This window comes from Heteronotia binoei, unplaced genomic scaffold (assembly GCF_032191835.1).
Source record: "Heteronotia binoei isolate CCM8104 ecotype False Entrance Well unplaced genomic scaffold, APGP_CSIRO_Hbin_v1 ptg000825l, whole genome shotgun sequence".
NCBI classification, from domain to species: Eukaryota; Metazoa; Chordata; class Lepidosauria; order Squamata; family Gekkonidae; genus Heteronotia; species Heteronotia binoei.
This window is the reverse complement of record NW_026800106.1, coordinates 1-72,089: the sequence shown is the minus strand read 5'-3', so window position 1 is coordinate 72,089 and position 72,089 is coordinate 1. Positions and strand designations below refer to the sequence as shown.

General features: G+C 41.9%; 1 protein-coding gene across 1 annotated transcript; it reads right to left on the bottom strand.

The window, feature by feature from the left end:
• Window positions 1-49,434: 49,434 nt before the first annotated feature.
• LOC132590828 (probable G-protein coupled receptor 63) lies at window positions 49,435-51,202 on the bottom strand. The gene has a single exon (XM_060263758.1). The coding sequence runs from the start codon at window positions 51,049-51,051 to the stop codon at window positions 49,789-49,791; it is 1,263 nt and encodes a 420-aa protein (XP_060119741.1). The 5' UTR covers window positions 51,052-51,202; the 3' UTR covers window positions 49,435-49,788.
• Window positions 51,203-72,089: the final 20,887 nt, after the last annotated feature.

Here is a 72,089-nt window from a genome sequence, read left to right as displayed (position 1 = left end):
CCTCTCCTCCTCCTCCACTTCTTTCCCAGCCCAGGCGGCGTGCAGCAAAGTGGCTCGGAGAGGGAAGTGACCTTCAAGCCGGGGTGGGGGGGTGGGGCAGGGGATGGGGGGAGAAAGACGAGCCAGTCAGAGAGAGGCGGGGGGAGCGCCGGCCAGCACAGCCACTTATTGGAGCCGTGGGCACGCTGCTGCTGCTGCCGCCCCAGGGGAAGGCAGGAAGTGCTGCCCCTTCCCTCCCCCATGTGTAGATAGCCAAAATGCGGCATTAGAGCCGGTTCCGGCATTGAAATTGACACTTGGGGAAGGGAGGGAGGAGAAGGAGGCATGGGGGTGTGTGAGTGTGGAGCCATTGGGAGGAAGGGAGGGGCAGGCGAGGGGCAGGCAAACTAGGTGCTTGCCTGGGGCACCAGGAGGGGGTGGAGAGTCAAATTTTCTGCCCTCACCCTCCCGGCACCCTAGGCAACCACCTAGTTTGCCTAGTGGGAGAGCCGGCCCTGAAGATGAGGGCCACAATGGGGAACACATGTGTATGGAAAGCTGTTGATTTTGCCAATTTGCAGGATGGTATCTGCAAATAAGATAAGCAGTGCTGTTGTAATGGACATTCCTGCAGATATGAGGGACCAAGACCATTAATTCAATATTTGATAGCCAATACCTTGAATTGAGCCCAGTAACTGATGGCCAGCCTATGGAATGACTCCAGAATTGGTATAATATGTGTGCTCTACCTAGCTCCTGGTAATAACCAAGCTGCAGTTCTCTCAGAGTGCTTTCAGAACCACATACCTCACAGGGTGTTTGTTGTGGGGAGAGGAAGGAAAGGTGATTGTAAACTGCTCTGAGACTCCTTTGGGTAGTGAAGGGCCAGGCTTTTTTTTTTTCTTCCCCCCCATTTCCCACTATGGCTTTCTCTAAGCAGGAATGCGGATGGGCAGTGCCCAAAGCAGGAAGGGAAAGGGGGAATTGGAATGGTTTTGTTTCAAATTAGGCCTGAATCCAGTGAACCTGTAGTTCATTTACCTTCTTAAGTATAAAGATGCTGTGCAAATTAGTTAACAGATCAGAGATAGGTAGTCGTATTTTGAAATCAACCAAAAATAGTTACTATAAATGAAGTCAGAAGCATTATTTATTTGTTTAAAATATCTTTATGTCTGCTTTTCTCCTGAGCATTTCAATAATTACCAAATGAGCAAATATGCTTTCAAAATAGTTTTCAGACATTGTTGTTGCTCTTTGTTGAAGAAACTGATCATACACCTAAAGAAAATGTGCTGATAATCATAAGTGACTGGAATACAAAAGTAGGAAACAAAGCAAATAATGGACCAGCATTATAAAATGAAGCAGGGCAGAGACTCAGAGGATTTTGTGAGGCCAGTATTTTGTTCACTGAAATACATGCTTCAGGAAACTGAACAGAAGATTGTATATGGATGTCATCAGTTGGCTATTACAGAAATCAAAGAATTAGAAGAAGAAGATGGAGAAGCTCTGTTCTCACTGCTAAAACAAGGAGTTTGGGGAGGGGAGGAGATTCACCACCACGACCCTGTGCCCACCAAGGAGCTGATTGTGATACAGACCACAAAAAGTCAATATCAAGAATAAAGTTGAAGAAAAACACTGAAACAACCATAGTGTCAAAATATAATTTAAGTTAGATCCTTGAAGATTTTAAAGACCACATAAAGAACAGATTTGCATTTAATAAATTGAACTGAATATGAACCAGAAGAACCATGAGTTGAAACCAGGGATATTATCAAGGAAGAATGTGCAAAGACCATTCGTGTAGCCAAAAGAAATAAAAAGCCTAATAGATAAGTGATGAAACTCTTAAAATTGCGAAAGACAGACAAGAAGCAAAAGTAAAAGGTGACAAAAATAGAATCAGAAATCTAAATGCAGCATTTCAGTGACTTATGGGCAGAGACAAAGAGAATTATTATAACAGGGGTCCCCAACACATAAACTGCGGGCACTAAGGCACCTGTGGACACTTTTTCTTGTGCCCACCAAGCATTTTTAGAAAGTGAGTGGGTCTGAATGGGGCTTGTTCTGATTTTTAAAAGCTTCAGTGGCAGCTGCAGCAGCCACACCACAAGGATATTCAGTGGAATACAGGGCCATAGCCAGGATTACATATTTGGTGGGGCCACAGGCAGGATTTTTATTTAGGGGGGCCAGGGGAACGGGCTGTCAATGCTGGAAGGCTTAATTTAATTAGTGGCCTGGAGTGCAGATTTAATGGTTTTGCGTCCCTAGTGAATCTCCTCCTGCCCCCAAACCCTGCCCTCTCCAGGTTCCATGCCCCAAATCCCCAGGAATTTTCAACCCAGGAGTTGGCAACCCTCAGCCACAGCTGCAGATCCAAGGAGACATTGCCCTCTAACTCAGCTATGTGTGCATCGCCCCCAATCAATCAAAAAGAGAAAATATGAGGATTGAGGTAAAGGGAGGAAGAGAGAATCCCAGGCAGCAGCAGCAAAACTTTGGTGTCTTGCATTGCACCTTGGGAGTTGTAGTTCTCAGCTGGCCTTACTGCAACCATAACTGTTGTGTCTTGCAATTTAGTCCCTGAATTTACAACACAGCATGGCTACGAGCACTGAAGTGAGCAGTGGGAAACTGCAGGTCACCTGACCGTAAGGGACAGACACTAACTGCCTAAGAAGATCTGTGGAGGAAAGTTTAAGTGGTCAGGATTGGATATGACTGGGAAGTGGGTTGTTCTGGGTAATGTATATAATCGGGGACCCGGCCTTGCCATGTTGTCTTTGTGATGTACTAGCTAATAAAGTATGTTGACTGTTACTCATGTCCGAACCCGAACCCAATGGCAAAGGGAATTAGAATTACAACTCCCAATTTGGTAGTCCCAAGTGTCTGTTAGCTGCTTTCTCTGGGCTGTTTCTCCTTTCTCTCCATGGGCAACCTGGGTCCCCATTCCCCAATCACAGGAGCAGTCTGGCATCCTCTGGGAAGATCCCCCCCCCATACAAACATTGATTGGAAGCCCCAATTTGGGAGTATTTAAAAAACTTTTAAAGACTTTTTAAAAGGCTGCTTTGTTTTATCCTCTGTCTGGAGGACACCAGTTCTTGCCAGTGTCAAAAGCTAGAGATGATTTTAAAAGTAATGGGTGTGCCACTGAATTTTTAAAATGTGCAACCTGAACTCTGAACAAGAGGCTACTCTTAGGACAAAATATGGGCAAACAGAACAGTTTCCAATTGCCAAATTGTCAGAGGGTCTATTTTATCTACATATCTATTCAGTCGATATACAGAACATATCATACAGAAAGCTATATTAGATTTAGACAATGGTGGAGTAAAAATGGAACAACTGAAATTACTACCAATGAAGGTTAAAGTGCCAAAGAAGATTATGCTGAACATCAGGAAGACAGAAGTAATGACCACTGAAAAACTATACAACTTTAAGGTTGACAATAAAGAAACAGAAATGGTTAAACAGTTTATATTCCTTGGGTCAATCACCAAACAAAAGGAAGACTGCAACCAAGGAATCAGAGAAGACTGAGACTAGGAAGCGAAGTCATGAAGGAACTAGAAAAGCTCCTTAAGTGTAAGGTAGTGTTTCTGGATACCAAGATCAAGTTAATTCATTCAACATATTCCCCATTACTATGTATGGGTGTGAAAGCTGGTTAGTAAAGAAAATTACCAGGAAGAAAATTGATTAATTTAAATGTGGTATTGGAGGAAAGTTTTACAGATACCATGGACCAACAACAACAACAAAAAACAAGTACCTGGGTTCTGGATCAAATTAAGCCTGAATTCTCCCTAGAAGCTAAAATGAGTCAACTGAGGTTACCATATATTGCCACCCCAGTCGGAATAATGAGACAGACAACAAAATATGGATTAAAGGGCAACTTTATTACCTTAAAATGGCAAGGGAAAACAGTGGGAACAGGTTAAGCCAGGGGTCAAAAAGACCACCTCCTTAACCTGGAACCGGGCGAGCCCCAGGCCCCGGGTGGGAGCCAACCCAACGGCTCAAACCCGGCTGGCCACACGGAAGATCCATTCACCTGTGCTCCACCATCCCCCAAGCTGTGCAGCCATGGATGTGGACAATTCCAAGTGACGGGATCCCAAGGCTTCCTGGAGCCAACCTTGGGCCGTACAGCTTAACGGTCACCCCAGGGACGCCATTCACCCAAATGGTGCAATGCCGCAGGAGCTCACCAATACCCCACACAACACGTTCCCAAAAATAAACAGCCAGCGACCAACCAATTTAACAGCACCACCCAAACCAATTGCCAACAGTACAAGGTAGGCAAAAATACGCCCCAAACTAGCCAATATGTTTGAAGGTGAAAAATTCCTACCTGGCCCCTAATAAGGTGACCTTAAAAGGCCGGCCCCGCCTCCAAGGAATGTCCTCCTCCTTCCGGGAAGGCAATGGGCGGCCCCCAGCCTAAGGCAGCCAGTCGGCTGCTCAGCTGGGTAGGGCCGAATTGGTCACATTCTGAAAAGACAATCCTCACCAGAAAATACAATAATGCTAGGAAAAGTTGAAGACTGCAGGAAAAGAGAAAGACCCAAAACTAAATAGATTAACTCAATAAAGAAAAAACACAGCCTTCAGTTGCCAAACTTGTGCAAGTCTATTAATGATTTGACATTTCGGAGGTCTTTAATTCAGAGATCTTTAATTTATAGAGTCACCATAAATCAGCCCTGACCTGGATAGCCCAGGCAAGCCTGATCTTGTCAGATCTCGTAAGCTAAGCAGAGTCTACTCTAGCAAGTGCTTGGATGGAAGACCCTCTTGGAATACCAGAGCCAGAGGCTGGGGCAGGCTTCATTCAGCCACCTCCCTGAATATCCTCCAGGCCCCCTAATGTCACAAGAGGTCACCATGACTTCCAGGTGCACGCACACACACACACCCACATGCAGATGAAAGAAAGAAAAAAAGAAAGAAAGAAAGAAAGAAAGAAAGAAAGAAAGAAAGAAAGAAAGAAAGAAAGAAAGAAAGAAAGAAATAAGGAAGGAAGGAAGGAAGGAAGGAAGGAAGGAAGGAAGAAAGAAAGAAAGAAAGAAAGAAAGAAAGAAAGAAAGAAAGAAAGAAAGAAAGAAAGAAAGAAAGAAAGAAAGAAAGAAAGAAAGAAAGAGAGTTGCCATAAACCAGAAGCAACTTGATGGTACATATAACACATATTTATTGCTATAGTGCCAATTTCACCGACTTCAATGCCAGAGTAGGTAAAGACTCGGAAGCCTGGAAAGGAGTACTTGGCAAACACGGCATTGGCAACTGCAATGACAATGGGCGCCTCCTGCTAGAATTCTGCATGGAGCACCAGCTCACCATCACCAACACTATCTTCCAGCAGAAGAACAGTCTGAAGACAACCTGGATGCACCCACGGTCCAAGCATTGGCACCTTATCGACTACATTCTGGTGCGCCAGAGAGACCTTCGAGATGTCTTACACACTTGAGTAATGCCCAGCGCAGAATGTCATACGGATCATCGTCTTGTACGCTGCAATCTCCGTCTTCACTTTAAACCCACACCCAGGAGAGGAGGTATCCCTCGGAGGAAGTTTCAGGTTGGCAGCCTCCAGTCAGCCGAAGTTAAAGCTGCCTTCCAGGCAAAACTCCAGTCAAGAATTGAGGACCCCAGTTGCCCCACAGACCCTTCTCCAGAAGCACTCTGGGAACACCTAAAAACTACCGTCCTGCAGATCTCTGAAGAAGTCCTCAGGTTCTCCACAAGGAAGAACAAGGACTGGTTTGATGAGAACAATCAAGAGATCCAAGAATTACTGGCAAAAAAGAGATCTGCCTGCTAAGCACATCTTGCTCAGCCCTCCTGTCCTGGGAAAAAAGCAACCTTTCGCGCTGCATGTAGCAACCTCCAGCGCAAGCTTCGAGACATTCAGAACGAGTGGTGGACCAAGCTTGCAGAGAGAACCCAGCTGTGTGCAGACACTGGTGATTTAAGAGGGTTCTACGAAGCCCTGAAGGCAGTATACGGTCCATCATATCAGGCTCAGAGTCCCTTGCATAGTGCAGACGGCCAAGTGCTCCTCACAGACAAGGCATCCATACTGAACTGGTGGTCAGAATATTTTCAGGTTCTCTTCAGTGCCAACCACGTAGTTCAAGATTCAGCAATCCACCTCACCCCACTTCAACCGGTGAAAACAGAGTTGGATGAGATCCCCACCCTAGAAGAGACTGTTAAAGCCATCAAGCAACTGAAAAGTGGCAAGGCAGCAGGAGTTGATGGAATTCCACCAGAGATCTGGAAGCATGGGGGCACAGTACTACATAGCTCACTTCACAAAGTACTTGTCACCTGCTGGGAACAAGGCAAATTACCACAGGACTTTCGCGATGCAATCATCATCACCCTATACAAGAACAAAGGGGGAAAGTCAGACTGCTCCAACTACCGGGGGATAACCCTGCTCTCCATCGCAGGCAAAATCCTTGCCAGAATACTCCTGAACAGACTGGTGCCCACCATTGCAGAAGAACTCCTCCCAGAGAGCCAGTGCGGCTTCAGAGCTAACAGGAGCACCACCGACATGGTATTTGTTCTCAGGCAGCTCCAAGAGAAATGCAGGGAACAGAACAAGGCTCTGTATGTGACTTTTGTCGACCTTACCAAAGCTTTCGATACCGTTAGCAGGAAAGGCCTGTGGCAAATCTTGGAACATTTAGGATGTCCCCCAAGGTTCCTCAGCATGATCATCCAGCTACACGAAGACCAGCGAGGCCAAGTCAGACACTGCAACGACCTCTCGGAGCCCTTCCCAATAGGCACAGGTGTAAAGCAAGGCTGCGTTCTCGCGCCAACTCTCTTTACGATCTTCTTTAGCATGATGCTTCAAAGAGCCGCAGTAGATCTTGATGATGACGATGGTGTCTACATCCGCTATCGCACCGATGGCAGCCTGTTCAACCTGAGGCGACTAAAGGCCCACTCCAAAACAATGGAAAAACTCATCCGAGAGCTACTGTTTGCTGATGATGCTGCACTCGTCTCCCACTCGGTATCAGCTCTGCAGCATATGACGTCCTGCTTTGCAGAGGCTGCCAAGGTATTTGGCCTAGAAGTTAGTCTGAAGAAGACAGAAGTTCTCCATCAGCCTGCACCCCAGGAAGATTATCACCCTCCCTGCATCACTGTGGGTGAATCAGTTCTGAAGACAGTCCAGCAGTTCAGCTACCTGGGGTGCATCATCTCCTCAGATGCCAAGATCGACAAGGAGATTGACAACAGGCTGGCAAAGGCAAACCGTGCATTTGGCCGACTGCACAAAAGAGTGTGGAGCAACAAGCATCTGAAAAAAGGCACAAAGATCAATGTTTACAAAGCGGTTGTGATGACAGCCCTCATCTACGGCTCCGAATCGTGGGTTTTATACCGTCATCACCTGCGACTCCTTGAGCGCTTTCATCAGCGCTGCCTTCGCACCATCCTCAACATCCACTGGAGTGACTTTGTGACCAACACCGAAGTCCTCAAGCGGGCGGAGGTTACCAGCATCGAGGCACTGCTGTTGAAGACGCAGCTGCGCTGGGCAGGGCATATTTCTAGGATGGAAAACCACCGCCTTCCCAAGATTGCCCTGTATGGCGAACTCTCCACCGGCCATCGAAATAGAGGGGCACCAAAGAAGAGGTACAAGGACTCCTTGAAGAAATCCCTTAGCACCTGTCACATCAACCACCACCAGTGGTCTGACCTAGCCTTAGATCGCAAAGCATGGAGGCACACCATCCACCAGGCTGTCTCTTCCTTTGAGAACGCACGCATAGCTGGTCTTGAGGACAAAAGGAGATTGAGGAAGAATCGCACTGCTACAGCACCAACCCTAAATCAGACTTTTCCCTGCAGCCGCTGTGGCCGGACCTGCCTGTCCCACATTGGTCTTATCAGCCACCAGCGAGCCTGCAGCAGACGTGGACTATTGCACCCTTCTTAAATCTTCGTTCGCGAAGCCAAGCCGAGAGAGAGAGCCAATTTCACCAAATCCAACAGAGGATATTTGGCCCAAATAGAATTGTTTGTGAAGCTGGGAGGATTAAAGCAGGCATTGAAGAGGCACAACCATCAACAGCTGTGGATTTGAGAATTTGGCAAACCTAGATAAAGGACCCTGGTTGTTGTCATCTAGTCTTGCCCCAAGACAGACATCTTCATCCAACAACTAAGCAACACGCTCAGAAGAGCAATTTCCAGCTAGCATTTTCCAGCGATGAATGAATATAAAACATTTTCGTAGTAACTTTGTAATGGCAGTGTGAACTTGTTCCATTCCATTATTATTTTCCTTCACTGAAAAATAAATAACTATCTTTGGTCCGCTTAAAAAACCCCCAGTAACTCACCCTACACATGAAGGGGGGGGGGGACACCTTTTGTTGTAATTGACTTACTTTGTCGACATTTTCTAGAGTATAGTAAAATCTGATTCCAATTATAGACAACAAAAGTGCAATTGATTTTAGTTACTGATATCAAAGATACACCATTATGCCTGTGATCAATAGCACTTAGGAACAAAAGCTGTTAAGAGTGCATTTTCATTGCTACAATTATCTAGTGTGATGAGTTGTCATAAAGACTTCATTTGCTGGCTATTCACTATCTTTCTCTGGCTCAGCAACCAAGGCTAGTTCCTCTCTGCCAAGCACACAAGGCTTAGAAAATGAATTTTGGTCCATCTCCAAGATAAAACCTGAGAGCCAGCAAAAAGAGCAGAATCTTGTGTAATCCTGTACATTTTCATCATGCTAACAGAGAACAATAGAAGCTTTAGATTAGAGAGAAACAGGATTTTACCCTTACTTAATCTTCAGACTTTTGCACTTTTATACAAAGTATCAGAGCATTCAGAAGAATATTAACATTTCCCCTAAAATAATCTAACTGGAATTGGTTAGGATATCCTACCATAATGAAGTAACCAAAACTACCTACAAACACACTCTTCTAGGCCAGTAGGAGACCTATCTTTCCTTATTTTGAAGTGTTTCCAGGACCCTGGATCTCCTTGTTTCTTGCCTTTGATCAGTCAGGGCCATTCCTGTTTGTTCACCTTACCCACTTGCAACATTCCAAATTGGGAGAGTAAAGAATCTCCCCCACCCCTCCAGAACTCAAGTCCCAGTTCAATAACTGAAGCCAAAATCTGCACCCAAAGTGCATTTTGACCCACAAATACTACCACTTTCTTACAAGCAACAAAGACCTCAGCTCTGGATATTCCAGATAAACATCCCTGTTGCTTTTTCTGGATTACCGATGGATTACCATTTAGGATTACTGACTGCCAAAATATTTTGGATTCTTCAGGAGTCAGATCTGTGTATGAAACCCGCATGGATAGTGTATAAGCTTACCATTCTCTTTCGCCTGTAGATGTGCAGGGGTATATGGAATAGTTACATGATAAACAAGCTAGTTTTAAGTATTTTTATTCTGTTCATGAGATTGTCATGACTGCTCCAGTGGGCTTATTATTTCCTGCATTAAAATATCTGATTTTACCATATTCAAAGGGACTTATTCTTCCAAACTTGCCTTTGGAGCTTTATCACTGTCAGCAGGGCTTTTTTTGAGCAGGAACGCACAGGAACACAGCTCCTGCTGGCTTGGTGTCAAGGGGTGTAGCCTAGTTATGTAAATGAGTTCCTGATGGGCTTTTTCTACAGAAAAACCCTGTGTGAAACAATGGTGATGTCACAGGGTGTGGCCTTATATGCAAATGAGTTCCTGCTGGGATTTTTCTTCCAAAAAAGCCCTGACTGTCAGCAATCTATTTTGCCAGTTGTCATTGCCCAGATTGGCACATTTCCTTAAACTTGGTGTAAAATCTAAGTTACTATGCTGGAGGTGAGAGGCCATGGAAGAAAGGAAAGTTATATTCATATAGTATGGATTTGGGCCAGATTGAAAAGTAGGCCATATACACATGGTTAGAGTAAGAGTATCTCCTTGTCCATACATGCCAACAGATAATGCATTTGTCTTTGACTTGATAAGTATAATAGTAGCACATAAACTCAAATTACATCTTGCATTCAGTTGGAAATGTACTGGCAATTTTAATGTATGGGTGATAAACTGAAAAAATGGACATTGTTAGCATGAAGTTCAGTCTTCAAGTGCATTACATATAAAGATCACTGCACCATTGATTTCTATGTGTGAAGCAGGCTATCATTTCTATATCTGAATGATCCATAGGAAGGCATTAATAATGGCTGTAGAATTTTAAAGGTAATATTGCTGACATTCTAAGTCCTCACTGCTCCTGTTAAAGCTGCTTGATGAATCCCCACCCCCACCCCACAAAAGACTGTTTGCTGCTGTCTGAAATCGTGTCGATTCTGTCTCCCACCAGCAGTATTTGACCTTGTGAAGAAATGCATTTTTTAACTCTGGAAGTTTGAACTGAACAAAACCTTCACTGTAAGTTTTAAAAGTTTTTCTCCCTAAGCAGAGAACAGGCAGGAGAGGGAAAGCTGTTTCAATTGCTTTCCAGCTTCACTTCAGTCACCTTTTTAGAAATACTAATAGGTCTAGCTACAGATAATGGGATGGTCAAGCTCTTCCAGCTCAAGCAGGGAACAGAGATTTGGAGTAATTAAGACTAGAAGGACTTCAGGAAGAAACTCCTGGAGACTTCAGGAAAAGCTTCTTTGACCCAGCCTGACCTGGTCAATGGGTGTAGAAAGAGAAATAATAAAATTTCTGAGAACGAGGAAGGGTCTCTTGGGTGCTGATTGCATCGAAGCAGGCAGAACTCCTGTAAAGATCTGTACCAATGTGCAAAAACACTGACTAGGCTGGGGCAGAATCTGTAAAACATGGCAGCAGAAAAATACCTTGAATGTGGTTTTTCAGCACTTGGTACAACTGTCAAGCTAGTTATTGAACAGGCTGACCCTGATCACAAGGCGTACAGAAGAAGCAGTTGAGAGGCTGCACAACAAAGGAAGTGATTTATCAGCAAAGTGTATGGAGCCCATTATCATTAAATTGTATCATTAAATTGCACAAGGCAGAACAAAAGATTGCAGGGGTGGAAGGAGGAGAGACACTCAAGTGATTCCATATGCAACTCAAGTGGTCATTCTAGGCCAGTGTGCTGCAACAGTGCTAGATATCTGATTGCGTCTTCAACATCAATTTTGCAAAGAAAATATCCTCATAATTTTGCAAACAATTTCATTACTTTAAAAGAAAGCATAGTCAGCAGAGGACACCCTTTTAAGATGGCACGTGATGCTTTTGTTTAATGGGTCTTCATATGTAGCATACATTCTTAACATCACACTGTATTTTAACTAGATAACATCAAGGTTGTAAAAGTTTGATATTTATATTTTTGCTAAACATATGTTAAAATGTGAAAAATGTTATGGGAAAATTATATTTATGTGCATGAAAATTAAATGAAAGAACTGTACAAATAAAAGCTAAAGCCGTAATTAATGTCTTAGCAACAATTTTCTCCTCAGCAGGTGGAAACTGTTGTTCACACTGCACTAACAATTCTATAATATTATCGCCTACGAACTTGGCTGGTGAAACAGTTTGCTATTTTGCAGCTGTGATCCAATGACCATTTTAAAAATCCATGAATTTATAGTAAACATCTTCGGGAGGGTGGTGTTAGGAAGAGTTGCTCCAGCTTTGCTTCTTAATCTGAGATGCTGGATTTTATTACTGCATGCCATAACCAGGTTGGCAGAATTAAGTACAATGCAAAAAATCTTGTCTAATTAGCACAGTCCTAAATAGATGTATACCATACTGCTGTACACGGCAGAGTCCCCTTTTTCCTCCAATCAACCCACTGAATACAGTGGGCTTAGAAGGATGTAACTCTGCTTCAGACGGCACTGTAAAAGGCCTGTATACAAAGCTTCTGTTCTCTACTAGTAATAGCAGCAAACTATTTGAACAATATCTGTATCTTTCTTTGATTTATTTTTCTTCAGGATCATGTGGTTTGACTCAATGACCCGAATCAGAAGGATCTATCACTAATTAATTATCATACAGCATTGTGTGTAGAATAGCCAGATGATTGAATATTGTCTGACAGTCAGAATACTTATGTTTTCCATGTATCCCAAATGGTGAAAAGGTGCAGAAGTAACACTATAGGATTAGTTTTCTTTGAATGAGAGAGCATTTGAGATGTATGCTGTCTTTATGAGTAGCTTACCATATATATAACTTTATGTATAGCTTACCAAGCACTCCTACAGGAGATAGCATAACTGCACTCAGCTAAATTTCAGGCTCAAACTGTGTGTGAAGACAAGGAATGTTTTGTCTGAAAAAAAAACACAGAGGGAAGAGTTAAACTCCTACTCTCTTCCTTCTCATGGCCTCAATCTGAACCTGGGCCTCATGTGGCTATTTCTTTTTCTTGTTTCTTGTTTAAATGCTGGGGATGTCAGTTGGCATATGTACTGAGTTCACCTCCAGCTTGACTTCTCTCCCTGTCAAACTATCCATTGTCTTCATTTATCATTGTCAACATTTATGTGCATGAAAATTAAATGGAAGAACTGTACAACTGGAAGAACTGTTTATCAAAACACTAAAACTATCCACAGCCATTAAAGGAACATTAAATTAATTATGTAAAAACCTTAATTCTTGTCAGACAACACTCAAGACAAAATCATTGTGATAAATCAGGATAGGCATGAACCAGAAAAATGCAGTTTGGATTGAGGTGTGCCTGGTTTGCGAACCACAAACTGTCATGAACTTTTAAGCTCCAAATGAACTGATTCAGTTTCTGAGGTCCATGCATTAGTAGAATGGCCACTCAGCATGCTGGAGACACCAAACTTGCAGGGGATCTCCAGCTGATTCTCCTTTACTTGCCCTCCAAGTTTGGTGAGGGTTGGATTTATGGAGTCTGAGTTACAGCTACCAAAAAAGGTGCCCACAGAAAAGTGCTTTCTGGGGAAATTACAGGCACAGGTTCAGGAGTGTATAAAATTGATTCCATGGTAGCTACAGACATCAAAGTCACAGGGGATCTCCCCCAATGCTCCTCTACATGGTCTTTTCTGTCCCTCCATTGCTTTGGAGTTTGGTAAATATTTAGATTGAGCTGAGACAGTCTGTCTGAAAATGTATTGGTTCACAAACTGCCACAAACTGCTTGAAAGTTGGTGAAAAGTTCATGACAGTTGTCCTGAGGCAAACTTGAGTTCACAAATTGGCCAAAATTTGTCACAAACTTTACTTCATAAACCAGTTTGTGCCCATCCCTAGTGATAAACCCATTCAATGTAATTCAAAAATCTAAACTAATAACAATATTTCACCCTGAACTTCTGGTCAACACACTGTTAGATTTGCTAAGCAAATTGTCCTTTCAAAAACTGGTTTCTGAAAACTACACACCAATTTGACTTTAATCTGATTTACTGTTTGATCCTAAGAACTACTAACAAGCAAACAAATTATTCAACTGAGGTAGTTCATGGGTCATCTGGGGGTATTAAGGAATATTTTTACATAGACCACAGCAAATGTTTATAGTCGGTGAGTATAGATGAAAACTGGTGTATTTATTTGGAAGAAATCACACTGAGTTCAATGGTATTTACTCTGTGATAATTGCACTTACAGTTATAATCCTATGTCCAAGAGTGTCCACAGGGGGCAAGGGAAGGCACTTGCCCCTGAAATCATAATTTTGGTACTTCTTTAATTTACATTTAAACACACACACACACTCCAATTACAAAGATAGAACAACTGATAGGGTGATCTTTGAGATCACTGTTGTTGAGAGAATAGTAGGCTCAACTTTTGAGACCAGGATTCACTGCACTTTTCTTGATAGCTGAGATGACCAGCAGGCAGCTTACTCCTGATCAAATGCTGCCGCTGTTCTGCAAGTTTCACAAGACATAAACACCCCACACATACAATGATAATATAAACTGGGTGGAATCAATGCTCCCTCTAAGCCATGGAGTCTTGTGGGCAAAAATTCTACTTTGTGAGCTACTGGCATTAAAGTTATGAGCGAGCAATTTGGCTACTGCATAAATTAGTTTGCTCTGGGGCCATCCTTCCTGAGCTAAGACAAAAATGTGTGAGCTGGAGGCTGAAAACTGTGAGCTAGCTCACACTAACTCAGCTTAGAGGGAACATTGTTTATGGTTTGCCTTGTGATCATAAGCAAATATTCTTCAGTGCAAGAACTGGTTACCCAAGCTCTATAATATGTGAAGACAGAAAATTTGCAGATGAATCTGTCATTTGGCATGCCTTGTGATCAAGAAGGACACATGCTCATTATTGTGTGACGTATGCAATATGAGACTTGATACTGGACCATGCCCAATTGCTCTGCTTTAAAAATAACCATTCTTACCATACTTTTCTTCCCAGTTACAACATGCACAACTGAGTTATCATTTAGCAATCTACACCAAGGGAAAACATGGTTACGATCAGGGCAGACCCTGCCACTAGGCAAACTGGGCAATTGCCTAGGGTGGCAGCCTTCTTGGGGGTGCCAAAATGGGTGCCTCCCACATGACTCGGTGATGTCATGTTGCCACCCAGACTGGCCACCTCTCCAAGTTCCCCCCACAAGGCTCTCTCACAGTTTCTGAGAGGTGCAGGCGTCAGGGTTTTCTCCATGCTTTTGCATCCCTGGGATGCAAAAGCAGAAAAGGATCTCCCCCTCGTCCCTCTCTGAGACCCTGAGAGCCATGTGCGGCAGGGCTTTCTCCTGGTTTTTGCACCCCTGGGCTGCAAAAGCAGGGGAAGGATCTCCCCCGCACCTCCTGGAGACCCTGAGAGGTGTGTGTGGCAGGGTAGCCCCTTCTCTGGGGTTGCTGCAGCTCGATTCCTCCATTCTATCATGGGCCCATAGGATAGATTAGACTGCATTCTATCCTATGGGCCCATAGGGTAGAATGAAGGGATTGGGCTGCTGCTATGGAGGGGGAGAGAAGTTAGCCTTGCTTAAGGTGCCAGATAGTCTAGGGTTATGATCAACAGTTAGTGGAAATCAGTTGTTTGCATTGTGTTTGTCAAGTAGTCATAGAGAAAAATTAGACTTATACCTAATAAAAATTTATAAGAGAAGTTATCAGCCATTTTGTTGGAACTCAGTCCTAAAATGGCTGACTGACTCCATCTTAGTAATAGTAATGTTGTTTCTGCAATGTCATGCTGAGTCATGCTGCATCATGGTCCAGCTGTTACCTGTTACTGAGGTAAGGTGGGATGACTTCACCTGTAATTAGGCTTTGTGCTGACTCACAAAGCTGATGCAACCTTCTGGTAAGATTGCATGATTGGTACGTGTACTTAGGGAAGCTCAGTGAGCCTGCTCAGTCTGCCTGTAAGGATTGTGGGTACTGTGAGGCCCACTGTCTGGGTGGCAGCGAACACTGCTGGTGTTGGATCCTAGGCTACTGTGCTTGGATCGTGCTGTGTATACTTACTGCTGTATACGGTTATCTACTGAAGTGTCTACTGTTTACTGTGTATGACCTTGGCCTGGCAACGACTCTGAATATTGGATACTATCCTGGTAAATATATCTACCATTGAATACAGCTGTTTCTCTTGTCTATTAATTCCTGTGTTTTGCCTGTCCCTCTCCTTCAGCTCTTCTGCTGCGTGCAAAATACTCTAACATTGGTTATGGGCCCAGAGCTCCCAGTGCTCCCAGTGTTTCCAGAGGTGCTGCTGTTCTGAAGACAGAGGAGGCAGCACAGTGTTTTTGGAAGAGACGGAGGCAGACTGCCAAGTTGCCCAGGTGTCCAGTGATAAGTAGCAGAGATGAAAGCTGCAAATGTTGTTTCCTTCTCTGGGCTCAGCGTTACTAAGCTGAACGGGACTAACTATGCTACGTGGTCCCAGAAGGTCAGTCTGTTATTAAAGCACCAAGAGCTGTGGGAGGTGGTGGCTGCTCCTTTACGGGGGTTGTTGGCAGCTGCTGAAGACAGAAAAGCTGCAGACCTTTTGCTTAAAAAGGATGTTAAGGCTTTGTCTTTAATAGGTCTTTCTCTAGACGACTCCCAGCTGGTGCATATAGCAGGACTGGAGAAGGCTCATGACTGTTGGAATGCTTTGAAGGAAATTTACGTCCGAGGAACTGTCGGCTCTCAGATACGTTTGGTGAGAAAGCTTCTGCATACCAGGTTGGCAGCTGGTGCAGATATGTTATCTCATATAGAGTCTATGCGTAGAATGTTTCTAGAGCTAAGAGAGCATAACCAAATGTTTTCTGAATCACAGGAGGTGTGCATACTTTTAAGTTCCTTAGATGCATCATATGACACTGTGATAACGAGCCTGGAGGGTTTGCCTGAGACAGGGTGGACCATGAACGTCGTAACTGGACGGCTTCTTGATGAATATGGCAAGAGACAGTCCAATTCCTCTCTACGTGTGAAGAAAAATCCTGTCTGTAAGCCAGAGAGGGGCAGTGGATTTACTGTTAAGGAGGATCCTGACTGTCAAACAGGTAATGTAATGGCTGTAAGGAAGAAATGTTTCTGGTGTGGCTCATCTAAACATTTGTTTAGGAATTGTCAAGGCCAGAAAGGAAAAGAGAGACGGTCTGGAATGAGGTCTGCTGATAAGAGTGGTAATGTGCATCTCGTTACTACTGGTAAGTCAACTAATCACACTCAATCTTTCCTAATTGACAGCGGAGTGTCGGAGAACCTCTGTAGAGAGAGGAGTTTGTTTACTTCTTACACACCTGTTGATAACCAGTCTGTTGTTTTGGCAGATGGAGTTAAAGCAACTGTTTTTGTCAGAGGGAAAGTGTTCCTGCCAAGCCTAAGGAAGGAGCTGCTTATGGGTTTTGTTCCTTCACTAAAGATGAATCTGCTGTCTGCATCTGCTCTGTGCAGGGAAGGTTTCAAACTGCAATTTGACACCTCGTGCTGTGAGCTGAGGACCAGTGACGGTGTGTGTGTAAAGGCAATGCTGAAGGAAGATTTATACTTCTTGCATACCAAGGTACAAACGTGTAATAACGTCTGTGTAAATAAACCAGTGCATGATAATTGCTGTCATCTTTTACACAGGAAATTAGGCCATGCTGGTTTTCCTGCTCTAAAGAAGACTGTGGAACAGGCAGAAGGCCTTAGTCTTAAACCTTGCAAGGAATTTCTTGACTGTGAAATCTGCAAGCTGGTAAAGTCTACAAAAGCTCCTGTGCGTACTCCAAGTAAATTTACTAGTAAAAAACCTCTTGACCTGGTGTTCTTAGACCTGATAGGGCCCTTTAAGGAATCAGTAGGCGGGGCCAAATATGTCTTAAGCATAGAAGATCACTATTCAAGGTATGGGTTTGTTTACCTGTTGAAAGCTAAAACTGAAACCTTTCAAAATATGCAGAATTGGCTAAGGTTTGTTAATAGAAAAACTGGAAATGTGCCTGCATGCATTATTTCTGACCGAGGCTCTGAGTTTGTTAATAAACGTTTTCAAAGTTTGTTTGCAGAGCTTGGAATTGAGCACCGTTTGACTGCTCCATACAGACCAACCCATAATGCTTTTTGTGAGAGAAGAGGCCGTACATTGCAAGACATGTGTCAGTGTATGTTACGTGATGCAGATATGCCCTGGAGATTTTGGGCAGAGGCTATGTGCTGTGCCAACTACAACCTGAACAGAGTTTGGTGTTCATCTACTGGCAAAATACCAGCAAGCCTATGGCATGACAAGGTAACTAACTTGGCAAATTTGCATGTATTTGGAGTTACAGCTTTTGTTCATATTCCTCAACAGCTCAGACGTAAAGGCCAACTGAAGGCTAGACGTATGAGGTTTCTCGGGTATGAGAGAAACGGGAGCTGTTATCGTTTTGGCACGCTCGACAGTCGTGAGGTGGTGATTAGTGCTTCAGCCACGTTTCTGGAGAGATCAGAGGGCTGGGATCGCTGCACCCAATCGCCAGCGTTCTGTCTTGAGGATGACCAAGGAATCCGGTTACAAGTCAGCTCGATGCCTAGCATCCCAGAGGAGGGAGAGGCGGCTGAGTTAACCCCAAAAGAAGAGATGCCTGACGAGGAGGAGATGGAGGAGAAGCCTACTCGTGAGGAATCATCCGGGAGGAATGTGCCAACTGATGAGCCTGCATTGAGGAGATCTACACCTGAAAGAAGAGCTCCTGAGAGATTTAGTCCTGTAATGTCTGCTATACATGAGCCTGAGAAATATACTGACATTTTCTCTTTGTCCAAGGAAGAGCAGTGTAACTGGAAGGCTGCTATGGACGATGAACTTTCTTCCTTGAAACGTTTAAATGTTTATGTTGAGACTGATACTGTACCTGCTGGTGTAAAACCCATAGGCACTAGATGGGTATACAAGGTGAAAACAGACCAGTCTGGGGGGGGGGAAGTATAAGGCGAGGCTTGTAGCACAAGGTTGCAGACAGACTAATGAGACTTATGACGAAGTGTTTGCTCCAACATTAAAGAGCAGTTCACTTCTAACTGCCTTGACTGTGGCAGCTAGAGAAAACCTCCATTTTACCCATTTGGATGTCTGTGTGGCATACCTAAATGCTAATTTGGAGCACCAAATTTATTTAAAGAGACCAGAAGGTATTCCTGGTACTGGAAAGGGATACTGGTTGCTTAATAAGAGCTTGTATGGTCTAAAGCAAAGTGGTCATCAATGGTCAAAATGCCTAGTGGGTACACTTAAACAGCTAGGGTTTACCCAGAGCATTGCTGATCCATGTGTGTTTACCAAGGGAAGTGGTGAAACAAGATGTATTGTTCTTACTTTTGTGGATGACTTGGAGATTCTAACCAAGACAAAGAAACAAACAGATGATATTGTTTCAGCCTTAAGTAAGAAGTTTAAACTGAGAAATCTTGGTACTGTACAGACCTATGTGGGTGTAGATATTGCAAAAACTACACAAGGTTTTAAACTGTCACAAAAACCTAAAATCATAGATTTGTTGGACAAGTACAAGATGACTGATTGCAAAACTGTTTCAACCCCTATGGTGACTGGCTTTGTAAATGATGTTACAGATAGCCCACCATGTAATGTTGAAATGTACAGGTCGTTAATTGGTAGTCTGAGCTATATCAGTAATTGGACACGGCCAGACATATCAGTAGCCTGTAATCTGTTGGCAAGAGCTACCCAGAACCCTAAGCAGAATCACTGGATTGCTGCTAAGCGAGTGTTGAGATACTTAAAGAACACTGCTGACTAGTGTCTTTATATCGAACCTAGGGGGGAGCTAGCACTGAAAGTGTATACAGATGCAAGTTTTGCAAGTGACTGTGAAACCAGAAAGTCAACAACAGGTCTTTCCATTTATTTGGGAGAGGTATTAGTATGCTGGAAGACACAAAAGCAGCATGTGGTTGCCTTGTCCACCACAGAAGCAGAGTTCTGCGCCCTTTCTACCGCTTGTACTGAGGTAGAATGGTTTAGACAGCTACTAAAGGACCTGCATATAGAGGCAGAGAAGCCTGTTGAAGTTCTGGAAAACAATCAAGCTGTGATTGAGATTGCAAAAGCAGAAGGAGTAAAGACAAGGAATAGATACACTGACATAAGGTACCAGAATGTCAGATCATGTATCATGGAAGGGTTGATAAACATAAGGTATTGTGATACTGGCCACAATACAGCAGATATGTTTACGAAACCCCAGACTATGGAAAAACATAATGAGCACTGTAAAAGGCTCGGATTGAGAAACGAACAGAACTATTAAGAGGAGAATGTTGGAACTCAGTCCTAAAATGGCTGACTGACTCCATCTTAGTAATAGTAATGTTGTTTCTGCAATGTCATGCTGAGTCATGCTGCATCATGGTCCAGCTGTTACCTGTTACTGAGGTAAGGTGGGATGACCTCACCTGTAATTAGGCTTTGTGCTGACTCACAAAGCTGATGCAACCTTCTGGTAAGATTGCATGATTGGTACGTGTACTTAGGGAAGCTCAGTGAGCCTGCTCAGTCTGCCTGTAAGGATTGTGGGTACTGTGAGGCCCACTGTCTGGGTGGCAGCGAACACTGCTGGTGTTGGATCCTAGGCTACTGTGCTTGGATCGTGCTGTGTATACTTACTGCTGTATACTGTTATCTACTGAAGTGTCTACTGTTTACTGTGTATGACCTTGGCCTTGCAACGACTCTGAATATTGGATACTATCCTGGTAAATATATCTACCATTGAATACAGCTGTTTCTCTTGTCTATTAATTCCTGTGTTTTGCCTGTCCCTCTCCTTCAGCTCTTCTGCTGCGTGCAAAATACTCTAACACATTTGACTAAAGCTAGAATAGATTATTACATTTCAGGATGTGTTTCTGGGGACCAAGATCAAGTTAATTCATGCCAGAGTATTCCCCATTACTATGTAAGGGTGGGAAAGTTGTACAGTGAAGAAAGCTGACAGGAAGAAAATTGATTTATTTGAAATGTGGAGTTGAATGAGTCTTACAAATACTGTGGACTGCCAAAAAGACAAATATGTGAGTTCTAGATCAAAGCAAGTCTGAAAAACTCTTCTTAGAAGCTCAAATGACTACTCTATCATACTTTGGTCACATTATGAGAACACAAACCTCACTGGCTAAGACAATAATGTTAGGAGAAGTTGAAGGCTGCAGGAAAGAGGAAGACTCAACATGAGATGCATTGTCTTAATCCAGGAAACTCTTTACAGCTATTCCCCTTTCAATTGGGTAGGAAACTAGAAGCGCTATCCTTTTTCCTGACCCAAATGTAGGTCATCACTGATCCACCCACTCCTCCTTGCCAAGCTTCCCAGTCCTCAATCCGTATAAACAGGGCGCTTTTTTGTAGCAGGAACTCCTTTGCATATTAAACTACACCCCCTGATGTAGTCAATACTTCAAGAGTTTAAGAGAAGCCCTGTAAGCTTTTGGAGGATTGGCTACATCAGGGGGGTGTAGCCTAATATGGAAAGGAGTTCCTGCTACAAAAAAAAAGCCCTGAGTATAAAACTTGTTTTCAATCACAGCTAAACTCTCCTCAGAGTTAAACTTTCCACAGTCAAGGCTAAACTCAAACTGAGTTCTCTTCAGCAGTCAGTTCCCAAGTCTTTCTGCTCAATTGATGCTAATCTATCAAATTCCTTTGAGTAGCCTCTCCCAGCAAGAAAGGAAGATGGCAAGAAAGGAAAAGATACCCTTAAATGTATTTCATAATTGGTTTTCCTTATTACAAAAATACCATATTGTAGAATGTATTTGTCCTTCTATAGGTGAGTGCATATTATTCCCATGCTTGAAAATAGTTCTGTCCTTGCAAGCACTGATGTAATGTTGCTGTTGATTTCAGAACAAGCAGAATTAGATGCTGAGAGTTCAACTGATTCACTAATTCTGTCACACAAAAACACATTTGCTTTCATTTTAACTATAAAAAATTGATTTATTATTTCAAATATTTAGCACGGAAGTTAAAATATTTAATGTACCATCTGTTCTAAATTTTCCTGCCTACTCAATTGTAAGCTATCCAATATATATAATTTTAACTTTTTATTGCCAGATTTGTGTTTCTGTTCCAAACTGAAAACAGAATTTCATGATACAAAAGTCAGGTTCACAAGCTGGTACTGCGGAACATCACTGAGACATTTCTAGCATCTTGTTCTACTCTATGTATATGGTCAATTTGTCAGCTTTAGGTGAATAGGAAGTCACAAGTAATATATTGAGGCAGTCACTCAACCTTATATCACAAGTTTGCCAAATATTCCGTTTGGAAAGCATGTCTCACTGTTGCTAGACAAACAATATGGGCTCCTTCCATCAAATTTGGAATATGGCTGCTTACAGTTGATTATGGTGGTATGTCTGATCCATGATAAATAAGGGTAAAAATGTTGCATGAAAATACTGCTACTTACTCCAATTTCAAAAGAAGCTTGTGCAATCTTTATCATTTAAGAGGCACAATGATGATATTCTGGTATATAACGATAAATGGTTTTTTAAAAGCTCTGACTTGGATAGCCAAGGTAAGCCCGATCTCATCAGATCTCAGAAGCTCAGCAGGGTCGACTTTGGCAAGCACTTGGATGCAGGTTTTTTTTTTTTAGCAGGAATGCACAGGAATGTAGTTCCGGCTGGCTTGACATCAGGGTGTGTGACCTACAATGCAAATAAGTTCCTGCTGGGCTTTTCCCACAAAAAAGCCCTGTGTGTAACAATGGTGACATCAGGGGTGTGTGGCCCAATATGCAAATGAGTTCCCGCTGGGCTTTTTCTACAAAAAAAGTTCTGCTTGGATGGAAGACCTCCTTGGAATACCAGAGCTGGAGGCAGGGGCAGATTCATTCCACAACCTCTCTGAATATCCTCCATGACCCCAGTAGGTGTCAGTCACCAGAGGTCATCATGACTTCCAGGTGAGCACACATGTACTAAAAATACAAAAATGCCAAAAAAACCACCCATAGCCAGCGTTCCCTCTAAGCTGAGTTATCCTGAGCTATTGCACAGATTTTTAGCCTCCAGCTCACACATTTTTGTCTTAGCTCAGGAAGGATGACCCCAGAGGACAATAATTTATGCAATAGCTCACAACTTTAATGCCAGTAGCTCACAAAGTAGAATTTTTGCTCACAGGACTCTTCAGATTAGAGGGAATATTGCCCATGGTTTCAGAAAGATTAGCTTACATATAGCAGCAAAGTAAGTTACATGATTCCCATTATTTACATCACATATAAAGAATTCTTAGGAAGCTAAAAACTACTATATATGTTTTAAATCAAGAAGCCAGAGCAAAACTATTTAATATTTCCCTAATTCAGCTCTTAAAAATCTCCATGCCTTGTTTTTCCATTAAGTGGTAGTCTGCACATGTCTGTGAAAAGGTCTACATATCATTAATGTAATTATCTTACACTAGCAAAAAGAAAAACCTCTAAAATCCTCTGAAATATAGGCAGCTAAAAAAAAACTGGTGACAATTCACTTGCCTTTTTAGAGTTTCCACCTACACTTTTTTAAAAAAAGATTGGTATAAAACCAAAGTAAAGAAGGAAGCCATCTGTAAGACAATTGGTTTGGATAATATATAGAATTACCATGTCCCCCATGGCTGCCGGTGGGGGACTTTTTTCGGTTCCACAAGGTGCATGCAACATGATGATGTCACCTAGAAGTGACATATTATGCTGGGCATGTCATGTGGGGATACTCTAGGAATTCATGAGAGATTGAAGAGTGTCCCTGCATGAAACCACAGAGCTTAATGCAAATTCCTAGAGCATCCCTGTGTGACATGCCCAGCACAATATGTCACTTCTGGGTGCTGCACACACTGCACAGTGATGGGACTTTTTGGAAGGTGGGGATCCCCCCGGCAGCCTCCTCCCTGCCAGCAGATTGGGGCCTGCCAAACTGGGGGATCCCCCACCCCTGGCGGGAACTTGCTAGCCCTAATAATGTCCTATGGAATTTTTCTGAATTTCTGCTAGATTCTCAGTCCATGTTTTCCATGGATTTATCATAACACAAACTCTATTTGGAGTCTGTGTATTTAAAATGTAGCATCGATGCTGCCCAGAACCAATGCTGTGGAGCTAAAATATCTGGGGCCTCAGACCTTACTGCAGTCTTTGCCAAACAAATGGGATACACCTCAACAGTGCCTCCTTCTGCAGTACTTACTAAAGACAGAAGGAGATCTTGGAGGGCTCCATTAATGGTAAGAAAGTTTCAATTAATCCTAAAACAAAAGACGATATAAAGGTAGTATGGTGTGGTGGTTAGAATGCTGAGTTAGGATCTGGAAAACTCAGTTTGAATCTCCACTCACCAATGTGTTCTGGACATGTCTAGTCAGGCCTGATTCACTTAGAAAGCCCTAGATGTCTAGTTAACTTTCCTGTTATCAGATCATTTAGTTCCTGGCAGGAGGTACACCTCAACAATGTTTAACGCTCATTGTAAATCTGCTACACAAGTGACAGAAAATCTCTGCTTCCATTTTAATATTTCTTTAATGAATAACTATTATATTTTTAATGTTGACTGACTCAACAGAAAATTATACCATCCGTTACTGTTTCATAGATAATTAACGGGGAGCAATTACATGAGTCCATAGAAGATTCTTACCCAAAGATAAGCAGGTCGTGAGCAAGAAGCACCATTTAAGAAGAAGCTTCTAATAAATTCAAAATAATATTAGTAGGTTTTTTAAATCATCTCCGAAAAATAGCTAGTTGTTCCACTTGTTAAGAGTGCACATTTTTGGCTAATTATCTTATAACTTCAAACATCATACATTTATTCTTGCTGCTTTTTATCTTACAAAGGCTGTTTAAAAATAGTGATCATACGATTCTCATCTTTTGGCCCTCAACCATTACACCCCATCATTGAACTATACTTATTTGAAACTGGACATTCTTGCTATTCTTGTAATTCCCAGATGCTTCTTCACCTGGATCTTCCAGTCTACAAAAGACCATACAATGGTGTTACTTGGCCCTCTCCAAGGCTATTCTATTCCATGTCTCTAGACCTCCTTTTTTGAACACTTAGCTGAGAGGCCAGTGTAACAATATATGTGGAACTAAGTGAATCAGGAAAGCAGATAGTCAGACAACTCAGGGATTCAGGAGAAGAGAGAGTGAGGGAACAGTTAAAGGACTCAGCAGAAGGAAGCAGCAGGAGAAAAGTGAAATTAGTAGGGAGAGTCGAGAAGGTACAAGCAGTTTAGTAATAAAGATCTTCACTGTTATTACTGACTCTCAACTACCTCACATGAAACAGGCAGGCTAGCTGCTTCTGTGTGCAGAAACATCCTCCATTGACAGTCAAGTCCAACAACTGTTCCTCTGTATTTATGGCCCTATCTGTGAGACATGGAAGCTTGCAAGGTGACCTTGAGTCAGTCAGTTGTTGTGAGGATAAAGTGGAAGAGAGAAAAATGCAGGAAGCTCTTTGGGTTCCAACTGAGGAGAAACATGGAGTATAAATGAAATAAATAAACAAGAAAGAAACCATGTAAGACTAAGGCTGTAATTTTAAGAACGTCGTCCTGAGAGTAAGTCTTATTGTCCTTCAAGTAGACCTGTTTAGGATTGCTCCCTACGTTTTCCATATGGCTAGCAAAGATTTCTTCTTTTCCCTTTTTTTATTTCAAATAATCTGATGACCCTTGGACAACTTAAAACACAGTAATACTGCCCTCTGATTTCACCATCATATTGAAGCCACTGCAGCCAGAAATTCTGCCACAGTCAGTACTATGCCACAATCAGTATTACCTAGCAAAAAAGTCAAGGAAGCAGAAGATGCAACAGAAGTAATCATACGGTAAATCCAGAAAGGTCTCAAGAAAGCCACCAGCATTATCAGCATAAAATATCAGAATCTGACAGGTAGCTAGAACAGGGGCATGAGAGTTCACCTTTGATAGTGCCCCAGAGAGGACATTAATGTAGAAATTGAATAGGAAGTGGGCCAACAGGCAGGACTAACGAAGCAGTCTTGAGGGATTACATTATTTCTACTTCCTGCTTAGGTGCTTCTCTGCTCTTTACCCAAGTCGCCATGCATCTTTGTAAATGAACTTATTACAAAACCACAAAATCTTCCAATATTCTCTTCTTAAAGGAAACTGACCCAGTAAAAGGCTGCTTGGGATGTAAGGAGTCAAAATAATATTGCAGAGGGAACCATTCTGGCTTCTTCCACTTCTTGCAACTGGACACAGTGAGAAGTCATCAGGCATCGACATGCTGAAATTAGGTTGCTAAATGTTACCACCTTTGCATTGATCAGCCTCCTAACTCAACAGCAGCATATGGCTGCCAGTGCAAACAATTCCATTAATCCCACAGCAGGTATGACAAACAAACCTATTGGCTATTGTAGCAAGAGAAAAACACATATTTCTCCAAATGGAAGAGGAGGCGGTAGGAAGTATACAGAACATCTTGGAAAGTGTGAACACAAAGCCCTAGTTCATGTGTTACCACAGGCAGTTATTTAGCTTGGTGGTGTGTCCCTGCCTTGATGAGGCAGCCAGGTATCAAATTATAATCCATTGGGCTTTACATTGATGGTGTCCTAAATTTCTTTCTCACTGTGTGGTTTTGACATAACATTTCACCAGGGCAATACATTTCATAGGAGGTTTTGTACAGGAAATGAAATAGAAAACATTTTTTTAAAGATCACTTATTCTCTGGCTAGAGTAAATATCATTCCTTTTGTTCAGCTACGGTGTATTGTGCTTGGGGCAACCAGAGAATGTTTGCCACTCTTTGGATGACCTGATGTGATTGCAGGGAATATGGTTGCAGGGAACTAAATAGTCTGCAATTCTATGAGGGAAGGAAGAGTTATTTCAGCTGGGATTTAACTTCACCCAGCAAAGGGTCAGATACCTGGGAGAAGGGCCTGGAATGTAGGGAAGCACAATGATAAGAAATCCTAAAGCCAGGGTAATGGACTGAAAAAGACCAAATGGGTGGGCTTCCAGGCTCTGTCATCTTGCCTTCAGAGGTGTCCACAGATCATCCTCCTACAGTGCCTCTGATTCTGGCTGTTGGAGGGGTGTCACAGAAGTGGTGCCCCCATAGAAAAGCCCTGGAGGGGTTTTTCTTTGGCATGGGACTTTTGGGGGAGCTAGAGGTTCAGAAGCGGCTGCACCTGTGCTTCCTGCATGTCCCGAGGCTCTGCAGCCATGAAAGCTGGCACACCAGCAGGAAAAGATGAACGCCCAACTGCTTTCTTTCACTTTTCTCAGTACGCCTTTGATGAAGCGTCTTTCTACTAATGTGGCAAGTACTAATTCTACTTGACAAATAAGTGACTTTTCAATACCGCTGGTTAATGGGTCGCTTTGCATAACAACGAGAGGCTAGCTCAAATGAGGCCTTGAAAAGTCTATGAGCAATCTTAAGTATCGCTAACAATTTAAATTGGATTGAATACAAATACTAAAATCTATGTGGATTATTATTGGACATATGCAAAAGAGACTATCATTAGGCTGCAATATGATCTGAACATAAAGGAGATAATTTTAGAGAGATCTGTCTCTGTCACCTGAGTGTATTTGAAATGATATTTGAAATCTCAGCTGGAGCTGTTGTGGAATGTGGATTTAACAGGACCCTGAAGCTACTTTTCAACTTAGATTAAGAGACTGAGTTTGCAGTCAGAGAAAAATGGCACTGCCTAGCAAAATGTCTTATAAAAAGATTTCTTATGCAATATCAATTCTCTGAGACAGGATCTTGGCTCATTAATGCAGCTTATTAGAGAGCAAATGGGTATTCTTATGCTGAAAGCCAGCGAAATTGAAAATTTACAGGAGTTGAGTGCTAAAGAGATTCTGCCGACGTCCGTGGAATTGGAAAGGGAAAGAAAACCAAATTGGATCCCTATGTCGCAGCAATAAAACAAGACCGGAAATTAAAATTCAGTGAAGACATGCGGAGAGGGGGAAATGGCGTGGAATTCTCCTCTCATTGTCGATGGGGCAGGCCACATTGAGAAGAGAAAAGGTACATTCTGACCAGCAAATTAAGATGTGGAAAGCTTTCAGGAAGAAGGATTTTGAACTTTTCTCATTCTTGTGGATGGCTGGATATGGAACTCTCACTAAGAAGTGACATGCAATTTTAAAAGGCAAAGTGTGATGTTTGGGTCTCATTAAGTGGGTTGTCTGTGGTGTAATATGGATATGGAAGTTAAAGGAATCTAAAGTGTTTAAATTTTGGGAAGAAGGTTTCCTGAACTCTGATTTTTTTTTCTTTTTTGTCGGTAAACAAATATGCAATTATTAATAATGAATAGATATGTGATTTTAAAAGAACATGGGAGATCCTAAAGAAGGAAAGGAGTTGTTAAAACTTTAATTATATATATAGTTAATTTGGATTAATGCTAAAGAGTACAGACAACACATTTTTTATATAGCAGATTTATTCATAGCATGTTTAATTGGTGAAAATGCTCATATTGATGTAAGAGTTGGATTAATTGTTGAAAAGGTAGATAGCACAATTGTTTTGTAATCTGGTAGATTTGTTTCTAACATGCCTCTTTGGAGAAACTGTTTAGACTGAGAGACAAATTATTAAGTTGTATTTTTTGTAATTTGTTAAAGATAAAGATATGATTTCTATGTGTTTATTTTAATAAGGATTTTGTTAAACCAACAATTTAATTTGTGCTTATAATAGGGTTAAGCTAAATCAGGCAAAATTGGTGCTGAGATGGTTTTGAATTTTTTTTCTTAACTTTATATACTTATTTGTATTCAAGAAGAATTGTTGATTCATATTGCTAGTATTAGTTTATTAAAAATGTTCAGTAATGAAAGAAAGGATGGTAAAATATATGGAGATCTTTATACTTGCAGGTAGAATGATCTGGGTAGTCTATTTGGAGGTAGAATTATAATTGATATATTAGTACTTTTTTCTGTTTCTGCTTTTCCCATTCTGTAAATGCCCCTTTCCCCCTTTTATGTATCTTTTGTACTGCTTTATCTTTCCGTAGTTAAAACCAATAAAAATTATAAAATTTGGAAAAGATCAAATGGAAGTAAGAGTAGAAAATTAAAATCAAAACTGAGCTTTTATTTAAAATCTTACCTTTTATGTTTTATCCATCTGATCAGGGACTTTTAATATAATTTCACTCTTGCTCCAATTAATATTTCTGGGTTTGTACATAGGAATGGTCATATCTCCACATGGACTCAACTCTCTTGATCATGGGTTTGTTTTTAATTGCTTTAATAAAAAAAATTGTAAACAACCTTAAGAACCTTCTTTTACTGAGAGAGCAGAATGAAAGTATTTAGAGCAAATAAACTCTCAGAAAAGTCAGACAGCGCTGGTGACTCTGAAAGATTATCTTGGGGCAGAATGCCCACTATAATCACTGGGGAATTTCTAGGGGGCCAATTTCTAGTGGGTTTGATCCCACGCAGACACACTGGTCAAGCCAGTCCATTTTAGAAGGGCCATGTGCAGCCCAGGGAAAGTGTTTCTCATCCTGGATGAGCCATGCATGGTTTGAGAAAGACAAGTCCTGGCCTAAGTGAGCCTAGGCTTTCCAACCCTCCCACCCTGGTGTGGAAGGACCCGCTGTTGAGTCGCCTCCAACCTGCCGGTCCAGAGGGCCACCCAGACGGCTGTCCACTTCTTTAACTACCAGCAGAGGTTGCCCAGCATGCTGCAGGCGCCGAGGCATGTCAATAAGGCTTTGGTGAAGGTAAGGACGGGCACGAGGCACTTCCTTTCTGGCTCCAAAGATCCCTTGTTGGGAGAAAAACAACACCGCTAGCCCTGAAAGTATATCAGGCTGGGGTAAATGCTTGCCCCGCTCCTTTCCCCGGATTTGACACAGCGACCCTGTAAGGTTGATGGTCTGGCTGAGAGAACTGGACCTGCCCCCAAGGTCTCCCCAGTGAATCAAGTGGTGGTGAGCCAAAGGCTTTGTTAGTGGCAGTAAAAACAGGTTGGAGTCCTTGGCGCCGTTTCCCCCCCTCCCCCCTAGCTCCACCCCAGTGTCTCCTGGCTCCACCCCCAAAGTCCCCAGATATTTCTGGAATTGGACTTGGCAACCCTAAGTGAGCCACTTCCAGCCTGGAGAAGGCACCTTCTGGACCAGGCAAGCTGGGTGGAGTGTGCAGACAGATGAACCCAGGCCTGGAAGAACTGCAGGAAGAACTCAACCAAGTCATATGAGGTGCCTCTTGCTGAAATTGTATAGTTTACTGTAAATGGATTTTACAGTTAATGGATTTTATTGTTTTAATGGTTGTTTTTCTTAGCTAATTATTATGATTACTATAGTTCCTATTAACATGTTGTGCTCCGCCCTGAGCCCTTTGTGGAAAAGGGTAGAATAGAAATTAGCTAAATAAAAATAAATAATGACACCAACTTTACACAGAACATAACCCTCTCACTAATCTAAAGACCCTCTCAAGTTTCAAATGAATTGGGCCAAGATATACCTATTTACTGGATCTCCTGTCCTGGTATGGGCCCTCAAGAATGCTTCAGTCAACACAGCAGGAGTTGTTTAAAGGTTAAAAGATTTCTCCTCAGGAAAGCCTCAGTTCCTTGAAAAAGGTTATCTAGAGAAATGTCATCTCTGACAATCTTCAGGAAAAAACAAAAGCCTGAATTATTTAAAAGAGCTTTTGAAAATTGACCTGCGGATTCTTCAAAGCCCCAAGCTCAGCAGATCCTATTTCTATCAAGATTTGTCCAGACAGGCATGAGCATGAATCACTTTCATAGTGACATTTCAAAATTCTTGTGACCTTGCTCTGTCCTGGGTGGTTTCATCCACAGAGAACAAATGGGATGGTTTTCAGTTCATTATGAGGAATTGCATCTTATGCATCCCACCTTCTTTGAGCATTGGAGGCTGGGTGTGAATGGTTTACAAAGAGCTTGTAGGCAAAGGAAGGAACAGTTTGCACCTTATCTTTCTGTGTGCATAATGTTTTATTTAATCCACATTTTTCCATTGTTCATGAACAGACTTGCAAGGCCTTCTCTTTGGCCCTTGGGAGCCATCCCAGCTCTCTATCTGGAACCGCTGCCCCTTTCCCTCATTCATAGAATCATAGCGATGGAAGGGACCTCCAGAGTAATCTAATCCAACCTCCTGCACAATGCAGGAAATTCATAAACACCTCCCCCTAAATTCACAGGATCATAATTGCTGTCAGATGGACATCTAGCCTCTGTTTAAAAACCTCCAAAAAGGAGAACCCACCACCTCCCGAGAAAGCCTGTTCCACTGAGGAACCATTCTAACGGTCAGAAAGTTTTCCAGACTGTAGGTAGATCTGTAACTGGTTGACAGATCACACACAAAGAGTGCTTGTTAATGGTTCCTAATCCTCTTGAAGAGGAGTGACAAGTGGAGTACCTCAAGGATCTGTCCTGGGATCTATTTTGTTCAACATCTTTATCAATGATTTGGATGAAGGAATAGAGGGAATGCTTATTAAATTTGCAGATGATACTAAATTAGGAGGGGTTTCAAACACAGAAGACAGAAACGGGACATAGGATGACCTTGACAGGCTGGAAAACTGGGCTAAAATCAATAAAATGAATTTTAACAGGGGTAAATGTAAAGTTCTGCATTTAGGTAGGAAAAATCCAATGCATGCTTATAGGCTGGGGGAGACTTGTCTTAACAGTAGTATGTGCGAAAAGGATCTAGGGGTCTTCGTGGATCATAGGCTGAACATGAGTCAACGGTGCAATGCAGTGGCTATTTATTTTATTTTATTTTATTTATATCCCGCCCTACCCCACCAAAGCGGGCTCAGGGCAGCTTACAACACAGAATGCTAACAATAGATCAATTTAAAATACATTAATAATTTATACAGTAAAATACATAAAAATAGATAAAACACACATCAATATACTATGCTACCTCTTCCTTAAGTCGGTTCTTCAAGTATTCCAGTATTCTAATATTCTAATGTTCATAAGTTTGGATATTCAGGCATCCAGGTATCAGTCAGTTGTATGCCAACCGGAAGAGGGCTGTTTTACAGGCCCTGCGGAACTGTTCAAGATTCCGCAGGGCCCTCACCTCCTCTGGGAGCTGGTTCCACCAACAGGCCCTGTCTCTGGTCGCTTTGAGACGGGCCTCCTTTGGCCCAGGGATTATGAGGAGGTTCTGAGACCCTGATCTCAGCACTCTCTGGGGAACATGTGGAGAGAGACGGTCCCTAAGGTAGGCAGGTCCCAGGCCATAAAGGGCTTTAAAGGTCATAACCAGCACCTTGTACCGAACTCAGTATGTTATCGGCAGCCAATGCAGTCCCCGAAGGCTAAAAAGGCAAATGCAATTTTGGGCTGTATCAACAGAAGTATAGTGTCTAGATCATGTGATGTGATGGTATCACTTTACTCTGCTCTGGTAAAACCTCACCTGGAATATTGTGTTCAGTTTTGGGCACCACATTTTAAGAAGGATATAGACAAGCTGGAACGGGTCCAAAGGAGGGCGACGAAGATGGTGAGGAGTCTGGAGACCAAGTCCTATGAGGAAAGGTTGAAGGAGCTGGGGATGTTTAGCCTGGAGATGAGGCAGCTGAGAGGTGATATGATCACCATCTTCAAGTACCTGAAGGGCTGTCATATAGAGAATGGTGTGGAATTGTTTTCTGTGGCCCCAGAAGGTAGAACCAGAACCAATGGGTTGAAATTAAATCAAAAGGTTCTTAAACAGAGGCTAGATGGCATCTGACAGCCATGAAGATCCTGTGAATTTAGGGGGAAGTGTTTGTGAGTTTCCTGCACTGTGCAGGGGGTTGGACTAGATGACCCTAGCGGTCCCTTCCAACTCTATGATTCTATAAATGTTCCAGGATGGACTGTTTTATTATTTGTTCTAAAACTTTTTCAGGTATAGATGTCAAGCTGACGGGTTGGTAGTTACCCAGATCATCTTTTTTTTCCCCTTCTTGAAGATGGCGGCAACATTCGCCCACCTCCAATCTTCCGACACCTCTCCTGTGCTCCAAGAATTCTCAAAAATACTAGCCAGAGGTTTTAGAACCCTTGGATGCAATTCATCTAGCCCTGAGGCCTTAGTTTCATTTAAAGAAACTAGGTGTTTATGTACTATCCCCATGCTGATCCCTATGTCTACAGCATCCCCCTGATCCAGCAAGGTAGTCACTTTCTCAAAAAAAGAGATCAGGTTAGTCTGACATGACTTGTTCTGGAGAAACCCATGCTGGCTATTAATAATCACATCCATTCTTTCTAAATTTTCCAGGACTGACTGTCACCTGGAGTGCCAAAAATAAACTGAGTAAGCACCTCCTGCCGCCAATTACTCCTAGAGTATCACCTAACAGATGGAGTCATACATCCAGCACTCTGTACCTGTATTGTTATTTAGAGGCTCCATCTTGTTGCTGTACCTTCCAGCTTTGCTCTGCAAGCTAGCATGGAGGAGATTTATCTGAGCTTTAGAAGTTTGAGCCATCATGCTCTAGGGATGGCAAGCTTCTCTGCTGCCCCTCCTTGTTTCCACACTTCAAAAAACAAGACCAAATAGGTATGGAGCTTTTCCAGAAATCAGACTTAAAGCATTTAAAATACAAGATTAAATAATGTTAAATTAATGAATAAAATATTACACATGCACAGATGATCCAATCATTCCAGGCTGAGCAAAGGAACAAAGAAAAAGCAAATGAAAAATTCGCATTCCTCTTTTCCTACACTAGGCACTTCCTAAAAGATGTTTATGTAGGACAGGCTAGTTTTACTTGAAGTTGAAGCAGTTTAAAGTTCAACATTACTAAATTATCTTGTTGGATCTTCTCTTCCTTGTCCCTTGCCATATGGACAAGATCTAGGTAAAAGCTTAGTCTACCAAGGTTCACGCTCCCAGGATGTAAGAAGAGAACTTCTTCCTGGTGTACTGAGTTTAAATAACCTGTCTTTCTCACTCCACCTTTAGAGATTATCTCATTGCCTTTTCCTGTCCCAAAGGAAGAGTTAACTTCCTATTCCAGAGATTTTGAACTCATTTGTTATGAGGGCTGGATCTGACATAAATGAGACCTTCAAGCCGGACTATTTGGGTCATAAAATGCAATGTCAGGTAGCAATAAAGTTTAAAACGGGCGCAGACAAACACAATTTAATATTTAACAAAATTTAAAATATGCTTAAAAGAGTAGCACACTTGCAATTTTTTGTATATTTAACAGTCTCTGATAACTGACACATCTTGCTCTGAATTTTTGCATCAAAATCTGGAGACAATGTCTGTGCTGTAGCAATCCTGTATACTGTTCAGGTGTTGTTCAGGTGTTGTTCAGGTGTGTATCCGTAAAGCGCAAACCTACTTTTCATTCGTCGACATTTGTTACAGAAATCTCATGGTCACTGCTTTGAGCCTAAGACCCAGAGGAAAACATGACATGGCTGGGCATTGTGAGCTTTTGTATATAAGCTGCTTCATGTGCTGGTCAGCCGATGGAGAAAACACAAGCTTTGCTCTGTAGCTCCCGTGCAATTGAGCAGGCCTGGCAAAGCAAGCTGTGACACACAAGGAAGCAAGAGAGAGGGAGAAGGAAGCAGATGACAGCCTGATAAGAGCTCCAAGGGCTTGATATGGCCCTCAGGCCACACATTTGACACCCCTGTTCTAGCCATTTGTTGCTAAGCGGTCTCTGTCTCATTTGGGTATGAGCAGGCAGCAGGGTGTGAGCCATGAAGCCATTGTCCTGCTTTGGCCAGACACATTCTCATAACCAAAAGCTTGAGTGTTCTGTGCTAGGACCTTGATGGCTCTCTATATCCCCTTTTTCTGCCACCTACTAGTCTGCAGATGAACAGACAACAGTCGCAATAACTGAAACCTTAGACTGAATTCTTGGATGGAGGGCATTTCTCTGCATCCAGCACCATGCAACCTGATTTAGATTGTGCTGGGTTTGCTATCATGCTTCAAAAATCAGTGCTGCGTTGAGTGATCCTGAATTCTTGTGCCTCATAGGGAGGCCCTCATATACAGGCAAGTTTTCTTATACACAACACTGGGAAGGAAGAGCATGTACTCTTATGAGGAAGGAAGGAAGCAAGTAGATAAGGGCTGCAGATAATAATATGGAATGTTAAATGGACATAGGTTGCTAGAGCTGTTTCTATATGAAGATTTTTCTTGAAACAGCACACAGCATGTGTATTTTGGAGGGAACTTCTACACAATAGTCTTGGACTCTTGGGGCTTTCCTTTTAATCCAGAGCAAAGAAAAACATCCTTTGCCCTGATTTAAAGGGGAAATAGTGTGATGGTAGGCTGAGCCTCCATAGGACAACTCAAAGCCATTCTGAAGGATGTTGGAGATGCTGAACAATACACTTTTGAAGCCATTTTCAATGTACTTCATTGATTGTATGCAAGTGGATTTTGTTGTTTCACGTTGCAAAGTGCACTGGAAGTGCATTATTCAGCATGTATAAAAGCACCCTTAGAGCCACCTTTAAAATGATGACATTCAGCTCCAATATTCCCTCCCTCTCTTTAGCCCTTTAACATGGCCTTTTTAAAGCAACTGAGTCATAGCTAAGCTGTTGAGGGAGGGGAATTGCAGGGCAATGGGTAGGAGTTTCATCCAGTTGGTACGTCTGAGCAGAAAACATGTGGGAGAGAGGTCCTGCCAGCCACAAACACACACAGAAATGATATGGGTGCTGGTTTCATGTGCCTGCATCCTGCACACTACTCTTTACACAGGAGTAGCTTTTCTTGCCCTTGTGTGGATGCATCTGCACTGATCTTTTAAGCTCTGAAAAGAAAATTCTGCCTGTTGTGGCTTCTACTTTTACTGTTGTGGCTTCTACTTTTACTACCTAAAGGGGTCAGAACAGACAAAAATGTGTTTAGGGGCTAAATTTCACTCATAATGGATTTAAAGTGATGGTATCACTCTTAGTGCTGATAAAATTATGTAGTGCTGCATCATGGTCCAAACACTGTATTTCAAGAAGAGTCTTGCCAAATGGCATGGATTTTTGCCTCCTTTAGATGTGGAAGGTAGAGTGTACCATTTCAGATTGCTGTGGGAGGGTTTATATTTTTCAGAGTTTCTGTATATTAATTATTCCCTTTAAGTGGAAAAACAGCACAATATGCAAAGAGGTAGCTAGCTAATGTGCTATTTTTTATTTGCAGAGAGTTTTTACATGAGGGAACACTGAAAATAATCTGATTAAAATCTATAATGGTACAACCCATTGAACCACCCATTCTGTGCCATACCCAGACCAAAGATAGAAGATTTGAGAGTTCTTCAGAATGAAAAGGCACTAGAAGTGGTGCCTTTTAATCAATATCAGATTTTTTTTATGCTTTATTCTTTTAAAAATCCATTCCATTACAAGGAATCTCTCCCCATTAAATTCTAAGAAGCCCATTCACTTAATGTGGTTTGTTGGCCTTCATCATCACCACACATGAACCCAGAACTTGTCCAATGTAATCAACAGCAGCTGGGCACTTCATGGAAAATGAATTATTGAAACCATATGAATTGGCTGTCCATTAGAGCAGGGGTCTCCAACCACTGGGCTGCGGATCACTACCGGTCTGTGGCCTGCTAGCAACTGGGCCATGGAGCGAGGCAGAGCAGCCCCACCACCCCTTTCACCTGCCTGGGACCCAGGCAGCCAAAAGAGGCAGCATAACCTCGCTCTGAGGCAGGGAGGCAGCCTCAGAATGAGGCAGAACAGCCTTGCCTCCCATTCTGCCTGCCTGGGACCCAGGCAGATGAAAGAGGCAGTATGGCCTCACTCCAAAGTATGGCCTCACTGCAGGGGAGGCAGCCTTGGAACGAGACCACATTGCCTCTTTTGTCCACCTGGGTCCTGGGCCGGTGGAAGGGGCAGTGCTGCTGCGACCTTAGCTTATCCATCATTTATAGATCCCCACCCATCAGCTGATCGGTGGGGATCTTTAAATAGGACGGGGAGGCAGATTGGCCTTCTGCTTCCTGGCCACCTAATGGAGGGGGCAGAAACAGCCTCAGTCTTCCCCCCATTTAAAGACCCCCATGGGGGCAGGGACAGGGGGCATCCTGGGTCTACAAAAACCCCAGCACCGCTCCCCTACTGGTCCGTGGAAAAATTGCCTTTCATGAAACCAGTCCCTGGTGCCAAAAAGGTTGGGGGCCACTGATTTAGAAAATGCCAGTCTTTATCTTCTCATTAAGTAATCCAATACGTTTTCAAGGATCCTGATGGTTCACTAGAACAAAATTGGAAAATGTGACCCTAGATAAAAAGATTGCTTACAATGTCAAGAAAGGGAAGTAAATTTTCATTATGTATTCTGAAAATTAAAAATATTATTTACATTATCAGACCTATTTCACATTAGGAAAGAATTTCTAAGATATACAATCAGCAGTGGATTAAGTTGCCTAGGAGTTTATAGATGGTTGTCCCTCCAGGCTTTTCATGAAGGAGATAGGCAAGTGTCTGTCACTCTTACATTAGGGCCAATTCTGCACTAGATCTTTAATTCTGGTTCAGTCCTGTCCCCAAACTGACATTTTATACTTGAATCATGGAATCATAGAAACCAACTCTATGACTTTATTATTCTAGTGTAGAAAATCAGTTTGGGGACAGGGCTGAACCAGGATTAAAGGTCTAGTGCGGAATTTGCCTAGGTATTTTGTGCTATGCATGAATTTGTTACAGATGACCTTCCCTGCTCAAGTAGCTTGTTTAATGCTGATTGGCTGAAAGAATGTGTGACAGGGAGCTCTTAAAGAAATGTTTACCTGTTAAAAATTGACTGTAAATTCAACCTAACTGATGATCCAATTCGATAAACGTTCCCCATCTCATAGATCTCTTAAGGTTAAGACATGAGACTCTGGATACCAGTTGATGGTCTTGTGCTAATGGTTCAACTACTATGAGCAAGGCAAAGATCAGATACTGGATGGTCCCACTATGCAGCGTTACTACTGACTGTCAGTAAGAACCAAATATTGTATGTTGGATTTGGGGGCAGATTGCAATGGTAGAAGAAAATTTTGATAATTAAGGGAATAATTGTGTTTAAAAACAAATTAAAGTCCTAAAAGACATGTTGATATGAAAACCTTAATTGAATGTATTATCATTGTTAAGTTTGAGCTGCTTTGAAATTGTAGATGAGGTGGACTTTTATGTATCTATGTCTTTTATTGTTTCTTAATTTATTCTTCCCTCCTTTTCATTTCTGTATCCTATAAAACAAATAAAAATATTTGACAAAGTAACATCAACAAAAAAGGCACATGGAACTAAATATAAAAGAACTGGAGTTGGTGATTTCCTAACTCTCATTGATCCATATACGATTTCCTATTTCATGAGTAGGCATGACTGTTTTGACTGCCATAACTAATGTTGATAATATATGATTAAGTTATGTATCTTCTTAAACCTGCTTTACTGGAACTTAACCAACTTTCAGTGGGTTGTAGTTTCAGGTGACTCTGCAGTAAAAGAACTAGATGTCCAGTAGCATCTTAGAGACCAACAAGATTTCCATGATATAAGCTTTCAAGAAAGTCTGAGTTCACTTTATCAAGGCTTATACCCTGGAAATCCTGATGGTTTACAAGGTGCTACTGGACTCAAATCTAGCTTTTCAGTGGGGCATGAAATCTCCTTGATAGGGATGGGCACAAACCAGGAAAACAGTGGTTCATTTCATGTTTCATTTGATTTCACAAACCAAACGAGCAACGAACCAACAAACCCACAATTTTCCAGAACAATTTGTGGTTTGGGGATTTGTGATTCATTATGGTTCGGGGAGGGAAGGGATTTAAATGCCACCTCCTCCCTTCTCCGGCCCAAGAACTGTCAATTGTATCCTATGGGCCCATGGGATACAATTGAGAGATCTCTCCCTGATCTTCTGAAGAAAGATTGGAGTGAACTCTCCCTATGGGTTTAACTTGGGCTCTGCTGGGCTGGTTGGTTTCTACAAGGCAGCGCAGCAGAGCTTGTAGAACACTCGGTTCTGTGGGGAGAGGTCTCCCTGCAGGATTGGCTGTTCTTTAGGCTCTGCTGGGGAACCCAGTTGAAACCAGGCAGCCCAGCAGAGCCTGTAGAACAGCTGAGCCTGTGGGGAGAGATTTCCCTGCAGGATTGGCTGTTTTGCTACCTGGTTGAAATCAGCTGCCCAGTTGAAATTGAGCAGTGTAGCAGAGCCTGTAGAACAGCTGGTCCTGCAGTGAGAGATCTCTGTCCACAAGGTCAGCTGTTTTTAGGCTCCGCTGGGGTGCCTGGTTGAAACCAGACAGTGCAGCAGAGCCTTAGAACAGCTGATCCTGTGGGAAGACCTCTCCCCACAGGATCAGCTGTTTTGCCAGCTCTTCCGGGGTGAGTTGTTAAAACTGGGCAGTTCAGCAGAGCTGGCAAAACAGCTGATCCTGTGGAGAGACTCTCCCCACAGGCTCAGTTGGAGCTTGCAGGGAAGGCAGTTTAACCTGTATCCACTCGGCTTCCTTAGGCACCCTGCAGCCGTTTGGTGCCTGGGGAACCCAAGAGGGCAGCAACTGTCCCAAACCATCTGAACCTCCCATGGGAGGTTCAAGAATGGGGGCAGTTCATGCAAAGCATAATTCCAAACTGAACCAGAAACTGGCCTGATTTGTGCAAGAATTGTGGTTTGTGGTACTCCTTGATTCTGTAAGGGACTGTGGTGCAGTTTAGCTTTGACTGATTTTGAAATTGGCACAGAATACCTGGAGGAGGTGGTAGATAAAGAAACGTTCAGAGCCTTTCCAATGTCCACATCCATTTATTTTGATTTATAATCCAGGGCTAATCGGATTGTTGAGTGTTCAAGCTCCAATAAATCAGGCTGTTGAGACTGTCAATTAATGCCAGTTGTGATGACAGCTTGTTACATTTTCTAAAGGTCACCTAGACATTCATCTTTCATGGCACCCTGTAGGAATCAGTTAGATATAAATAATACTTCACAGAGATTTGTCAGTATTGCTTCCACCTTATTTAGCACAGTGCTAGGTACAAATAGCTCTGATTTCAGAATATTTCAGGCTCACGGTGTTCTGAAGCATAGACTATATTTAGCATCCTTATACACAATGGCTGACTGCAGAAGGTTCATTCATCCGGTCAACAAACTGCATGAACAATTCTCTACATGACTGATTTCAGAGTTAAAAAGAAACCATCAAGAGGAAATTACTAGTGATCATAATCTGAAACATGAAAACAAACATGGTTGGTGTTTCAGTATAGCTATTTGATTTTCTGAAGCAATATGCATTTGCTAAGGACTTTTTCTATGTCTTAGAGATGTAAAGTATGTGGACTATACCAGGAATATTCTGTAAGATGAACCAGTGATTCATTTGCCCAATGCTTAAGCATGGAAGTACCATGGCTGCTCCATGCAGGTTAGGGTTTGGATACAGAGTGTTGGGATGAGTGCAACACCATTATATTTATTTATTTCCTGTGTGCTTCGGTAAGTCACAACAAAGATTAAAACAATGCAAACAAGATTAAAATTACAGCAAAAACAAGATTAAGATTACAATACAGACAGTTAAAATACCAATTTAAAACTCTGCTCTAGTAACTACAGTAATATGCCATTTCCAGTTGGATTTTGCAAATCCGTTGATGTCTCATCCAACTCTCTTCTTGGTGGAATGGGTAGGTTCTGCTCCTAGAAGCGGGGGGCGGAGGGATGGCACAATATGGTGGGTGGGAATACATGTGTTTGATGGTGCATGCTGTAAACTTAGTAGTGCATGCTTAATTAATGATATGTCTATGGCAATAGGTGACGGCTTTCTGGGCACTGTATTCATGCAAGGTAATGACATTTATTCTGCATGTATTACCCCTTTGTCAAATCCGTCTTGTTACCATGCACAAAAACATTTCATACATGGTACAGCATATCTGTGTATAAAAACCCAGAACATAGTAACTGTATGTTTTATTGTGTGTTCTTAGTGCAATTTCATTTTGCTAATTAAGCTTTGGAAATTTCTTTTTTAACTTCTTTGTCTTTCTTTTAACGTTTTACAACCTCCGTTCGCCCTAGTCACAAGTTCATGTTATCACCATACAGTGGGCTGGCCAAGTACATTCTGGATTGATGCCTCCATTGGTTCCTATAGACTAGAAACAGTATAGAAATTTGGTTCTGGACTTTGTTCTGGGCTTTTTGGCCAAAACCCCACCAGTGGAAAACAGGCTAAAACAAATAAAATGAATTTTAACAGGGATAAATGTAAAGTTCTGTATTTAGATAGAAAAAGTCAAATTCATCATTATAGCATTGCGGAAACATGCCTTGGCAGTAGTAAGTACAAAAAGGATCTAGGGGTCATAATGGACCATACACTGCACATGAGTCAGTGGTGTGATGTGGTAGCTAAAAAGGCAAATTCAATTTTGGGCTGCATCAACAGAAGTGTAGTGTTCAGATCACACAAACTAATGGTATTGCTTTACTCTGCTCTGGTTAGACCTCACCTAGAGTACTGTGTTCAGTTTGGAGCACCACAATTTAAGAAGGATATAGACAAACTGGAACATGTCCAGAGGAGGTCAACAAAGATAGTGAGGGGTCTGGAGACCAAGTCCTATGAGAAAAGGTCGAAGGAGCTGTGTATGTATAGCCTGGAGAGAAGATGACTGAGAGGTGATCTGATAACCATCTTCAAGTACTTGAAGGGCTGTGATGCAGAGAATGGTGCAGAATTGTTTTCTGTTGTCTCAGAAGGCTGGACCAGAACCAACGGGTTGAAATTAAATCAAGAGTTTCCACCAAAACATTTCTGGCAGAGTGGTTCCTCAGTAGAACAGGCTTACTTCTGAGGTGGTGTGCTCTCCTGCTTTGGAGGATTTTAAACAGAGGCCATCTGACAAAAATGCTGATTCTGTGAATTAGGTAGATTGTGAGAAGGCAGGCAGGAAGGGTTGCATCAGTGCTTAGTTCTTTTGGCCCTTTCTCACTTGCCCAGGGAAATGTTGATTGCCACTTTGGGGTCAGTCAGCATTTTTTTCCAGGCTACTTTGGCAAGGAATCCTGGAGGTTTTTGCCATCTTCTGGGCATGGAGCGGGGGTCACTGAGGTTGTATATGGGGAAGGTATCTGTGAAGTTCCTGCATTCTGCAGGGGGTTGGACTAGATCATCCTGGAGGTCCCTTCCAACTCTTATGATTCTATGAGTGTGTGTAAGGGTCTTGGTCCTGCAGTCCAGGAACATTCCTTGTGCTTTCTAAGAGCGTACACTCTATCAGGTATTGAGACTTTTACATGGTATTATTACTTGTGAATGGTTTTAAGGAGTTAATAAACAGTTTGAGTTTTGAGCTATCGTTCTCGCTGGTCCTTTTCCTCTGGAGGCCTGAGTCCCCTAGCCTGTCTCCATCTATCCATTGAAAAGAACCCCATGGGGTTTGGAATATTCCTCAACAGTACTCATGCAAGGTAATATCACTTATTCCTCATGTATTACCCCTTTGTCAAATCTGTTTTGTTGCCATGCACAAAAACATTTCATACATTGTACAGTATATCTGCATATAAAAACCCAGAACATATGAACTGCATGCTTTATTGTGTGTTCTTAGTGCAATTTCATTGCTAATTAAACTTTGGAAATTTCTCTAACTTGTTCGTCTTTCTTTTAACTTTTTGCAACCTCCACTGCTCCTTCCTTCAGGTTCTTTCTTCTCACTCTTACTATTTGGCTCTTATTCAGTTCTTTGCCTGCAGGTTGTCTTTTCAGGTTCCTGTGGCTCACAGACCCAGTTTTTTTCAGTATTCTATGACCTACTTCCTTTTTTTCAACAGTATCCAGCTCCACTTGCCCCTTGGCTCATTGTGGACTTGTCCTCAGCCAAACCAAATTCACAAAATTTGTACTTCACAGAAACTGTATTTCTATTGCAATAATTTTGCTTATTGTGCCCACTCAATCAATAGCTAGGTTATTTGTGAATAGTCCATGGTACCACAGCTGCTACGCCAGGGGCAATTTCATACCCAAGACAACTCTATAGTGTGAATCTCTCTTTTGTGTTAGTGACAGTTTCATAAGCAAGAAGAGATCTGTTTTTTAAGCTGTGACATGGTAGCAAACTCATAGCAAACTTTTGCTGATAATGAAGAAAGAAGTAAAACATCTGACAGTAGCATGCTTTCAAGGAAAGATATCTTTCATAACTTTCTCCTTAGCTGTGTTTCATATTAGGTAGGTATTTTAGCCTTTGCCCTCCAGAGACACCAAACAGTATCTGTTGCTTAGTGATGATGGTCTTCATGGAAATCAGTTGGAAGTTCAAAAGCACAAAACATCTCTTATTAGGCACGGGTTTCAAAATAATGAATTCCTCAGAGGGTGCTTATTGGAATCAGTGTAGCATCAACCTTCCATAACCAACAGCAACAACAGTGGCCTCCGCCTCTGTGATGCAAAGTAAATGAATATGGTTGTCTCCATTTACGACAATGCAAAGATTGTAGATTTTTTTTAAAAAAAAAATAAAAGATTGTAGCTATTTTAACTTGTGCTGAGACAAAAACTAGGGGTTAAAGGCCTGGATGTAGTCCAGATGTTACACATCAGTAAATCTTAAGGCAACTTGCCACACAGCAGCTGCCCAAACTATTGGTCCTGGCATAACCAGTGCTTTAGCAAAGAAGCGACTGTATGGAATTCAGACAAAGAAATTGGGGCGGGGGGGGGGAGTGGAGTGCAGTGGTTGGTTTAGCACAGGCTATAAAGTTGTGTGAGAGAGCGAGAGGCACTGTGAGCAGAAGACAGACCAGACTTTCCAAGCCTAATCTGACGTTTTTACCACTATATCACATGGGTGACATGCATCTATGAGGAAAGTCTAATATCTATAGAAGTGTCTACAGAAGAACATGGAGGGAGAAATGTATGAAGGATTACTGGGATTCAATTTTTCTGTAGAAAGGTTTGGAAGAAAAACTTACTAAAATATTGTTTTTAAGAGCATAAGAAGAGCCCTGCTGGATCAGACCAATGGTGCATCTAGCCCACCATCATGTCTGACACAGTGGCCAACTAGTTCCTCTGAATGGGCAACAAGGCACAGAGGCCAGGTTCTTCCCCTGGTGTTGCCTTCTGGCTCTGGGATTCAGATGATAAGATACTACAGCTAGTGTGTATTCAAAATCCTAGGGGGACCTAGAAGAATCAAGCAATTAACAATCCCAATTATTCTATAAAGAAATTAAGGATTCAATTTAAAGTTTCTCCATATCACTTGTTCTCTGACAAAAAATGTGAGTGATTAGCCTCTTTGACATTCAATGAACGATGAGTGGTACATTACTTACTATATCACTTACACTATAAAGCATGTGAAGCTCTATGGCTTACTCACTTGTTATATTTTGTAGATTTACCCTAAGGTAGCATTTATCCTTTTTCCAATCAAGCTGGCTTATCCCCCAGTGTAATCTTTCTTATCTCTAGCAAATTATTTCAAGCCGAACCATGATAACATCATTTTTTTCTTTCATCTCCATCCTCCCCCCTTCCCCCAGTACTAAGGAGAAAAGTGTATCACTTATAAAGTTGAGTGAATCATAAAGGTCAGTGTCTTGTGGGAAAATGAATCATTCCACATGTACCAGTGCTTCTGGCGTATGTTCTGTTTACTTCAAACTCCTCTATAGAAACACATCTATTTTAGTTGAAAAGTTTTTTCTACTTTGAGCACAGTCCAAAGGTCTATGAAACATAATGGTGGTTTAGTGTGGCACAGCTCAGTAGATGCAGCAGTTTGTTCTAAGTAATATATAAAGCACTATGGCCATGCTGTAAGATACCAATTTCTGAACACCCAGCTCACTCAGCTTTTTAAAAGTGCCCTCCCCACTTCAACCAAGTATCTGATGGCAAGCTACCTGTAACATTAGGGATCCACAACTGGTTCTCTAGATGTGAAGCTGGATCCACACTAAACTTTCCATCAGTGGAATTCAAGTGTCCTGCCTTCACACTCCAACTGCCGTTCACTGATCACTTCTGGAGGCTAGGGGACTCCCTGAGGAATAGCATGACAGCGTCTGCAATGGGAAAGCGAAATTGGTCAAAATCACCAGTTTAAAACTGATCAAGCCTCTGTAGTTAAACTGCAAAATGTAGCTGGAGGGACATTCAGATCACAATTCCACAGAAGGGGTTTAATGTTTTGGCTCCAAACCCTTTTCGTGACTTAGGCTGAACAGTAAACCATGCTGGGGGGTGGGGGGGAATACAGACACAAAAGATGTACCTGAGACCTACTGCAGTGATCAGTGTCTGACTAGGACTGGGGAATTCCATGAAGTTCAACAGTTCACCTTAGAATGATCATTCACTGTCTCAGCCTAACCTACCTGTCAAGATTTTTGTGAAGATACAGTAATGGAGGAGTGAACCATGGACACCACCCAGAGCTCTTTGGAGTAAGAGCATAGATAAACTGGTCTTTTTTCCTCTTGAGAGCTTGAAGCCTGAGAGATTAACATGTAAGACTGCTGAGAAGTGGTGCTTGCCAATGAGATGTCCTTGTTTGTAAATTGGTTCTTCCACTAATTAACAAGACTGTATAGAATAGTTTTTAGTGTGTGTGAAATGGTCCATAATGCTGTGAACAACTGACTCCATTCTAAACATCTGGGGAACACCAAATGGATACTGTCATGACATCCCCACAACCATAGCACTTCCTGTAAAAAAGAGGCATTTGTCTTTCTTCTCTTGAAGTTATATGTAAACTTCCTCTTTTGCACCCCATTCACCAAATAAGTCTAAAGCATTTAATTGCTAAATTTAAAGATTGATTTTGCACACACTACACAACTGAAATTATTATGAAAACATTTTAATAGATCAGGTTTTCAAGTATAGACATAATTTGTTAACGGTAGCAGACTTCTTCTGGACTGCTAAATAGTTTTCTCCCCATTGTTTCCTCAGTTTCCCCCCCATTGAAATGATATCTACATCGCAAACCATTCAACTTGGTTAAAACTATACAATTGAGATGTTTCCATGTACTGTTCTTATGTAAAAAAGAAAAGCAAAAACATTTCCTATCAGCAAATATTAGTTCTAAAATACATTGGAAATTGTGAGCATTTCACCTGCAACAAATGCTGGTGTTTTATTTTCATATAACAAAAATAAACACACACATTTTTATGAATGGGCGGCAGGGTATGAACTGCTGTTGGCAAGCATCAGCAACAGAAAGGATACACAACTCTGCCCGTTACTTAAGCATAAACCAAGGGGGTTTTTTAGTTGGAGGAAAGCTCAATATAAACAAAAATGTACAAAAAATAGTAAACCCCCTCAAGGCATGTACAATGTCCCTCAAGAATTCCCAGTGAAAACTGCTTCTAGCAACATATTTGTAGAACCATCATTGCCTAACCTGTTTCAGTAACCTCAGATATAAAAACACACATTCAATTTGATCTTCCATACAGCAAAGCTTTTTGTTTCTCCCAAAAGTAAAGAGGTAACACACATCATACAATTTCAAGCAAAATATATGTGAAAAAGAAACAAATTCAGCTAGTCAATTAATAGATTGATTTACTTTCAGCTTTTAAATCTCAAAGTGATCATTATCTTCAGAGGTACATACAATTTATTTCTGTAAAAATGGATGCAAACTTTATTGAGGAGTATATGTTTGCCTGTGTGTGGGGCACAACCAAGTGAAGAACTCCCTGGTCCAATAGGATATAGATGTTCATCCCAAAACAAGGCACAGTCCTAAAATGACATATTAAAAAGCAACACAGATAATGTACATGGGTTAAAATTGTCTAAAATATAAAAGTAAACACGCCCACTTTTCTGTAGCTCACAGCCTTCTGTTAATTGCTTTGCTGATGCACAAGCAGTGCAATCCTAAAGAGATTTAGGCCTATGGATTTAAAAGGATATACCTCTGCATAGGGCTGCACTGAAAGGGTATCTACATTTACCTCTTCCAAAATCAACATAATGTAGGAAAACTATAGTTAGGGAATAATTAACTATGAAGAGCAGACCAAACATCTGACTACCAGAAGCTCTGTCTAGCTCTCTTCCCCAACCACTCCTTCACCAGATTCTATCATGCCTTCCAAGCCCTTAACTGGGGATGGAGTGGGGGACTGAACTTTTGAAATTGTCACCTTTTGCACCATATACCAGATTCTTCCTCTTGCCACACAAATGCAACCCCGCATTGGGCAAGGAAATGCTCACTGAATACAGACTGCTTTGTTCCCAATATATTAAGAGTACTCTAGGCATATGCAGTCTATCTAAACACTGTATGCTTAAAAAAAAAACTTTCTGAGGAAAGTAGTTTCATTCAAAAATAATGCAGGAAGTTTAGGAAGAGATCTACTGCTCTTAGAAATGATGCCAAGGCCCATGCCTTCAAGTTCCTTAGGCTCAACTTGGTAACAGGATTTAAACTCAGTGGCATATGGTATATTAAACCATTATTTGGTCAAATACCTTTTCAAAATTATTTTCATTTTTTCCACGAACCAAGGGAATGGACAGTCTTTGGGCCCAAAGCCCCAAGCCAACATTATGTATCTTTTTGTTTTCCTACTCAGAATATTATACGTTATTGCATCCATGCGGTATTCCTCTGGAAGACAGAACAATAATATTGTTGCTGGCAGCAATGGCAGATTACTCAGCCTGAAACTGATATCTGTTAATAGCATCCACCTATTTGTCAGAAAGAAAAACAAACCCTATTTCCCCCCAAGAAATGGACTTCTGCGAGGATAAATAATTTATCATGATTTAAAACAAACAAAAAAACCCAAAACATATCCTGCTCTTCTGACCACACAATAGTTCTTTATGTTATTATGGTTCTACTGAAGAACTCAAAAGAATATTTTAAAAGAAATTATTATCTAGCCCTATTATGAACTGAAACAGACTTACTACAAGCCTTTATTATGGCTTGTTTTTTGCCACATTGCTATAATTCATTTATCAGAATGAAGGTACACATTTCAAAACATTTCTGAATTCCCTCAGATAGGAACAGATGTTTTCAGGGCAATCATCAAACCAAACAAAGCAGGTGAGTCATGTACCCCGCCCCCGCCCCCCCCCCCCCCCGGCAGTGTCTTTGAAGAAAGGGGTAAAAGTCAATCTGGTCCATGACAGAAGCGAAATACCAATTAATCTCTTGGGAATATAAAAATAGGTGGAAACTTCTATTTATTCTCACTGTACAAAACTTCTCAGCCCAATGCCTTCTTCCAAAAAAAAATTATTATAGAAGAAATTTACACATTAATCAATTTATTATAAATTCCAACAAGTTTATACTTGTGCTTTGTAGGAATGTGACCGCTTTGTAAATAAAAATTAATCATACTTCTCTCCTCTTAGATCCAAAATACCACGATTAGTTCCACAAAAGCTAGATTTAAGTTATTTAAAATAACTGACATTTCCTGGCCACAAAGAAACCTCTCTTGAATGTGGGAGAGTGTTTCAAAAAGAGATTGAGACCAGTGTTCCCTCTAAGCTGATTTAGTGTGAGCTAGCTCACAGTTTTTTAGCCTCCAGCTCACACTTTTTTTTGTTTTGACTCAGGAAGTATGCCCCCAGGGCAGACTACTCATGCAGTAGCCGAATCGCTCACTCACAACTTTAATGCCAGTAGCTCACAAAGTAGAATTTTTGCTCACAAGACTCCACAGCTTAGAGGAACATTGGCTGAGACAGGAAAGAAGGTCTGGGATTAAGGGGGAAAGTAAATTAAAAAAAAAATCCACTGGGTGTGGCCAGGCCTTGGATGCACCTTAAATAGATCTTTGGACCCTGGTTTGTATACTTAAAAATAAATCTAGCATCAATTCTCATTGGCCTATGTCCTAGAATAGGTACAATTCACAGAAATTTAAGCCATGCTTATGTCTCATTTAAAGTATCAAGACACAAATCAAAGTGTGAAACACTTAAATCTAATGGAAATTCATAGCATTTACCTATGAGCTAACCCTTGGAATTTCCATAGGATCTGCACATTCTTGATATACTGCCGATTGCACAGAATGTCCATATATAAACCCTCATGTACAGCGACATGCACAAGATACACCTGAAATTCAAGTAAACTCCATAGCCCCAACAGAGATTATAAATCTGCTCTCCTGAAAATAACATTTGTTATCAGGTCTAAACACAAAAACATTACAAAAGTTGAAAACAAACTCACCCTCTAAATCCTTACCCCACCCCCAAATATTTAATTTAAAGTGCACAAATATAGTTAAATCTATTTTAACATGACTAAAACTTTTGAAAACAATGTTAAAATTAAACAGTTTTTGGCTCTACTACATTGGCATAAAGCAGTGAAGTTAATTTTTAAGAACCCAAATGTTCAGCGAAATGTACCGTAAAATAGCAGCATTAAAAACTTTTACAATTAAATGGATCTGCAGTCTATAGCATAAACCTGACAAATATTCAAAATGGGTTTTTCCTGCCCCAGCACAAAACCCTGGAGGTAGTGGCCACAATCTACAGAAAGCTTCACATGACTGCACAGGGGAGAATTATATAGGGTTGTATCCAAACCAAATGTTCTGCTAATGGAAGGCACTTCCATCAATAGCAGAGAACTCTGCCCCCCCCCCCCCTCCTGCTGCAGCCTGCTTATCTCCCTGAAATGATGCTCCTAGAAGGACAGGGGACCCTCAGGAATGGCAATAAGGGGAAATGGGGGAGGGGAATTGTCTGCAGCAGTAAGAATTGGTGGAAATGGCACTTCCGTTTCACTAGCAATTTATTTGAGGATTTCACTGTAGCAGGTACAACAGAGGAAGAGGCAAGCTTTTTTTTTTTTAACTAAACTGTAGCTTGCTTCTTCAGCAGCAGGAACTGCTACAACAAACTCTTCAAAAGAAAGTAAGATCTTGCTGCATACATATTCTTCCCCAGGCACATGTAGTTTCTTTGGCTTGTGGCCAACAACTGTTTAGTTACACTCCGGTAGCAACTGTGATCACTTTCTTGAAATTGCACATGAAACTGGAATACATAGTAAGGTTATTAATATGGCAGCTGACAATGCCATATATATATTTTTAAAACCATATATTAGAAAACAACAATGTCTAATTGCTGTAAATTCTATACTACAGACCGGTGCTCCCCGCACACATAGATGGCACTTGGCCGTATGCGTCTTCTGGTGTGACCAGGTAGCTGCGGCAAAAATTTAAAGTACTTAGGCATCAAATCCAAGCATGCATCGTGAAATTTTTTAATCCTCCAGTAGTAAATCAGTGGATTCAGGGCAGACTTGAGGTAGCAGAGCCAAAGGAGCCAAGTGCTTATCTCAAAAAAGTTGTGCTTGTGATAGAAGTGGCTGTTGAATGTGGCAATAAGGCTGTAGGTGGTGAAGGGTGCCCAGCAGATTATGAAGACAACGAACAAAATCAATATGGTTGTGAAGGCACGAGTTTTAAAGCTCATATCAATGTTCATCTGAAAGGGTCTCTGGAGGCTCATGAGGCCAAGTTTGCTGGCTTGACTGAGGCATATGCTATCCGGGTGGCTATGGATACGAACTGCGTTGTGCCGTAAAGTGTTGAGGATGCCCATAAAAGAATACAACATCACCAAAAATGGAATGAAAAAGGAAATCAATACTACTAATATCACATAGGCACGATAGCTAGGGTTTGTGGAATAGCCAAAAACGCACTGTGGAGCCTTAGAAGGTATCTGCAGGTTGGGGTTTCCCACAGAGAGTGGGAAAGCCACTACAAAGGCTGTAGCCCATGAGACAGCAATGAGGATCTTTGCGCGGTATGGATTCAGCTTATCCTGCCTCTGAACTATTATAAGGAACCTGTCAATACTAATAATGAGCAGAATGCCTACTCCTTCTATGACGAATAGCCAGAAGAACATGGCAGAGACTCTGCAGAAAATGTCCCCAAAAATCCACTGAGTGGTGATGATGGTTATCAGAGCAAAAGGCATGTTTAGCACAGCAAGCAGCATGTCTGCACAAGCTAAGCTTGCTAGGAGAATGTTAATAGCAGATCGCATTGCAGTCTTTTGATAGACCATGAGGCAGACAACAAAGTTACCAAGGAAAGAAAGCAAGAGTATAAATATCATGGCAGCAGAGAGAATGATCTGAAGTGGCAGGCTCAAGCTCTTGAAGTCTGGTTGTTGTACTGTAGGGGCAGCTGTACCATTGACTGTCAAAGTAGTTACCTCAGTGGTAACCATGGCACCCAGAAGGTATTTCAGTGGCTGTGTCGTGCCACTGCGAACCAAGAAAAAAGGAGTGGTGATATTTATGTGGGCATTTTCGTAGACAATAAAAGTTGCATTTAACGTCCCCGAATGAGCTGACCTCAGCATTGCAGAAAAAACCATTGTTTCAGCAGGAGTGAACACAAAGAGATAAATAGGTTTCAAGGCATTTTAGTATTTAAGGGCAGTGTCACAGTTCATGGCTGTGGACCAAACTTCAGTTTACACATCTGTGAGGGGGAAAGGAAGTCTTCAGCCTTCATGGTAGTGCTTTGGTCTGAAAAAGAAAACAGGAATAAAAAAACTTAAATTAAGCAGATCACCACAGGGATTGTTGATATTGGAAAGGGATATTCCTACTAAGTGAGGAAGGGGAAAAAATCCTGTACACCTAGTGAATTCAGAACAGTGCCAAATAAAAGTACACCCTCATCAGGCAGATCAAGGAACAAAGAGGAATCTCATGATGATAACACTGGCACAGAAGTACACAACAGAGGAGAGTACAATGCAACATGTTGCCAGGAGATAATCAGCAATATTCCAATACAGGAAGACACACCTCTGTGTACCTGGCAATCATTCTCATCATATCATGTTCTGAGAACTCTGTGGCCAGCTTTCCAGTCACTAGGATTTCATATTTAGCAGTGAGACCTTCCACACCACCCAACAGTTTTCTCTTGAAAGAGTTATGTCCAGGCCCTTAGCCAGAAAATTTTGGTGGGGGGGCCGTGGGGCCAGATGGCCCTGTTTCATGGAGGGCTTCCCTTGAGGCGCCCTTCACGCAAACTCCACAAGTTTCCCTGCCTCCTCTGCCTACCTGCCGTCAAACCCGCCTTTCCCTTCTCTTAAGAACATAAGAACATAAGCGAAGCCATGTTAGATCAGGCCAATGGCCCATCCAGTCCAACACTCTGTGTCACACAGTGGCAAAAAAAAAAATTATATATATATATACACACACATACACACACACACATACTAATAGCCACTGATGGACCTCTGCTCCATATTTTTATCTAAACCCCTCTTGAAGGTGGCTATGCTTGTGGCCGCCACCACCTCCTGTGGCAGTGAATTCCACATGTTAATCACCCTTCGGGTGAAGAAGTACTTCCTTTTATCCGTTTTAACCTGTCTGCTCAGCAATTTCATCGAATGCCCACAAGTTCTTGTATTGTGAGAAAGGGAGAAAAGTACTTCTTTCTCTACTTTCTCCATCCCATGCACTATCTTGTAAACATCTATCATGTCACCCCGCAGTCGACGTTTCTCCAAATTAAAGAGCCCCAAGCGTTTCAACCTTTCTTCAAGGGAAAGTGTTCCAGCCCTTTAATCATTCTAGTTGCCCTTTTCTGGACTTTCTCCAATGCTATAATATCCTTTTTGAGGTGCGGCGACCAGAACTACACACAGTACTCCAAATGAGACCGCACTATCGATTTATACAGGGGCATTATGATACTGGCTGATTTGTTTTCAATTCCCTTCCTAATAATTTCCAGCATGGCGTTGGCCTTTTTTATTGCAAACGCACACTGTCTTGACATTTTCAGTGAGTTATCTACCATGACCCCAAGATCTCTCTCTTGGTCAGTCTCTGCCAGTTCACACCCCATCAACTTGTATTTGTAGCTGGGATTCTTGGCCCCAATGTGCATTACTTTGCACTTGGCCACACTGAACCGCATCTGCCACATTGACGCCCATTCACCCAGCCTCAATAGATCCCTTTGGAGTTCCTCACAATCCTCTTTGGTTCTCACCACCCTGAACAATTTAGTGTCATCCGCAAACTTGGCCACTTCACTGCTCACTCCCAACTCTAAATCATTTATGAACAAGTTAAAGAGCATGGGACCCAGTACTGAGCTCTGCGGCACCCCACTGCTTACCGTCCTCCACTGCGAAGACTGCCCATTTATACTCACTCTCTGCTTCCTATTACTCAGCCAGTTTTTGATCCACAAGAGGACCTGTCCTTTTACTCCATGACTCTCAAGCTAAGGAGCCTTTGATGAGGAACTTTATCAAAAGCTTTCTGGAAGTCAAGGTAAACAACATCTATCGGGTCTCCTTTGTCCACATGTTTGTTCACCCCCTCAAAGAAATGTAACAGGTTAGTGAGGCAAGATCTTCCCCTACAGAACCCATGCTGAGTCTTCCTCAATAACCCATGTTCATCAATGTGCCTACTCATTCTGTCCTTGATAATGGTTTCTACCAACTTTCCCGGTATTGAAGTCAGACTGACTGGCCTGTAATTTCCCGGATCTCCTCTGGAACCCTTTTTAAAGATGGGGGTGACATTTGCTACCTTCCAGTCCTCAGGAACAGAGGCAGATTTCAATGAAAGATTACAGATTTTTGTCAGAAGATCCACAAGTTCAACTTTGAGTTCTTTCACAACTCTCAGATGTATGCCATCCGGAACTGGTGACTTCATGAATGAGATCATGAATGAGATCATTCATGAATGAGATCATCTGTAGCTTCAGAAATGAGCATCGACAGTACTAAGAATTCCCGGTCATATACTTTTACGAAGAAGCTACCAGAGGTGGCAATCATTTGCTACCTACCAGTCCTCAGGAACGGAGGCAGACTTCAGTGAAAGATTACAGATTTTTGTTAGAAGATCCACAAGTTCAACTTTGAGTTATTTCAGAACTCTCTGATGTATGCCATCCGGACCCGGTGACTTATTAGTTTTTAATTCGTCCATCAGTTGTAGGACCTCCTCTTTTGTCACCTCAATCTGACTCAGGTCTTTCAACACCCCTTCCAAAATTAGTGGTTCTGGAGCGGGCAAAAAGTTCTCATCTTCCACAGTGAAGACGGAGGCAAAAAATGCATTCAGCTTCTCAGCCATTTTCCTATCCTCCTTCAGTAATCCTTTTACCCCATGGTCATCCAAGGGCCCCACTGCCTCTCTGGCTGGTTTCCTGCTTGTAATATATTTGAAGAAATTTTTATTGTTGGTCTTTATGTTTTTTGCAATATGCTCCTCATAGTCCCTTTTAGCCTGCCTGATCACAGTCTTGCATTTGATTTGCCACAGCCTGTGTTCCCTTTTAGTAATCTCTCTTGGACTGGTTTTCAACCGCTTAAAGGTGTCCTTCTTACCTTTTACAGCTTCCACTACTTTGTTTGTTAACCATGCAGGCCTTTTCTTATACCTGTTTGTGCCTTTCCTAACTTGTGGTATGTATTTTATCTGAGCTTCTAGGATTATAGTTTTAAATAGTCTCCAAGCTTCCCCAAGGGTTTTGACCGTATTTACCTTTCCTTTCAGTTTCCTCCTCACATGCCTCCTCATCTCAGAGAATTTACCCCTTTTAAAGTTAAACGTGGTTGTGGCGGTCTTTTTGGACAACTCCCTATTTATACAAACAGTGAAATCAATAACATTATGGTCACTGCTCCCAAGTGGCGCAATCACTTTTACATCTCTCACCAAGTCTTGGGCATTACTTAGGACCAAATCCAGGATCGCCCCACCCCTGGTAGGTTCTGAGACCATCTGCTCCACAGCACAGTCATTGAGAGCATCAAGAAACTCAATCTCTTTCTCTCGACCAGAACACATATTGACCCAATCAATCAATCATATTGATCCAATCCCTTCCCCCCTCCGCACCACCCGCTCGCCTGCCGCCAGTGCCTCCTCTGCTGGTCCACCACCACCCACACCTTCCCTTTCCATTGCAAACTGCCCCCATCGCATCACCTGCTGTGGCAGCCTGTGCCTCCTCTGGCAGCCCACCACCGCCCACCCCTTCCCTTTGCACCCCCCCATCATGCTGCCTGCCCTCCTGCTCCGGCAGCCTGTGCCTCCTTCGCCGGCTCGCCATGGCCACTATTGCCGCCCGCCCCATCCTTTCCCATTGCCTCCTGTCCCCCCCCCCACACGATCACATGGCCCTGATCATGTGGGGGGGAGGCAACAGGAAGGGATGGGAAAGGAGGGACGAGCAGCAGTAGTGGCCACAGCGAGCTGGCAAAGGAGGCACAGGCCGCTGCAGCGGGCAAGTGGGCGGCACGATAGGAGGGGGGTTGTGAAGGGAAGGGGTGGGCGGTATCAGTGGGCCAGCAGAGAAGGAACAGGCCACTGCAGCGGACGACACAATGGGGGGGTTGCAATGGGAAGGGAAGAGGTGGGCAGTGGCGGGGCGGTGATGGAGGCACTGGATGGAGGGGCCCTACAGGGGGGAGAGAGAGTTAATGGAGGGGCTGTGCCCGCCCCCCCCCGTGCCCAAGGGCCTGGTTATGTCCTCTCCTCATTTCAACAACATTGCTCAGCTTTTAAAATTGGCCATATGCTGCAACTGTAGGCATCTCCAAACAGAAAGAGGGACACAAATTCCAGGGGAAAACATAAAGTAAACCTCACCATGAACAAATAACCCAAAAGCTACAGATCCAGGGTTACCAGAATTTCACACTCCTTGGCCAAGTGCCAGAACATTCTGCTGCACACTGTTGGCTGTGTGTACTCTCACAAAACAATACATCACATGGTGTGGTAGTCATATCTAGGAAGGTGCTTCTGGCAAAAGAAACAAATGCCGGACTCCTGGTAAACCTAGAGAAGAGCCCAAGCATCCCCTTCTCGGTTGAACAACTCATCTGTCATCTCATCCCCAGACCATTTTCAGGCAGCACTGCATCTGGTGGACAGGCTGAAAGAAAGACATTGGACCAGATTCCTTAACCTACAGACAGGTGAGAAAGGAAACACTTCCTTTTAAAACAATATCACTCACTATGTGCCTCAGAGGCACTCAGACCTACATGCCAGAATATTTGTAAACACAAAGTCACAAGCGTTCAGGAGGAAGGACTGCCACTGAGACAACAATGTGTGGTAGGGAAAAATGGATCTTCTGTATGACTGGGGATGTTGCTGTAAAGAAGACATTAGACAACAGTTCCTACAATCATCACAGTTCTCTGGGGGTTTTTTGGAGGGGGGGGGAAATAATTAAACATATTGTTTTAAAGATCAATATTTTGATCATTGGACAATACCTGACCAAATTGTTATTGCTCAGGTTTTTTGACCATTCAAATGCAAATCTTAAATTCAAATCTCCCTCGTATCAAACTACACGTCTCAAAGAGACACTCTTCAGAACTGGACAATTGTAGAGCTAGTACAATAAACTTACTTACAAAGTTATTTAATTATAAACATTTTGCATTGCTTCTCTGGAGATTTCCTACATGTAAGCATGTTGGCAAAGTAGGGAAACACATGCCTGGCTCCATGACTCCTCAAATATGCACAAAGGGCTACCAGTGTAGAAACTTGAATCTGTGTGCACATTCACTCATGCAGCTTCCTGTACTCTCAAGTGTACTTGTATTGAAATGAAATGTTAATAGCAGTGATAGTCCTACAGGGTGCATACAAATAACACATATTAAATGCCTTCAACAGTCTGTGGACACCTTTTCATTAGTCATATTCAGGCTGTGATCAGACATGCAGTTTGATTCAGTGTGGCCCCACTTTTAATTGATCCCAGGGCTTTTTCTGAAACAGAGAGGTCTGATCAGACTTACCCTCTTAACCTGCTTCAATGCGCTTTCACCTTCATTGATCAGACGCAGGAGCCAGGGAGTGGGGCAGTGGGCTTTCCCCCCTCATTTGTCTTTTGTGCATGTGCATAAGTACTTATGGGAAGCAGCATTTCCAACTCCTGACAGAATGGTGGTAGCTGGTGATCAATGGAGTTGCTGGAGGCGGCTGCTGGGATCTGTTGTCCACGGTGAGGGAAGTGTTTTTTTTTAAACTATGTGTTTGAAAACTTTAATGTTTTAAACATTCCAAAGCCAAGGCAAGAGAATAGAGAAGCCTCATCCTGTTCCTGTGTGTTGATGTTGTTTTTATTTTAAAACTTGGAGCAAAGCCAGAGTCACAGGCATCATCCTCAGACTGCCCCCTCTCTCCCTCTCAGGAAAAAAAAAACTTATCTATTTTCAAGTACCCCCCCCTTCCCACCCTTTGTGTTGCAAAGCACAGGAAAAAGCTGTAATACACAGATATCTTTCTTTGGAAATTTTTTAAAAAAGAAAACAAGCTTGTGTGTGTGAGAGGGAGAAAAAGAATGGTGTGCAACTATGCAGTTATATGCACATTGCTAACTAGTAACAAAAAATGGTGGGTGTTAAGTGGAAGCTACAGGCCAAAGTGGAAGCTAAAGCAGCTTTCAGACCAGGAACGAGTTCAGACTGCAAACTGGCTTGACATTGTGGCAGGACAGTTGACAGCAAAAGCTGTGGGGTGAAACCAGATGACTGGGAAAACACCAGAATGGATCAGGTTTCAAAATAACCCATCTTGAAGAGGGATTATAGAGGGACCACAACGACTCGGGAATGGGAGGCAGATGTTGCTGTCTGATTGTGCACTTTAAATCTGGTAGTGAACAGCAATGACAACCAACTAAACTGCACATCTGATCACCACCACAGGGTACCTTTTTCCACCCTTCCAATATATACTTATGTGTGAAATGAAAACTGTAACTCACAGTGGTGGCTATGAAAAGTAGCTAGATTTGCTATGTTTGCTGACCACAAGGATTTGATCTTGAACACGTGGACCTAGAATATATAATGCAGTTTCGTTATCGCTGCTGACACTACAGACAATCAATCTGACTACCTAATGATTGTTTTTTTATTTACAAGGAGTGTGCTATTCTATGGATGAAAAGACAAGAAGTACAGTTGGTTTTAGTGAAACTCATTTCCAGTTTAAGTGACTGGCAACTCTGATTAATCTGTTTAACACACACACCACTTTTCTCCACTTCATTTTAATTTTATATTAGTGCTATTTCAGAAGGCACTGATGTTAATAATTAACTGGGGTACAAACAGTAGGCCAACAGCAAGGAAATGGTTCAAAACATATGAGAACAAAGCTACCAGTTTTAGATATATTTCAATCAAAATCTCACCCCCTCAAAAAAAATGGTAATATGCAATCCATGCCCTGCAAAGTAAATGAATTTTTATCAGCTCTTTCAGTTGTAACAAGGAATAATTGAGCCTCAAAATGCCTGACAGGGAGACCAACAAAGGCTATGACAAATAATGCAGAGAGAGTAGCAGCATTAGCCCACAAGGGAGCAATGTGAAAGAAAGCATTTCAGGAACAAATAATTCAAGGTGAAGAATGGCAGGTAACAGAAAACAAGGGAGAGCCTGACATTCACACACTTCAACTCTCTGTGCAGTATATATGGGCAATAAATCAGTCAATACATCAAAATAACTAAATTACTGACATATTACAAAACAACCTCTCTCTCTCTCTCTCAAGTTGCAGCTGAGTTGCAGCAACCCCACAGGGGTTTTTTTAAGGCAAGAGCTGAACAGAGGTAGTTTCCCACTGATTGCCTCTGTAGAAAGTTTGGACTTCCTTGGTGGTTTCCCACCCAGTAGTAGCCAGGGCTGATCTTGCTTAGTTTCTGAGATTTGATGAGATTCGGCTACCCTGGGCTACCTTTAGTACAGCTTAATTTTAAATTATAGGTTCAACTCAGTTTGTTCAGTTGAAAACAGGAATAAAACTAGACACCAGGGAGGTGAGGGTGTCTAGAAATGTGTCTTAAAATCAAGAGTTCTGAGTCTTTGAAGGAAAATGTTTTGGTAGTTTGATAACTTTTTCTACCAGTGGATAGAGATTGTTGTCTCCATTAATTATTCATTTTGCACAGGGTGGGCAGCAAGGACAGTTTTCGCCTACCAGATGCACATCCCACTGTGGCATTCATCTTCTGGCAAACTGTACTGCATATGTGAGGGAAGGAATAGGACAAACTTTAGGATTAGCATGCAAATCCTGTCCCTGTAACCAAAAGAAAGGATTCAAGAATCTGGCTTTCATGGAAGGAATTTCCTGTGCTACTGCACTGAAAGCTGTAGTGTACAAACATGACCTTAAAAAACAGGACCCCTCTCGGCAAAGTACAGAACATGAACCTTCAGTAAATTATTAGCCCTTCCAAAGATGAAACAAGAGGTGAAAGTGCACCAATGTTTTTAACGCTTGATGATGGAAGTCTGTAATCATAGTGCCATAGCTAATTTCACTAAGGGGAGTGAATAATTCAAACTTGTTTTAACCGAGTTTGTTCAGTCACCAGATTACAACTTGTTTACAAACTGGGACCAGGACCCTTTGACCTTAAAAAAAAAATAGGATTGCTGGGTCCTACCTTGCTCTTGGGAAGATCCTGGAGCCTCTCCTGGAGTCTTCTACCACATGCGAGGTGCGATGACATCACCCAGAAGTGATGTCATTGCATTGCCAACATTATGTGCTCTAGGTTTTTTAGCTACAAAACCAGAGTTTGCCCAAAAACCAGACTGCCGTTGCATGACATCCCCAGCATGATAACATCACTTCCAAGTGACATCATCACATCAGGGGTGTCATACAACAATGTCCCTGTTGGGCCAGGGTTTCCCCCACCAGCCAGTTTTGGGGCAGTGTATTGGAGCTCCGCAGACCAGGAAATTCCCTGGCTGGACTGGGCCTGGCAACCCCCGCCCCCCTCCAATAGTCTGTTACTTTTTTGCTTTGGATGTTTTAATATGGATCAAACTGCTCTTACCATTGCTCATCATTCACTTTTGTTACATGTTCAAAAATTCAATTTACAAAGAAAAACATTCCAATCTGGAGCAGTACAGCAACAGTCTTCCCTTTCTTCTGGCCTACAGTTTTCACTGGACCTGAATCATAAATACTTTGCACATATGTACTGGCTAATGTCATTTTCAACAGGTCCATACACTGTCATGATTGCCCCCCTCCGTTTCACTGAGATATTTGTCCAACACAACAGATTTATTTAAAAATAAATCTTATTTTTCCTTTGTGCCCCTCCTTTGTTGTCTCAATTCTGCATTAGGAAAACTGCATGGCACACTTCTCCAGAGTTCCCGCCTTGCCTCCTCGCCCATTTCACAAAGCAGAATGCAGTTGTTTGTATCAAACAGATGTACATGTTCTAGCAATGCCAAACTGAATTTCAAACCAGTCATTTCTGATTATGCTCCTGCATGATAAATGCAGCCAACTATGGAGGCACAAATCAACTGAGGTATATAATTTTAAATGGTGCACAAGGTGTAAGTAAGCCTGTGAACAGTAAAAATGCAGCAGCTCTGCCAGCCACTATCCTGAATTCAGCCAAATGCAAGCCAGTTAATGAGAAAACCAAGTGAACTATTTTACACACAAAACAGGCACTGGAATAAGGTAAATCTGAATGGCGATTGCGTGTTCTGTGAGCTTCTCATCATCCCTTGCTTCAACTCACTTTCCATAACTTTTACATGGTCTGCTTCAGCCAGTTTACAGAATATTTTTCACCTAATTCAAAAATGAGTCTGTTGCTTTGGTGTGGTGGTTAAGTGTGCGGACTCTGATCTGGGAGAACCAAGTTTGATTCCCCACTCCTCCACATGCAGCCACTGAGTCAGCCACAAGTTCTCAGCAGAGCTGTTCTCTCAAGAACAGCTCTCTGAGAGCTCTCTCAGTCCTACCTATCTCACAGGGTGTCTGCTGTGGGGAGAGGAAGGGAAAGGAGATTGTAAACCACATTGAGACTCTTAATGAAGGGCAGGATATAAATCCAATCTCCTCCTCCTTCTCGAAAAATTACATTAAAGGATTGTCATAGCATTCCACACCAATTCTTCCATTGTCATTATTTTTTTCACCATTAAACTTAGGATATCTGAATGCTCAGGAAGCCTGTTATTTTGACTCCAGTATTAACCATCTTAGTGCTTAGTGCTTCCATCCAGTTCCTACTGATCTCAGTAAATTTCTTACAGACAGAAGCACAAATGCATACCAATACACGTACAATTTAACAAAAACAATGAACCACAACAATTTAATGGAGGGAGGAAATATTTTGATTCTTAAGGAATATAATCACTACTTGACTACCTCCCCCCCCCACCCCAAGAACTTATTGTTATAGACAGCTGTTTCAGGGAAATTCATTTCTTTGACATTAAGAGCAATAAAAGCAACAGATTTAATTAATTAAAATTTCTAGGCAGGCAGACTGATCACTTCTTTGATCTAAAATGAATGTATTACAGGCTGGTTGATAATTTCTCTCATCAGTATAATAAATTTCTTATTCTCTTGTACCAGAAACAAACAAAAAAAGCTGTATAATAATGTCTATTTATCACTACATGAATTTTATTTTAGAACTGATCTGTGGAGCAACATGGCTACTTGAAATCTAAAACCAAAAACAATACCATAACCATTAGAACTCCTAATCTTCACTGCCTAATATACGCCATCTGTAATAAACAGGATTTCCAGGAAGCATTCAGTTCTGAAAGAAACCTGGGAGAATCTACTGCTTATGCAACCTTCCTGAGGTTCCAAACTTCTCAATCAATTCATCCTCAGTAACTTTTAATATCATTTTCTTCTTCCTTCTCTCATAGTAGCTTCTCAATATCACTATCCTCTACCTAAGGTCCAGGCCCATTGGTTAGTATATCCTTTATAATAAAACCCCTTTTGTCTTGGCAAATCCAAGTTCCCTCATTGGTTGGGACTAGATGGGACTGTGGTGCATCAACCTTTGGCATATCAAACTATTAATCAAGAGTACTTGTGCGCATGCCACTGGTTGAATTCACTCCTCTTTCCCACTTGAGTGGCAATACTTTAGTTCTGGTAGTTACTGGCTCTCCCTACTCTCCCACTGGCTGAGCCACCTGTCACACAGATTCACAGAGGAGAGACAGAAACCCTTCCCTCAGTTAGCTGAGGGAGAGAGGAGGAGGGAAACAGCCAGATAAAGGCTTCCCTTGATTGACTGAGAACTCCTCCCTGTCCTCCTCTGAAAAGTGGAAAAATGGTGTTCATTGGCAACAGACCAGATACAGAGAGAGATAGAAGGAGGGAAAGTGAGACAAACAGAGAGACTGAAGTTCTGTGTTTGGAACCTTTATTGTGAACATATTTATAATAATAAATGGTATTGGCCTAATAAGAGCTCTCCCATTGACCTGCGCTCCATAAACCATTGGTCCATCATGTGTCAGTCACCACTTCTGGGTTCCCACTGGCTGGCTTCCCTGTCCCCGCCCCTACTTCAGGCCCAGGAATGCTGAACAAACCACCAAAACAGTCTTACCTCAGAGACAGACATATCTCCAATGCTTCTCTGGGACCTCTCCATCAACTGGCCTCAGAAAGAGCTGCCATTCTACTGTGGCCTCACAAAGCATTTCCTCAGAGGTCAAGGCAGCCACCTCTTTCCTGTCACTCCCTCTCTCCCTTCTCCCCTCAGCCTCACCCCAGAACTGACAAGGATTGAGCCATTGGGGAAGCTGCTAGCCAAAGGTTGCTGCTAGGCAGTAAAGGGAGAGCCCTCAGCTGAAAATAACGCCACAGAGTCCACCCTCCAAAGCAGTTATTTTCTCCAAGGGGAGAGAGCTCTGTTATCTGGAATTCAATTGTGATCACAGGAGATCTTCTGGCTCTACACAGGTCTGGCAGCACCCTCTGGATAACTTGATGTTACCTGAGTGGCATGACTTAACTAGGCCTGGGTGCTTGCTCCTGTTCAGCAGAAGCTCCCCTATAACAGCCAATGTGACACAGCAGTGGCCAACTCCAGGTTGGCAAATCCCTGGAGATTTGAGAGGTGGAGTCTGGAGAGGTTAGGGTCTGAGGAGGGGTGGGACCTCAGAAAGGTACAATGCCATAGACTCTACTCTCCAAATCAACCATCTCCTCTTGGGGAACCACTGTTACCAATTTCCAAACAAGGACTGGAGAGCACTGAGAATTACAACTGCTCTCCAGATGGCAGAAATCATCTCCCCTTTAGGTGGGAGGGGAGTAAATGGGGGGGGGCAGGCAGGGGGAAAAGACCTCAAGAGTGGGAGGGGGGCATTTGCCAGAGCTTGCTTCTAGAGCTCATTGCATTTTTCTCCACAATGGGACCTATTCCCAGTAGTAAAATACTACTCAAGCTACAATCCAATGCTTTATTTTCCTCCAGCTCAAATAACATTGCTTATAATGATCCAAGTCCAATCCCACTATAGCCAAATACTGTGGCTGCACAAGCATGGTGGTTTGCATTCATAACTTTTCTGATTGAGGATGATATTCTTCTAACTTCCTCGGGAGAAAGCCTGATTGCACTCAGTGGGACTCAGTTCTGAATAGACATGCATAGGACTGAGCAGTAATCAGATGAAATACATTTTGCATTAATTCACCATGTACAAGATCTGGCAGGAATATATAGCCCATATGCTCCAGAGCAGTCCTATCAGATTCAAGTGGTCTTTAGCTTCAGCCTCTATGCTTATATTGAGCCTTATTACTGATATAACTCTCAGTGTGAACCAAAGAGTTACGTCCACACACAGCAACCCTGCAGGAGGGTAGGCAAAGTACATAGCTATTTATTATCAATATGCAATTAGAAAAAGCCAAAAAAGAACACCCAAAATTGTTTTCACTTTGAGTTAATGCAGGGACTTTTGATCAATGTCATTTTTTAAAATTTGCATTACACTAAAAAGGGTCTTTTGACCAAAGTTCAGTCTCAAAGGAAGAACAGCATAAGGCTGGCCAGTTGACAGACCAAAATTGTTAAAGACTGCTCAAGTATGTTTAAAGCATTAATTAATTTTAAAGGCATAGATTAAAACAAAACTGATAGTCATCAGTAGGTCTAATGCTAATACTAATTACAAAAACAAATTAGTTAACCAATCTTAATTCAAACAATACAATAACTTTTTTTTAAAATGCAATGACTAATATATTTAAGAATGTTCAGTGAGATTAATTTAATTCAGTGAATGATTAATTTAACATTTCTTCTTTGCTTTTCCCCATGGAATATCAAGTTTCTTTTTTAATTACAGTATTTAAAAACAAGTCAGTTTTTAAAGTAGTAGTAAGGAATGAGACCATTATGAAGTAAAAAGACAAGATGCCACCTACATAGTAATAATTTTGGCTTTATAGAATATTTGAATCAAGATCAAGTAATGGGTTGCCAATTGACAACATTTATCCACCATGTTATTAACTATCCAGCTTGGTTGACCAAACAAGCTATTGGCTCCAAAATACATACAAGAAATGCAGAAGACTATAATGGACATATCCCTTAACCTCCAGTTCAGTGCATACCAAGAAGCCATAGGAATAAAAATTCAATCCTCATGGAAATGAATTCCACTAAATAATGGGGCTTGCGGTTTGGTAAGCATGCTCACTTTATGACAAAATTAAATACATTATAGAAAAAATACTCAGATCCCCCTCTTTAGTGTTTCCTTCAATGTCTTTTGTCTTGTTCAATATCGCTAACTTTATTAGTTATTTTATTAGTTATGTTCGTGACACTACAGATTTTCTGAGGAAAATACAATCTTTGAACAACCTTCCAGAGAATACTATCTTAGCCACCATGGATGTGGAATCTTTGTATACTAACAGCCCACACCGAGATAGATTACAAGCTGTAAGTAATATAATCTCTGATAAAAAACATAGCTGACTTTGCTACCAAACTGTGCCATTTTGTTCTCACCCGTAACTACTTCAGATTTGGCAATGAACTTTTCCTACAGATCAATGGTACAGCCATGGGCACCCACATGGCCCCACAATATGCTAGCATCTTTATGGCTGACTTGGAACAGCGCTTCCTAGACTCCCACCCACTCATACCTACCTTATACCTTCGTTACAATGACGACATCTTTATGGTCTGGACACATGGTAAAGAAGCCCTGGATGCATTTCATCAGGCTTTCAATGACTTTCACCCTACCATCAACATGACAATGAACCAGTCTATGCAAGAAATACATTTTCTGGACACCACTGTAAAACTAAACAATGGACGCATTGACACCACTTTATACCGGAAACCTACTGACCGACAAACATACCTGCATGCCTCCAGCTACCACCCCAAACACACCAAACAATCCATTGTATACAGCCAGGCTCTACGCTACAGCCGCATTTGCTCCATTCCTACTGACAGAGATTCTCACCTGAGAGATCTACAACAAACCTTTTTGGAACTAAAGTACCCACCTGATGAAGTCAGGACACAGTCAGAAGGATACCCAGAGAAAACCTGTTACAAGACAGACCCAAAAGAGAAAATAACAGAATACCACTAGTGGTCACACACAACTCTCAACTTAAAACAGTTCAACAACTTACAACCTCTTTTGGACAGTGACAGCTCTCTTTCAAAAGCACTGGGGGGTAAACCTTTTCTTGCACACAGACAGCCCCCCAACCTCAAACAACTCCGCACCCACAACAATATAGCATCTCATCTGAGCATGGACACCGGTACCAGAGCTTGCAATAACTTTGCTGCCACATATACCCCGATAACACAATCATTGGCCTAACAACATTAACTATACCATCTCAGGCTCATTCACTTGTTCATCTTCCAACATTATATATACCATTAAATGCCAACAATGCCCTTCAGTTCCCTACATAGGGCAAACAGGACAAACACTACACCAAAAGATAAATGGACACAAATCTGACATTAGGAATCCCAGAACTGAGAAATCTGTGGGAGAACACTTTAACCTTCCAAAGCATTCAGTGGGTGACCTCAAGATAGCTGTTTTCATGAAAAGGAACTTCAAGAACAGACTGGAGAGAGAAACTGCTGAATTACAAATTATTATTAAACTTGGAACAAACACATTCCCAGGACTGAACACGGATATTGTTTTTTTATCTCATTACAGATGCTAAACCCACTCTCAGTGAGTATAGCTATACATCCACAGTATAGCTATACATCCACAGTATGTGTTTTTCTTTTAGAATTGTGTATCAGTATAATTATTTGTATTGACATACTCAAAATAGGGATATTGGCTGTATATCTCATTACATATGCTTTACCCATTTTCACTATATTTTATTGTATTCCTTTTTCCGATGGCAAACTAGAATTATGTTTACATGTTAAAAAGTAAATTAGGTGGACAAGAACATCACTATCCAATGTATTTCTAGAACTTTTAGCTGTATTGACACACTCAAACAGGGACTTTGGTTGCTTATCCCATTACATATATTGAACCCATCTCCCATTGTCATTAACAGGCAATCTCATATTCTGACATACTACTGTTTTGTTGCTTTCGCATGCTCATGCTACTCAGATCAAAGGTTTGCTCAATTTGTTAATTTTACTATTCTGCCATTGTACCATTTTACATTCTAAACCACTGCCTACCAGATAATTTTACTTCACTGTCATTGGTTCTTAAATCTGTACCATGTTGCATTCTGGGCCACTGCCTACCAGCTATGTATGGCTTTGCTCATTGTGCTGGATTTCTCATCTGATGAAGTGTGCTTAAGAGCACACAAAAGCTTACGTTCTAAATAAAAACTGGTTGGTCTTAAAGGTGCACTTGACTCCTGCTTTGTTCAACTGCTTCAGACCAACACGGCTGCCTGCTTGGATTTATTAGTTCAGTTATACAGCACCAAAGACTAAAGATCTGCAATATATAATAATGAGCAATAAAATTAACAAGATATTTAAAAACATGAAAAAATTAATATTTCACACTTTGATCTGTCTGCATTGGCTTAAAATATCAGCTCCAATCAGCATGATGTTCTGTGGACACTCTGCTGCCACCTCATTTCCAAGTCTGTTTCCCTAGCAACACTTTAATCCATCTGGCTGCAGGCTTCTAAATTTTACTACCATATCCCTATCTTTACCAGAAATAGACTATGAAGGAATTTACACTATCAGGCATACAGTTTCACTCACATAATTAATCAGGCTAATAAAAGAAATAGTGAGGTAAAGTATAAATAATTAGCAAAAGAGCCTGACGTGATATAAAATGCTTATTATCAGCACACAACTGAAACATCTAACAGTTCTGAAGTTTACCTGAAAGATTTTTACATTCTTCTACTTGTCACATATAGACAAATAAGTAAAATAATTCAAGATGACTATCCTCTAGCTTGAGTGGAAGAGACGTTATGCTAACGTACTAGAAGCAAAGTTTTGATGCTAGTCACAGCCTGAACAAAAATTCTAGTTTACTAATAGGGGAAGGGGTGTCAACAGACCCAGCGTAAGTCACGGGGGGGGGGGGGGGGGGGGTTCAAACCTCAGGGGTTGCACTGAGCATGCTACTACTAGCAGCCATTGCAAGAAATCTGTCCTTTAATAAAGTACACACTTTGCCATTATAAGAACAGAACAGCCGCAAAAGTTGGGGAGAAAACACAAGAAGGCTGACAAAATGCTCTATTTTCTTTATTTTATTTTAAATGGGCAACTCCAACACCCTTAGATTTTACAAACACATTACAAGTGAGGGAGGCATGAAACACTACCAGGCAACTCACTAAGCTCAAGGAATACATATAGATGTAAACAGACTTGAAAATAAAGCCAAGTTTCAGATGGGTAGCCTAGCCATGTTGGTATTAATGGAGCAAGATTACAGCCCAGTAGAATCTTAGACACCATCACCTTAGAGAAACCCTGGAAATCTGGTTGATCTCTAAGGTGCTACTGGGTATTTATGGGGTAGGGCCCTGCAGGGTTCTATCCAGTTCTCCATGCTGTTTAATATCAAATTGCTGGCCAGTGGTTACATTTTTATGTGACTGGCCAGTTTGAAAAGGCTGGGGGGTTGCTGCTGGGGGGTTGGCTCCGTGGTATTTATGGGATAGGGCCCTGCAGGGTTCTATCCAGTTCTCCATGCTGTTTAATATCAAATTGCTGGGAGATACCTCTCCAAAAAATTATATTGTCCAGCCTGTCAGTTAAGAGCTGACAGAAGCAATGTTCTCTGTTCCCCAGCCTTCAGAGGTATGGTGGACAGCAACCAAAAATAGGGCCTTTTCAGTAGTGGCATTTTGCTTATGGAATACCGTTCCTCCTGAAGCTCACTTAGTGTCTGATTTGCTCTCTTCTTTGTGTCAAGCCAGAATGTTTCTCTTTTCCCAGGATTTTAAAGGGTTCATTTTAAATACTATTTTAGTCTGGGAGTTGTTATTTTAAGCTGCTGTGGTCTACTTGTATGATTTTATGTTAGGCTGGGTTTTTTAATGCTGGATTTTAATTAATATCCTTTAATGATTTGTTATATTTATTCTGTATGCCATCTCAAGTAGGTTCCTAGAGAGACAGCATAAAAACTTCTAAATAAATAAATACAAAGGTAGGACATAAATAAAAGTTTTCCACAAAAGTACTCACCTACATGTCAAGGGCAATAGCATCCCCCAGGACTATGCAATTTTTTTGTGTGATGTATAGTCCATCGCACGCAGAGTTAAAAAGCTAAAGGTAGTCCCCTGTGCAAGCACCAAGTCGTTACTGACCCATGGGGCAAACTAAAATCTACTGATTTCATTGGACTGAGACATGTTTAGTTCTGCTATGATACTACTGCGAGTTTATTACCAATCCATACATATGCTGGGTCTGATGAGAGAGAGGTTTCACCATGCTTAGTCCAATCCAGGAATCAAACCAGCAGGAAACACAGACATGTAGGTAGGAAGATGACTGCTTCACAGAACTCACAGCATTGGAGAGGAGCCATCTCCGCTATGCTTGTAGCACAAGAGAAAATCTCAAAAGGAGGCATTTTTTCCTGCATTAGGGATTGCATTGTGTAGTATGTGCAGGATGCCATGACAAAGGAAAATGGTGACAAGGGGTTTAAAACCTAGGCAGCTCACTTATTGTTGGGAGAGGAACTGGAATTGGGAGGAGGATCATGCAATTTAGAGAGATGTAAAAAAAAAATCTCCAATAAGATGCAACATATATCCTTCTGTGCAGGTCCATCACTTCCTTCACAAGTCCACCCCCACAGTATACAGCCTTTGCATTTGACAAAGAGAGAAGAAAAAAAAACAAAAGGTTGTCAAGGAACTTGCACAGCATGTCTCTTAATTACTGCTCCTCTCATTGTCCCTGACAACATAATCCAATGTTTGTAAATCAGAAGCAGCATCACTCAGTTGGACTCTTATTTTGGAGGATGCCCCAGTGAACTCATGGGATTATTTAAGTACAAATTTTAATTATTTATAACATTTCTTTGTTGCCTTTCCACCCAAATAAGAGTCCCCAAGGCAACACACATACAAACATTTAAAATACAAACACACATAACCAGATAGGAAGGCCGGTAACAGTTACTGGGGTATGCCAGATGAAGCAAGAAAGTTAATGGAAAACAACTCTATAGAGAGACTGACAGACCAATCTCCATGGGGAGGAAATTCCAAAGTTTTGGCATTATGACCATGAAAGCCCTTTTTGGGGTTGAAACCCATCTAGCTTCAGATGTCAGGGGCACCCAAAGTAGGGCCTGCAAAGATGACAGGAGTAGATGGGTAGGTTCATATGCGAGAAGATGGCCTGTAATGTATGCTGGCTCTAAGCTGTAGAGGGCTTTAAAAGTGAACACCAGAACCTTGAAATGGGCCTGGAAACAAGTAGGGAGCAAATGTAGATGGGAAAAGGCTGGAGTGATGTGATCAGTTTGACCCACTCCAGTCAACATTCTGGCTGCAGCATTCTGTACCAAATGTTGCTTCCATACAGTCTCCAAGGACAACCCCATGTAGATGGCACTGCAGTAATCTAATCTAGATGTTAGCAGGGCATGTACCACAGTTGGGAAAGGCTGCAGCCTTTTTCCCTGGGAAAGGCTGCAGCTGGCTCATCAGCCAAAGTTAGTGAAAGGCATCCAAGTCAACTGTTTATTGAACAGGAAGCCTGGCTCCAAGAGCACCCCCGAGCTACAAGCCTACCTGTTTGGGGGAAGAGAATTACCAGTTCTCAGAAATCTTTTCATTCCTATTCATTTGTGAAATAAATTATTTTGGATGTAAATTAATGACTTTTCATTTAACAACAAGCACACTCTGTTAACAAATCAATATACAATACAATTCTTTATTATACAAATTCTCAATATAATAAAGAGATACTGACTGCCTCAAATTCCTTAAATTTTTTTTTTAAAGTTTCTTCACCAGAAAGTGTATACCTTGTACTGCATTTGAGCTTACTGAAAATTAACTGCAACATCTGAAAGAACCAAAGCTGTCAAAATCAGAAATGAATACCTCCACCCAGTTACCTTCTGCCACTTCATGCTCACCCTTTACAACTTCTCCTCAGTGGCTCTTTCACTTCAGTACTGGCAGACAACAATTTGGGTCTTCTTCATGCATGTCTTTGTAGGACAGATTTTGCTCATGAGCACAGAGGTTTCCTTCCTTCTAAATGCAAGACCTGAGGTGATTTTGAAACCCATGCTCACTTTTGCTCCTCTCAGGGCACCTGGAAATTTCACCCCAAGACTAAACAAAGCCACTCCACAAACCTTATTTACAAGCTGTTTAAAGAATTATCTGAAACTATAAAAACCCAAAAAAACTCATCTTTTCTGCCAAGACATTTAAGCCTTTTTACTGAATCCTTTCAGTTACAGCAGTGGCAGCATATATTTCCACTTCCTCAATATGAAGAGAGCTGAGGGGTGGGGGTTTTTTTTCCAGACACTGCTTCATGCTGATCTCTGCTAAGCTGATCTTCCATTCATTGAATTTTTTTCTTTTAACCCCCCCCCCCTGTTTTTCTAATGCAGCCAAGCAAATCCCTTCTCACACTGACATTCCTTTCTGAATTAGATCCTGTCTTAATGCTTTATCTCATGATAACACAGAAAATGGAAAACAGATCAGAATACACATATAAGCACCAGCACTCTTTGCTACTGCTACTGCTACCATCTTCCCCTCATTCTTTGGCTCATTCACTTGCTCTCTTATCATGGCATGAGGGGGGGGGGGAAGCAGCCTGTATGCCATCCTCCCTGCCTCCCCACTCTCCAACTGTGTCTAATTAGAAGATGAAGAGTTAGTCTTTATACCCTGCTTTTCTCTTCCCTAAGCAGTCTCAAAACATCTTACAATTGCATTCCCTTCCCCTCCCCACAACAGTCACCTTGTCAGACAGTGGGGCTGAGAGAATTCTGAGAGAACTGTGACTGCATGTGGAGAAGTGGGGAATCCAGATTAGAGTCCGCACTCTTAGCCACTATGCCATGCTGGCTCTCAGATGGCCATGCTAATGCCATGGTACCTGTAACTACATTTTGAACATATAACATCTATTTAGGTTCTCAGGGACTACAGGAGGGGGCAATCCTGCATGTCAGGAACTTCTAACCCACTCCTTGCAAGGATGGCTCTTAAAGGAGTCTTGCTACAGGCAAGGCCAGAGGAGATGCTACAAAAAAAAGCCCCACAATCAAACACAAGGATGGTGCATGAGTAGTTGAGCATAGAGGAAAAGAAAAGAAACAGTAATAAGAATGTATATGTGCCAAGGATGAGGTAAACACATTTAAGTCATTTGATGGGTTTATGAAAGAACAACTCCCATACAGCTCAGGAGGATGAAGCACTTGACCTACAAGTCTGACATTTTTGGGGTGGCTCCTAGATTCTAAGAAAAGTTGCCAAAGCCTGCATCACTGTTCATAATAAACCTACCACACAAGTTTGTTCTTTTCACCCCTTCTGTTTAATTTAAATATGCAATTCATGAATGAGATCATCTGTAGCTTCAGAAATGAGCATCAACAGTACTAAGGATTCCCGGTCATATACTTTTACGAAGAAGCTACCAGAGGTGGCAATCTTTGTGCTGGTCCAGAAGCTGTGGTCAAGTGGCTGATGAAGAACAGGTTAAAGCTGAATCCAGGTAAGATGAAAGTGATGATGCTAACCAGTAAGGGGGGGGGGGGGGGATCGCAAGGATTATTTAAATATCTGCACAGTCAATCAAATTTCCAATAGTCAACCAGAAGACCTGCTGACCCAGAACCCACTTACTTCCTAAAAACACTTGTTGAATGTCGGCACCACAGTGCCCATGGGCTCAATGTTGAGGACTGCTGGGCTAGAATATTGCCGCATGCCATATGTAAGATAGCTATCCAGAACTATCCAAAAATTACCCACAGGTACAGAAAAATGTGGCTTGCTGTTTACGTTC

What these genes read in the sequence shown, in the direction of transcription:
- LOC132590828 (XM_060263758.1), bottom strand. Translation starts at nt 51,051, where the DNA reads ATGGTTTTTTCTGCAATGCTGAGGTCAGCTCATTCGGGGACGTTAAAT.